General features: G+C 43.1%; 2 protein-coding genes across 4 annotated transcripts; both read right to left on the reverse strand.

The window, feature by feature from the left end:
- Positions 1–732: 732 nt before the first annotated feature.
- Positions 733–7,260, reverse strand: KCNV2 (potassium voltage-gated channel modifier subfamily V member 2). Of its 2 annotated transcripts, none has more exons than XM_049796266.1 (2): positions 5,768–7,260; positions 733–1,177 (listed from the first exon to the last, which is right to left on the reverse strand). In XM_049796266.1, the coding sequence occupies exons 1-2, from the start codon at positions 7,079–7,081 to the stop codon at positions 902–904; spliced, it is 1,590 nt and encodes a 529-aa protein (XP_049652223.1). In that variant the 5' UTR covers positions 7,082–7,260; the 3' UTR covers positions 733–901. The 2 variants fall into 2 exon arrangements, with proteins under 2 accessions (XP_049652223.1, XP_049652222.1); XM_049796265.1 differs by having other exon boundaries at positions 5,642–7,260.
- Positions 7,261–47,634: 40,374 nt separating this feature from the next.
- Positions 47,635–62,927, reverse strand: VLDLR (very low density lipoprotein receptor). 2 transcript variants are annotated; one of them, XM_049796258.1, is made up of 19 exons: positions 62,468–62,927; positions 58,083–58,202; positions 56,960–57,082; positions 55,950–56,072; positions 54,213–54,584; positions 53,984–54,106; positions 53,781–53,903; positions 53,200–53,319; positions 52,997–53,122; positions 52,428–52,599; positions 51,868–52,092; positions 51,592–51,710; positions 51,076–51,215; positions 50,817–50,958; positions 50,355–50,501; positions 49,356–49,445; positions 48,878–48,955; positions 48,601–48,767; positions 47,635–48,261 (listed from the first exon to the last, which is right to left on the reverse strand). In XM_049796258.1, exons 1-19 carry the CDS (start codon positions 62,616–62,618, stop codon positions 48,226–48,228), a joined length of 2,697 nt encoding a protein of 898 aa, XP_049652215.1. In that variant the 5' UTR covers positions 62,619–62,927; the 3' UTR covers positions 47,635–48,225. The 2 variants fall into 2 exon arrangements, with proteins under 2 accessions (XP_049652215.1, XP_049652216.1); XM_049796259.1 differs by lacking the exon at positions 49,356–49,445.
- Positions 62,928–71,553: the final 8,626 nt, after the last annotated feature.

The following is a 71,553-nucleotide window of genomic DNA, read 5'->3' on the forward strand; positions in this document are numbered from 1 at the left end:
AGTTTATCATTTAATCCTGTACCTAAAGAAAGTTTTGGGTTGGAAATGTTTTCAAAATTGATCAATGACATTTATCAACTCAGACTCCAGACTTCTTCACTAGTTCTTGGCATAATGAAAAATAAATACGGAGGTGGTAGTGGTGAAATATGAAAAGCAGTATGTTACTTGCCTAGGTATGAAAGCGGGAATCATTTGCAGGGCTGCATTTGAAAAATAAAATTGGAACAGTGAAGCATATCTATCTGACAGTGGAAACAGAAGCTGAAAACTTAAGGAGTATAGATGCTGCTAATATCCAGGTAAAGGCTCTAGGCTGTTTTCCTGGTTTTGAAAGCTGGTGCAAAACCAATTTCAGCAATGCAGTCAGTATATTGGGTATTCTAGTTGTTTAATTTTTGAGACTGCCTTGACAGCAGTGAGGTGGCCGACCTTTAATGGCAGCAATTTGTTTTCCTTTGGTTTGATTATGGTGGGTCTTTATTGTGGGTCTAAATGAGTAGCAGGGTGTTACATCTTCCTGTGGGTCTAATTCAGAGTTTCTGGGTGGTTAATATGAAGAAACTCATTCCAGATAGCTGATGAGCACTTAAGTGCTGTTCACAGCCTAGCAAAACCAAAAAAAAAAAAAAAAAAAAAAAAAAAACCCAAACCAAAAAAACCCAAACAAAACAAAACAACACCCCCCCACCCCCCACCCCACCCCCACCCCACCCCCACCTCGCGTTGTAATCTGAGCCTTTTTTCTTTTGAAAACAACCCCCTTCAAAACAGATTTCAAGACCTCCTTTTGTTACTTTTGGCCTTTTCTGTTTATCTTCAGTTAGCTTGGCTGATCTGTTTTTCTTTTTTTCTCCTCCATCTTCTCTGTTCCCTCCTAATATCCAAAGCACAAACTGTATCAGTGCTGTGCCAAAGGGTGGGTTGCACCTTCTCCACAGCATTCAGATATTTTCTTCATGGCTCTCCGTGTGAAGTCCACCTTCCCCCTTTCTTTCTTGAGAGCTGTGTACTCGTAGGCCTTCAGCTTGCTGTAATAGTCTGAGAATTTGTTGTAGAGAATGGAGATAGGCATGCCATTCAGGATTATTCCAAACGCAATGCAGAGGAAAGCAAAGAGGCGGCCAAGGTGTGTTTCTGGACACATGTCTCCGTATCCCACTGTAGAGATGCTGACCTACAGGCAAACCAACATTGAGCTTATTAGCTGAGGAGAAACATACAAACAGATGTGTTCAGGGATAATTTTAAAGTTAGCGGGTTTGCATTTTGCATCATAAACCTGAAATACTCTCTGCTGCCTTTTTTTCTGTACCTTGCATCTTATGCAAAAATCCCTAATTAAAAAAAAATCACTCTCATGCAGTAAAGACAGACAACAGTGCAGTTTGACACCGTTCAGGAGGGTCTTTAAAAGCTTTGTCCTGCAGAGGGAATTTCCAAACAAGTTCCACACCAGCCTGTCCAGAAGTTGGGTTTGCTCTGCTGCAGTGAGTGAATAGAGATGGCTCCCTGACCACACAAACACAGTGGTAAGTGCAGCCCTGCTCCTTCATTGTGTCACTTGGAACAGATGCCCTGTCTCTAAATCCAGTGTGCTTATAAAACCGGTATTTGGGGACTTATTCCGTGGGTTGTGTTTTGAGTATTATCTTTGTCATATATATTTTTGGAACTAATGAAAAACACGGGAAAAGATTCAGCTAATTGTGAAATACATTTTTATAATGTTTGCGCTATAGGAAGAAGTGACCCAGGACTTTGAAGTTTCTAGATAAAATCCCCTTTAATGGTTACATACCTACAAGGAGCTGTGGAAAAAACAAAGATCTTTCTCTGTTACCTGGAAGTTTTTGCTCACAGTATAGGCTTACAACATATATATTTTTAGTGCTAAATTCTTTGATCTTCCTTCTCAGCTGTATGTCAGAGATTCCAGAAGTAAGGTGTATGTGTGCCTTCAGTGGGGAATATTCCTGTTTGGTTTAGTGGCAGGTACACAGGTTGGAAATTTTTGCTGAATTACCCTTTAAAGAAGGGTTTGGGAGTTGTTTAAAATGTTGGTTTGGGTGTGGTTTTTTTATTTTGGTTTGGTTTGGTTTGGTTTGGCTTTTTGTGGGAGCAATGGTATTTAGTATGTCTGCTTTATATGAATCTATACATTTTGCCATCACATTGTCTGCATAGTTGCACAAATTTTTTCTTCTCACCCATCAGCATTTTCTCTTTTTAGCCTGTGGATATATGAAGGAACTGTGTTTTATATGGACCTGGTACTCTACCAAGTACTGCAATACTTTCTTTGGAAAATCTAGTTTCAAAAATTCATGGATGTTTGCTTATGGGGATGCTACCAATTAATTATGCACTCCCAAACAGTCGGCGTAAAATAACTCCTCATTTATGTACTTCCACGGCACACATCTGGATTGTTTATAATTCTTACATTTAGTAAATATAACTTATTTTTTCTCTGGCAGGTAAAACTTGCAGACTTCTGCCATCAGGCACTTCCTAGTCTGTGCAAGAGATCTTTTTCAGCCAGTGGATTTTATTGAATTTGTTTTCACAGTATCTCAACACACTGTGTGTATTTGTGAAACAATAACCTAGAACTTTGGCAGAAATAAACCACAGGCAGTAGGACTTTCACTGTAATACCCTTGTGGCTTTAGCACTGAAATAAGTCTTTGGAAGGTCATGGTGTGCAGCCTGCCATCCTCTAACATGCTAAATAAAATGTTATTTCAAATGAAGAAAGCATTAGGGTACATGAGACAGCACTGGGTAAGCACATTTGTAGGATGCACCTGGTGCTTCCTGTGGAATAAAATGGATTAGTCACTTGGTTTAGTGGAAATTAAGTCACTGGATTTGAATGATAATACAGGATAAATATCTCCAAAAATAAATACTGAGATGAAGGCAAGATGTTTATCTCTACCAGCCAGGACAAAACCATTATCCTGTGATAAGGTTCTGTTCCACTGGCATAGTCTTCTACATCTCCTGTGACAGTTTGGGAGGGATAGTTCTCCTGTGTGTAAGACCATGAATGCTGTTGGGTTTTAATGAAATTTGAATGATCTTCATTTTCACTCTTAAAGAATGACTAGGCTTTAAAAAGAGTTTTATGCCTTGGAACTGCAGCATACATGCTACAGCTCCTTTTTTGGAGACACTTGCTTAGCTAAATAGACCCTTTTCATGTACTCACATAGGTTTCTTGAAAGTATCTAAATGATTATGGTGTCACCAGCTTGCAGAAATGAACCCTAAAGATTTTGCATATATCCTGCATGTTCAGAAAGAAAAATATAAGGCTCATGTCCTTATTCTAGTAATGTATGAAGCACGAATTTTGTCATAACCTGTGTATATCACTTAAAGATGACCTGTGAAGGTTACAGGAGCCTTTCCTTTATTCACTGATTTTTCCCTCCTTTCCATGCCCCAGCTTAAAGAATATTCAGCACATGTACATATGCATGTACATGTATAAATGTCTATGTGTGTCTTTAGGGCCAGTTCTTCTGCCACACATTGAATCACTACAAACATATGTATGGGAAACCACCACATCTCATCAGCCGCTGCTGAAACAGAAGTGAAGGCCATGGGCTCCCAGGGCTGCTGGCCAGAAGTGACCTTGGATGGGTTGGGGTTGCTGTCCTGTGGGCCCCATATGCAGCTCTGTGCATCCAGTGCCTATGCTGGTCAACCAGCCTGAGACTGAGCCTCTGACTCCTTTCCAGTCCATTTGCATGGGCTTCCTTCCCCAGGAAAGTGACTGGGACATAGCCAGCCCCACAGCTAGGTCCAGGGGTCAGAAGTGCTCCTTTATGGCCCTGCCATAGACATGGGTTATGGAGGCCAGTGTTGGCTGCTGCAAAATGAAGCGTATATGATGGCAGACTAGAACAAGCCTTAGAGTTTGGACAGCCAAGGTACAGGCTCCTTGCCTTCTCTCAACACCTGCAATGTCAGGCTACCCTCTGATTTGATCCAGGCTGCTGTAGATAAACACACCTTCTGCAGCGTAACAGAGCTGTTGTTTTCCAGTTCTGAAATGCTACAGGCAGGGATCAACTTCCCCCTCTCCGCAATGCCCTCAATAAAACCACACTCCTCCCTGCCAAAACACTGCTGTAAAAATGGTAATTGTGAAACTGCCATACTTGTGCATGAGGATTATCTGTTAAGCATTTACTTAGAGCCTGCAGCTCCCTTTCCATTGTCTGCTAGTCTTGATAAATGCCTAAGTGTTTCTTTTGTCTTCACAGCTCACCTTATAGATGAAGGATATATCTATCAATTTGATCTCACAATAGTTTGAGAAGTATTGGTTAGCCTTCTATAAGTGAATGTATGTCCGTCCTTGGGTGTTATTGCAATCTGAGTCTGCAGTTGAACTGCTTCCCTAACCCTTTAGAGGTGAATTCTGTGTTTGGGATGCCGGAACAGTTCTGCCAGGACATTGCCAGAGCCAGGAGGCATTTAAGCAAGGTGGAGGACTTTAAACTTTCACAGCTCTGTGTTCCTGGCTAAATCTTCATGCCCCTGAAAGATGTGAACCCAGCAGCCTGGAAAATGCTGCCTCAAAAAACACCCCTCCACATAACACAGTATAGTACAGGTCAGTGATCGTTCAGACCTCTTGAGGAGACGTGCCCAAATGCCTTAGAGCACTAACCCAGTGGCAGTCTCTAGAAATGAGGTCATTCTGTCTTCATTTCTGAGGCTTGTCAGCTGAAACTCAGCCAGTTACCCTCACTCCAAGTGCTTGGGGTGGGACTAAAATCACACTCTTTCTGGCAGAGATTCCAAAAAGAGATTCAAGGTGACATTAACCAGCTCACAATACTGACTGATGTGGGATTCAAACCAGTGACCTAGATGTAGAAGGCAGTTTATCCCATTATCAACCCCTTGAGCCATTCTGCTTCGTTTTGTATTTATTCCTCTGCAAGTCTGGCATGGTATAAATAACCATCAATGTTTTGTGTGTGTGCAGACATGTGCCTTAGACATGTCATCCAAGGAACAGAACACAATCTCTTGTGTAAAACGACTGTTGGTCTTAATGCAATTTTAATGGCCAGAGCTCTGGGAAAGCTTTGGCTTTCCAAGTCAGAGTGACCAGACTGTAGTTAATAAACTATATCTTATCTTCTTGCAGTTGTATGATGGCTCACAGTAGACCTCCAAAAAGAACAACAATGAAAATCCTGTGCCCACCTACAACCAGCTAGCCTGATGGAAGCTTTTTATTTTTGCCCCTTTTTTTTTTTTTTTTTGGCAACACTGACAATGGGATTAAATGGAGATGTGCTTTTCTTTCCTGTCTCTTTGCTCACTTCTTCTTTAAAAGTGCAAGTACTGTCTGCATTTGGTTGGACAGGAATTTCAACACTCTCTGCCTGATTAAGCCTTGATTTAAGCTTACAACAGAGGTGAATGAGTGCATGTGTGTGTGTGTGCGTGCGTGAGTGCATATGTCCTGTAAGCTCAGAATTCCGAGCAGATGTTCACTGATCTGAGCCTGCTGTTTCCAAGACTGTCAGCGACTCTAGCAAGGAAGGGGAGGGGAAGGGGGGGGGGGGTGTCTGGCTACCCAGCAAGGTGAGATGTGTTTACTTACGGCAGCCCACCACCAAGCATGGGGGATGCTGGTGAAGTTGGTACTGGAGACATCATGCTCCACTGTGTAGACCATGGCAGAGAAGGCGAAGATGCCCATGGCAATGAAGAGCAAAAGGCAGCCCACCTGTTGGTAGCACTGGCGCAAGGTAAAGCCAAAGGCACGCAGTCCTGTGGAGTGGCGGGCCAGCTTGAGGATGCGGAAGATGCGCATGAGGCGCATGATGCGAAGCACTTGTCCTACCTTGCCCACCCGTCCCACCTTCTCGATATCGTGCTCGTGCTGAGAGCCCCGACCTCGGGGCTGGTCATCATCAGCAAAGCATTCGAGCAGCAGCTGCAGGTAGAGGGGCAGGATGGCAATGAGGTCTACTGCATTGAGTGCGCTGCTGGCAAAGCGGCGCAGGTCTGGGGTAGAGACCAAGCGTAGCAGGTACTCCAGTGTGAAGAATGCGATGCACAGGGTCTCGATGTGCTCCAAGACGGGCCGGCTCTCCCCGCTCTTCCGGTCTACCTGCTGCATCTCCTCCACTGTGTTGAGGGCCAGGGCCACCACAGAGATGAGCACGAAAAAGCTGGAGGCCACTGCCATCACCTTGGCGGTGACAGAGGAGAAGGGCTTCTCCATGAGGTTCCACAGGCGCCAGCGCTGGGGACCATAGTAGCGCATGTGGTGGAAGAGCTGCTCGTTCTCCTGAGCCTCTGCCTGGGAGCGCAGCTCACGCTGGACCTTCAGCTGCTCACTCAGCTCGTCACGGCGCTCTTCGAAGCAGATGCGGCAACAGCGAGGTGTGTATTTGAGCCGCACGCCCCAGTAGCTCAGCTCCTCCAGGAAGCTACGGGGGCACAGCTCGTCCCGCACACGCAGCACCCCTGAGGCGTAGAAGTTGTACACCAGCTGGAAGACGGCCGGGTCCCGGTCAAAGAAATACTCATCTACCTGGGCAGCGTAGTCATCGCACAGGCCCAGCTGGCAGCGACGGTCAGTGGAGGTAGCCAGGCGGCCCAGGCGGGTCTTGGGATAGATGGCTACTGCCTGGTAGGTGAGGTGGTAGCTTTGGCCGCCGACGTTGATGTTCAACACGGATGAAGTAGAAGTTGTGGCCCGGGGTCCGGAGGAAAGGGCAGGGGAGCAAGGAATGGATGACGAGGCCTTGTTTGCTCCCTCAAATGCATCTCCGCTTGGCCATTTTCCTTGTTCTTTCTCTTCCTCTTCCTCATCTTCATCATCCACATAATAGTTGTAATTCCCCTCAGGTCCCAGGAGCAGTAGGGGCTGGGAGTTCAATGGAGCCGTAGCAGAAAAGCCACTCTGCTTGTCTACACGCGTGCCTTCATTATCCTTCCCCTTGTCGGGCTGCAGGAGGACATTTGGTGCTTCCCTCCCTCTACTTTTATGTTTTAGGAAAGGAAACTGTCGCTGCATGTTAAACTGCAACATACTATTTTTCCTTACTCTTCTCCCTTCTTTACATTCACCCAATCAAGGAATTAACACCAGTCCTTTCCAACACTAAAAAGGCTGACAATCCTGTTTTCTTCTCTCTTTATCTCAGTAGTATCACACACAGCAGCGCTTCTGCATTTTTCTCCCTGCCAGCCACCACTCCAGTTGTGAAAGCTCCGTGTGGCATACAGACACACGAAGACTGCTGCTGACCGTTTTAATCTTGCTGACAGGGAAGATCTGAGTGCTTAGAGAAGGGGATTTAAGGGCTATTATCCTGTTCCAGCCTCATCTCCCTCAGGCTGTGACGTGAATGATTATGGATCCATAAATCTATGAATAATCAGTAGGGGGGGGGAAAACCCCTAAAGTTTTATTGCTAATAAAACCCATACATTTTCCTAATTCAAGTATACATGGATTAAGAATAATCTCAAAATGAAAATGTATGAGGGGCAGAGGGGAGAGAGAGAGAGAACATTACAGATTTCTTTCATCCCCATGAGTATAGCATGTCTTTGTTTTCCTTAATGAAAATAATGAATAATTGATAAGCAGATAATAGGAAGGAATTCACTACAGTAGTTCTTAAAATGTTTTCAAAGGTGAGCAAATAGAAGTCGTCCCTTTTTATTCCCAGTTAGAATACCTCCATCTAGTTAAGCGCTGAGGAAAGTTGCAGTCTGTGCCTGAAGCTTTGGCTGTGCTCTGGGAACACAAGCCTAGTGCTCCTCTGGACACAGTGGAAGTGAAGGGCAGGGGTGTGAAGGGGTTTTTCAGCATGCTACTTCACTTCAAACTCTTAAAGAGCTGCTGAGAAACAGAATAAAGCCAGTCTTGTTTCTCTTGCAGGGCATGTTTAATAGTATAAAGCCACACTAAGTACCTAGCAGGACAGGAGAGATGCTTTCTCTTTCAATTGATGGAGGTTTCATCCTCAGCTCTGGTTGATTTGGCGCAAGCATCTCCAGTAACAATGAGCCAGGTTACTTCCCCTTGTCACTGGGAGCACTTCAACTGAACTAGAGCTCCTGTAAAGCAGAGGATACACACAATAAAGGGATGGTTCCTTCTGCATGCTCTTAGCCCCCGAGTTACAGCTTCTTAACACCAGCTTGTTATTCTGGCTCTATCCAGGCTGGTGCAGGAAAGGACAAGGCTCTAGAAAAATGCAGCTTTGGTAACACCCTTGCTGGTCTGGAAGACCTTCCATCTGCAATCCTGTAATCTGCCTTCCACTCGCAGCTCCTTACCCTTCCACACAAGCTGCTGGGACAGTGTATCCCAGAGCCCCTGCAGCAGCATTTTTCCTCTGTTGTCCTCAATGTCCTGCTCTTGTGCCATTGATCTCATGGCCTTGCACCTGCAAACTCCAATACTGTTGTTTTGGTAGTGTCCCACATGAAGCAATTGCTGTTGCAGTGAGAATCACCCCTTCTTTTTCCTCTTTTTCCTACCCTGGTTGTAGCGTTTGTATTTACTAGCTCTTGACAAACAGGAAGACATCACAGCTGAGCATTTTGCAATACTTTTGTTCTCAGGCTGCATCTCAATGGGTGCATCACACTGAATAGTTCAAGGTTTCTTCAGGTCACACTATTTAAGGTCTGGATTATTGGCAATTCATATTTAGCTGTGCTTGAAAGTGTTTTGCTTCATGAATTTGTCTCCACTGCCCATTCTCTTTCTTGATGCAAAAAAGGCAAGGCCCTTATTAATAGGGATTGTCAGTGCCTTATTATGGATACCAATCTGCTTTGCAGTTTGCTTTGAACATTAAACCATGCCATGGCGAGTCCTTTGTTAGCAACCTTAATGCAAATTAATGTCCAATTTCAAGGCTCTTTCTTATAAGCAAACTAATTCAGACATAAGACAAAAAAATAGTCTGCATAGTGCTATATTAAATTAGTGCATATTAAAATAGTGCTATCATTTTACCACTGAAAATTCTTGAATGTTTCTTAATCAAGATTCAGGCTAGACTATAACCATATTCCTCTTGCCAGCCTCCACTGCAGCATTTCATTTTGCTTTTTGTCAGTCTCCCTAGTCTCACTTCTGAGAAGTATCCAGTAGGGCTCATTGCTCCCTACTCAAGATGTTGTTTCTCATACCATACTGCAGTAGCAGGAGCTTCTACAGGGTGAAGTTCACGACTGTCAGATGCCAACGCCTCATGCACCTGGACTAAGATCTTAGACATCACTACTAAGCAGAGCAAGAAAGATCGCTAGCTTCACTTCTGCTCAGACAAATTGCTTTGACCTAGATATTCTTGGGAATGTAGCTCTCAGGCACCTGGTAAGCTCTGCTCAAACTTGCCTCTAACTGACAAAATAGGTAAAATAAAATTGTGTTATTTATGTTTTTTACTTTGGAGTAAGACTTTGTTCTGAGCTGCTAGACTCTCAGCCTAGATAGATAAGAAAATGAAGTGACCGGAAAATATTTTTACCCCTGCTTATTTTTTTTTCATTATCTACCTTATTCAGTACGCTGCTTATCTTTGTGTCATTAATAAGAATTGCATAACATCTCCTTGTATGGGGAAGAGCAGACTTGGGCTGCTAAAGGAGCTAGTTAGTAAGGTCCCCTGAGAATCTTCTTTTGAAGATATTGAGGTCCATGAATACTGGTCACTTTTTAAGAGCCATCTCTTAAGAGCTTAGGAGCAGGCAATTCCAAAGTGTTGCAAGTCAAGCAAGCGGGGCAGAAGGCTGGCTTGGATGAACAGGGATCTTCTTCTAGAATTTAGGCAGAAAAGGAAAGTGTATGGACATCAGAAACAAGGACAGGCAACACGGGAGGATGACAGAGATGCAGTTCATCACTGTAGGGAGAAAATTTGTGTGGCCAAAGCTTGATTAGAGTTCAAGCTGGCCAGCACTATGAAGGACACCAAAAAGGGCTCTTTTAGATATGTTAACAGCAATAGGAGAATCGGAGATAACATTGGTCCATTACTTGATGAGGTCGGTCACCTCACAAATAGGGATGTAGACAAAGCAGAGAAGTTTAATGCCTTCTTTGGCTCTGTCTTCAACACTGATGATGGGCCCTGGGACTCCTGGAGCCCTTTGTTGGAAGACTATGACTGGGGGAATGGTAAACTCCCAGGCAATCCTGAAGATGTTCAAGAGTTGCTGCTCCAGATAGATGCATGTAAGTCTACAGGGCCTGATGGGATTCATCCCAGGGTCCTGATAGAGCCAACTGATGTTATAGTGGGACATCTCTGCATTATTTTTCAATGGTCTTGGGAGTCTGGAGAGGTCCCAGTCAACTGGAAGCTGGCAAATGTTGATCCCAATTTTCAGGAAGGGTAAGAGGGAAGACCCTGGTAATTACAGGCCTGTCAGTCTCACTTCAGTGCCTGGTAAAATTACAGAGAAGGTTATTCTGGGAGTTATTGAAAAACACTTGAGAGATAGTGCAGTCATTGGTCATAGCCAGCATGGGTTCATGAGAGGAATGTCCTGTCTAACTAACTTAATTTCCTTTTATGGCAAGGTCACATATCTCATTGATCAAGGGAAGCTGGTAGAGGTGGTGTTTTTTTTATTTTAGCAGAGCTTTTGATACTAACTCTCACAGTATCCTTCTAGACAAAACATCCAACATACAACTAGACAAGTCCATAATAAGATGGGTGAGCAACTGGCTAATGGATCTGGCTCAAAGATATGTATTAAATATGGTCACATCAGGCTGGCAGCCAGTCACCAGTGGGGTTCCCTAGGGCTTGATTTTAGGGCCAGTGCTCTTTAATGTTTTTATAAATGATCCGGATGCAGGAATCAAATGTACATTAAGTACATTTGCTGGTGATACTAAACTAGGATGAGCTGTGGACTCCCTTGAGGGTAGAGAGGCCTTGCAGAGAGAACTGGATAGACTAGACAGCTGGGCAATCACCAGCCATATGAAATTTAACAAGACCAAGTGCAAGATTCTGCACCTGGCGTGGGGTAATCCTGGTTGTATGTACAAGCTGGAGGATGAGTCTGAGAGCAGCCCTGTGGAAAGAGATCTGGGGATTTGGGTTGATGGCAAGTTGAACATGAGTAAACAGTGTGCCCTGGCAGCCAAAAGGGCCAACCGTGTCCTGGGGTGCATCAAGCACAGCATCGCTAGCCAGTCAAGGGAGGGGATTGTCCCACTCGACACTGTGCTGGTGCAGTACCACCTCAAGTACTGTGGGCAGTTTCGGGTGCCTCAGTATAAGAAGGACATCAAACTGTTAGAGTGTGACTAGAGGAGGGCACCCAAGATGGTGAAAGGTCTCAAGGGCAAGACTTAGGAGGAGCGGCTGAGGTCACTTGGTTTGCTCAGCCTGGAGAAGAGAAGGCTGAGGGGTGACCCCATTGCAGCCTACAGCTTCCTCACGGTGGGCAATGGAGGGGCAAAAAAGAGGTGCTGATCTCCTCTTTCTGGTGACCAGAGATAGGATGCAAGGAGACAGAATGAAGCTGCATCAGGGGAAGTTCAGACTGGGCATTAGGAAAAGGTTCTTCACTGAGATGGTGGTCCTCCACTGGAACAGGCTCCCCAGGGAAATGGTCACAGCACCAAGCCTGTCAGGGTTCAGGACTACCTGAAAAACACTCTTAGTCATATGGTTTAGTTTTAGATAGTCCTGCGAGGAGCAGGGAGTTGGACTCGATTATCCTTATGGGTCCCTTCCACCTTGAGATATTCTATGATTCTATGATTCTATGGGTAGAGGAAGAAACGTGAAAACGTGGCAGTCAGTAACAGTGGAGAATGCTGTCCAATCAACCAGACAGTGCTCTGGATACTGGCTTCCTGAGAACAGCATTTTCACAAGAGAAAACTATAATTAAAATGGAAAGGGTTATTGGAAGATGTGTCTTTGCAAGTCTTCATCTTAAAGAGTGTTGACTTTTCCCAGAATAGGGGACTATATAACTGCAATGCTTTTTCACTGAGCAAATCAGCTTCAGAGTTGAGTATGCTTGCTTTGTCTTGGTTTAAAAAAATTAGAACTTTTTAATTAAAATTACCTTAAAGAATTTATATGGCTCCGTAAAGCCTCAGTGGATTACTTCCTGCTTCACTAGAGGAACTGTTCATAGATTAGTAGTTTTTTAAGGTCAGGAAAGGCCTGTAAGATCATCTATTCTGACCTACTTGAACAATGACCCTAGAACTTCACTCAGTAATTCTGCCGTTGTGCTAAAAAGTGTGGCTCAAACTTTACTACTTTAACATCTTAGAGACTTGAAATAACATGCTTAGCTATCCATAGGGAATTGCACTGAAAAATTACATGGGGGTTTGTTTCAAAGGGTCCAGACAGGCTCTTTCATTAACATTCAGTGACCTCTCAAGCTATGTTGACAATGCAATATACTGCTAATTGTGATTATTAATAATTAATAATTATGAATGTCCTGTTTATCATATTGGGGTGCTCAAAAAGCATAATAGGGCTGAAGGTAGACTGACTGGCTGCAGTGTCTGCTAAAACTGTGAGGGGTGACTCAGGGAGCAGGAGAATTAAAGTTCTGTTCTGTCTGCCTCTCCACACACTTTTTCTTTATAAAGAGTGACTGTCGAAAAAAAAGAAGAAAAAAAACCCAAAAACAACTGAGCTAGAGTTGTGCCAAAACACCAGATCTACTCGGAGCTGAAGCAACCTTCACTCTACCCAGCCCACTTAGTTAAGCTCAAATGCAAGCAGCAGTGAGCAAGAGGATCCTTCCTGCTCTGTGATTTCAGGCACCTTTGCACCCTACCACCTTGGCAAACTTTCTCAGCCCTCAGAGTGCCATGCTGCTGCCAAACAAATGCTTCCCTGCTTGTTGCTTTCTCTATTTCTGGTTTGGGTTTTTTTCCCACTTGCCAACCCTGCTGCTGCAGCCACCCAGAGGGTGCTTAGAAAGGGCAGACTGAGTGGGTAGAGAGGATGATTGAGGGGTGGACTAATCAGCGTCACCCAGCCGCTCATGTCTCTTCCTGCTCACATGTTACGGTGGAGCTTGTGTGCCTTTGCAATCCCCTGCCTCCACACATCAGTGTTGCCTGCACCTACAAGGAAAGAGAACGCAAAGAGAGCCAGCTACAGATGTAGGCAAAAGGCAGAGGGACAGACTGCAAAACCTGACTGGGGTTAAGTTGGCAGCTTGGTACCTGAGCAGTTAGGCTGTGTCAACCAGGGCACTAGCGGTGATGCATGTCCAAGGGGTGTACCTGATGGCTGCAGCAACGTACCTGGGCCCAGGGACCTAGAACAAGCTACGTGAGCTATCATCGCTGCCTGTGTATCAATGTGTCCTTGTTCGTATCTTTTTCCACCTCTGCCACTCCATGCTATCTCTTCTATCTTCCAGTGAACTTCTGCTGATTGTTGTAAACTGCAGCTTTTTAAACAGATAAACCCACAACGTTTACTGTAGCTGGTCCCTAGATGCTTTTGCAGGGAAATATCCCTGTCATGATGTCACCTAAAAGCATACTTAGGCAGAATTACCTGTAAGGAACACAGTGGGAGCTAGTCAGGCAAAGTCCAGAGCAACTTACCCAGCTCATAAACCTGCATCATGTGATGTGCATTGGCATCTGTGTATGTACCAGCTCTTACTAGGCACTAAGCACATTCAAGTTATGATTCTGGCTATAAAGCTGAAAACTCTCTGAATTCTGCCGTAAACTGCATGTTTGAAATATCAGAAGACTACAAGGAGTATTGTTATATGGAAGGTGTTGAAGAATAGCAGAATAAAACCATTTTTTTGATAAATATGAAAGGATTACAACTAGCAGGGGGTAGGAAGAGCCCAAATCTCTGGGCAGCAACAATAAGTGATATTGTAATGGATGGATGCTTGTTCTACTAAATCTTGAGCCCAACTGTGTGTTGTTTGAGGGGTATGGTTTGGCTAAGATCTTGCAATGAACTGTGAGACGGAAAGCCAGCAAATATTGATTCACTATTTTGAAGAAGCCATGGTGTAATGAGATGAAAGGAGGCATAGGAGACAAGTAGACAATCAGACAGAGAAAGCAAGCCCCAGTTTTCCCTGTGTTTTGACTCTATGCACAATTCAAGAAGTTTAGACCATGCAGTCCCTGAGAAGTAAAAAGAGACCAAGACCCAAGATCCTGGATTGTGATACAGCAGCCACTACTTGAAAGAGAACAGCCTTCAGAAGAAGACATGCACACGCAAGCTAGCTTTTCTCTGGAATCCCAGCAAGCGGCAAGCCAGCCTTTGTGTAGGCATGAACAGCAGTAAGAGAGTAGGGCTAGTAGTCTGTGCAGGCAATGGGTCACCTCACACACATACACAGACACCAACATAATGAGGAGAGAGATACCATAGTGAATCAAAGGCTGCCCGTGACAAGATACATGGGCATAAAGCACCCTTACACTTAGTAAAGGAAAACAGGAATTGCCCCTCTGCATACCAGCTATCTCCCAACCCATGCAAGAGCTAGCTAGTCCCACAGTGGGCTGTAGAGAGATAACACAGAAAACACGGTAGCATAAATAGTAGATAGGATGAAACCATATTGCAGAGAGGCTCCCCAAATACTCTTGGGTGTACTTTTTATGATCTGAACACACATGAGCCTGAGGGTGCAGACATGGTCAGAGTTACCAACGTACATGAACTTCACTCAGCGCTCTTGTATTGCAAGCTTAAATAAATTCAATGCCTTGTGTTTGGTACATGCTATGGATATGGACAAAGAGACCACAGTTCTGCTTACGTGGAATGACTTCCTAAACTGGGGGGATCTGCCCATGAACCTGAGTCTTAACACGCTCAACAGCGATACCTGTGATGTTCAGCAGGCTACACATCCAGAAATAGCTATGTGTCAGGTGGCTCATGTGAGCAGAAAAACTGTGGGGAAATATATCTAGCATGTGCTTCAGCAAGTCAATGCATTACAGCAGCCAACACACATATGAAAAAGAGACGCGCAAAAAAAGAACAGTACCATATTCCTCCAGCTTAATGAGTTCATAACACTTTTTTTACAGGTGGGATGATGAAGAACAAGAAGTGATTTAACCTGACAAGCAGAGGAAGAATTAACCAGTATTTTCAGTATTGCATATTGCTGGGCTTTCCACTGGGCCTTTCTTACTGTATGCAGTGGCTCATTCATAAATTAACAGCTCTTCAGACACAGGCAGCTGGTCCCAACCCTGCAGTGACCACAAACAAACATTAAAAAGTATACAACAGCAGCAGCAAGAACACATTTTACTTAATGAGTGGGAATTAGTATCAGCTATATGTAGAGTAGCTGGAAATATGCTGAGACCAAACCATGACAGTAACACACCTCTAAGGGTGTGGGAGAGGTGGCCTGTGCAGTTGACAGGCTTTATGTTTTCTGAGCACCACACCTTTATGGGAATAAGTACTTTTCTTGCTGACAGAGTTCAGCTGCCAGTTCACATCCATTGTAGTAATTTTTTTCCATGGTTCCTTCTTCTTGTTTCCTTGTGCGTGACTGCCCCTCCCAAGCCTTTCCTACCCCAGCACTCCAAGCAATAGTAAATCAGCACAGCTCACCTGTCTTCTGAACCTTTGCTTGCTGCTTTGCAGCTGAATTACCCTCACACGCAGATCTCATGCTATGCTACATCCCAAATTTGATAAAACAGCCTGGCATCTGCCACATCTATAGGGGATGAAGATATACCTTCTCCACCTCAGTGTACTCACAGGCATATCCATCTTCACACCAGAGCCCAAGCATTACCTTTGAGGAGGGGAGAAGGGGTGCCATACTCCTTGAAGTGAATTTTCTGGCCCCATACTTGTAAATCCATAATCCATAGTGGATTTTCTAAGGCTGTGCTGTTGTGAAATTTTGTCTGCTTCATGCATATGCATGTCACACCCCTCCTTGTCAGTTTGGGACTGCAGCTGCATGGCCTCTGCTTTTCTGACGTTTTTTTCTAGAGCTGGTTCTTGCTTCCTTCTCTGCTTACATTGTATCTGCATTGTACTTGCTTGGTCCTGCCTGTCTGCCTGCTCCACAGCAGCAGTTCTTTCTATAAAATCAGTGACACCAGCACTCTTCAGTTTTGAGACAGCTGTATATATACCTCATGAAGACTTTCCTATCCACTGCAAGCTGCAGGCCTCATGTCTTAGTTTCATTATGAGACTTTAATATGTTAGTGTGAAGTTCGCAGTGTGCTGCTTTTAGCATACAAATTGAAATATTTAGCTGCAAAATTAGTAGAATTTCCTTACACAGAAGAAAGATTGGTTAAAAATAAACAAGCTACTCCTGGGACTTTTCAGAGGAAATTAGATAACTGTGCAGTAGAAGAAAATACTTCATTCCTTACTGAGATGCTTCATTCAGACCTAATTGTGATTATAAATTCCAAGAGATATTATCCAACCACAAACATAGATTTATAACAGAGCTTTCTATCTAGAAAGCTGCATACAAAAGAACCACCAGCTCAGGGTGAGAGAACGCTTTTGCAGCCTGGATTTTAGCCAGATTGTGTGTGTGTGTGTGTGTGTGTGTGTGTTTGTACACACACATATTTATGCATATGTGTGGAAATCTGTCAGCAAGATTGCTAACCTTATCTCAACCATGTGCCATTTGTAAATCACTTTAATACAGTGCGATTGTCAGGCATTTCATGAATATAGAGCTGAGTGGTTTTAACAGGTTATCTTTTATTATTATCCCTCTTTCACCACACACTGCACAGTACTGGCTTGATTTACCGGCTAAACTTTTCTAGAGGAGAAGAATTTAGTTTTTAACTCTGTACTCCTCTGCTCAATGCAATGCAATACTCCAAACTTCTTTTTGTTTGGTGTTCTCAGAAATTGTCATTTGGAGAGCAAACAAGACAGAGAAAATATCTTTTGCTGATATTGCCTCTGTAGAAATAATGAATATATGTTTGAAAATCTTCCTTTGATTTTGAATTCTGGCAAAAAAAAGAGGTTCTTCCCTTCTGTTCCCCTACCCTCAAAAGCTGGCAAGAGAAATAAACAGGTAGAGCTCCGTGACTGCGGAAGGTTTTTGAATGTGACAGAGTACCAACAGTCTGTTTAACCTAACCACTACCTTTGTTGAATACTATTTAGAAAATAATCCTGAAAAATGGTTCTTTTAGAAAATACACTGTGTTCTGCTGTTTTAAAAACAGGTCATGAGTTCCTGTTTAGTAACTATGAATGCTAATTTTGCTATAATGACAGGTTAACTGCATGATGCTTTATGTCAAACTGGAGTTGCCATGTGATCTAAGACCTCTGTACACAGGACAATTATTTTCAGATTTGCTTGGAAGACAGTATTTAGCAAATATTCTGCAGAAACACCATGTCATCACTATTGTGGATAACTGTGGATTAGATCACTGAATCCACAGTTGAGGGAAAAACAAAATTCAGTGTAGCTACTTAGGGAGAGTTTCTCAATCTTTTTTTCATCAAAGACTGATGCTTGTCCTAGTTGTTCTATGTGCCTGTTTAGAGACAGAAACCTCAATAAGAACCATGCTGTAGTGGTTCCCTTACACCTCTCCATGGGCAGCATCTCCAAAGAACAGCTTTTACAGCCACAGGCAAAAGTCAATACGGTGCCTCACTGTACCAAAACTGACTTCTGCTCAGTGATAGTGTCTCAGTCTGCTCCTCTCTTGTCTGGGCTTGGTTTCCTACTGTCATGGTTTAACTCCAGCCGGCAACTAAGCACCACACAGCCCCTTGCTCACTCCCCCCGCTGGTGGAATGGGGGAGAGAATTGTAAGAGTAAAAGTGAGAAAACTCATGGGTTGAGATAAAGACAGTTTAGTAGGAAAAGCAAAAGCCTTGTGCACAAGCAAAGCAAAACAAGGAATTCATTCACTAGTTACCATCAGCAGGCAGGTGTCAAAACCAGCACACCTGCATACCCCCATGCACTGTTTGTGTGAGATATTGGTATTGCAATGGCATTGCAGCAGTTTACTTCAGCCTGTGATCATGCTTAATGCTTTTGAAGCCCTAAAGTCTCTTTCTCATTCCCACAAGGAAGTAGTAGCTCAAACATTATGTTAACCTCAAAGTTCAGGAAAATGTTCAGAGGAGAGAGAGAGATGCTTGGGGCTTTTTATTCTTCACTGTGATTTTGCTTCTGTTTTGTTACTACTGAAAATCAGTCCATACTGACATCAAGATGGCATGACGTCTAAAAAATACAGCTGCTACCTGTGAAACTGGAGTTCTGTGAGAGTTCTTCAGAGTTACCACATTAGCCTGATGTATACTGCTTCACTGTGACAGGGGATTGCAGAAATAAAGGACCTACACAGTTTAAAAGCGCTTATCAGCAGACTTGGAGTTTACCTCTGTAAGTAGCCTTAGGAGAATAAAAGATAGTAAAGAAAGGTGATTCACTGTAACACTATTATGATCACTAGTGACTTCAGGAAGTCAGAAGAAAGCGTCAGGCATGGGAGAGCTTTTCCTTGCTGCAAGTGCAAGCAAGAGGCACCGGTGGCGAGACATGGTTGCCTGGATTAGGTGAGCTTCGCTGCAGCTCAAACTGGGGTTGCTGAAGCTAGGGTTCAAAATGGAAGAGCTGGTGAGGATGGTTTAACACTTAGCTGGAATGAGGAAAGGAAGGAGGGAAGGAAGGGAGGGAGGGAGGGAGGGGGGAAGGAAGGGAGGGAGGGAGGAAGGAAGGAAGGAAGGAAAGAAGGAAGGAAGGAAGGAAAGAAAGAAAAAGCTTCCCAGAACAAGCTGGTGTGAGGTAGCCTGAGGCAGCAAAAAGGAGAATGAGAAATGCAGCTGGGGAAGTATACAGTTCATTCACAAATGAGGGAGATTTGGGAGAAACAGGCCAGACATAACTAACTGATAATAGCTAAAGTAGGAGCTTGGCCGTGTAGCAAACAGCAATTTGCCTAAGTTGTCAGCACCCCTGTTTGAGCTGCAAAGCAAAGAAAAAATAAAATTATGCTGCATGTTAAATTTTTGATGTGCGCTTTGGTGATGCTTACAGGACCAAGGGCCTGGAGTTAATGGCCAGGAGGTCCCTTCTAGCACAATACTTGGCTTATGATTATTTGGTCATTTGTGATGGGACAGGCACTTTGCAGAACATGTGTGCATGGTATTTTCCTGCCTTGGAGACCATATGGTCCAATGTCCTGTTGCTCAGTGATTTCCATAATATGTACAAACCAGCTTTCTTTCTCAGTAACTTGCTAAAATCTTCTGGTAGGACAAGTGGGTCCTGAAGACAGTTGTCTCATGATTCTGCTTCATTAACTGTATTGTTATGTCTTACTTCATTAACTGTCCTCCATCCAATGTTTTACTTTGTTACCAGCTTAATTCTCCACTGGCTCATCAGTGTAGTTCCTATGTTTTGCATATGGCTCATCACTGCAAAACTTGGGTCTGTGGGGTCAAGGTGTTCAGTAATCTGCCAAGCATAATTTAGCTATCAAAAATGTGGGATGCCAAGCTTCAGGTAATTGTAGAGGGAGCTAAGTCTGAAGGAGCAATGGTAGGGAGCAGAGGCTGCAGATCAGAAGGACCAGAGAAAGCAGGGAAAGAAGGAAACCTGAGGTAAGTCAACACAAACAGTCACAAAGGTGTATTCATCTTTAATGATTTAGTGGGGAGCCAGGCAGGGAGGGCAACAGGGGAAGATCATAATGAATCACATTAAGACACAGGAGAGTGATAAAGAGGGTGTTTAAGCACAGCACTCTTTTCTTTACACTTTCTCTTGTTTGCTGAAAGAGGAAATTATCCATTTTGCGATTCTTTGCTACTCAACAGTATAAAGACAACAAGTTGCATGCCGGATTTTAGCTACTCCTTGGGACAGTGTAAGCAAGCATATCACCACTAACACAAACACCACCACAAATGGCAGCTTTCATATCTTTGAAGTAGAGAACAAAAACAGAGGAGAAACCTTCCTGGATTGCTCTCTTTCCTGGTTGAAAGCAGTAAGGAAGCCTAGACCTGGTGACAAGAAACTGCTCAGTCTCTCTGCACCAGGGGCACAGCAGTGGAAGGCAGCAGGCAGCACAGAAGTGATAGTTTTCAGCCAAGGCATACTGACAGACCGAACACTGAAGAACAAGGAAGATGATGAGGAAGCACCAAAACCCCCAAAACCCATCCACACCAAAGAACTCCAGGAAATACAAAAAGCAACGTAGTTCATTCATAATTAATTAAGATTGGAGTTTACAGCAAGAGGTGAGGTAAGTAATGCACACATCAGAGAAGGCTTACAGTGGGAGTGAAACAGTTGTGATCCCTATGGTAAGCAGTAGCCACAGCTCATCGGTTACCTCACATTTCCTGGGACTGTGGTGGGGTTTGTAGGCCTTGGGAAGAAAGCTTAATTTTAAAAGGATGGGAGAGGTTTAAAGAGAAAGTAGCTCTTTGAACTCTTTTCCTAGTCTTTTTTTTTCTGAACCTTAGCAGAGGTGGCTTTCAGAGCTATTATTCTCTGTTCTGGCTCTTCCTCCATGCCTCCCCATTGAGATGAACCAGTGTGTTCACACAGAGTCTGCTGGAGACAGGATAATGCATGGTAGTCATAAAGCATCACAGGGCAGCTCTAAGCTTGCCACCTGTGTGCCAGAGTGACATGCTTGACTTCAAATAAAGTATTTTTCTTAGCATTAGATCACCATTTGACACTGTTGGTTGAGGCTCTGGCAGTTCAGATGTTCCCACTACTTTGCCACATGCTCATGTTCTTGCTCCTGTCTGTCACTGGTGGTCACAGCCTCTCCTGAAGCCTGTGATGCTCCATTACAAACAGTGACTTGCATAGCTTTGGGGACACATAAATTACCCCTTGGCTACCCTGGAGATTAGGAGGGGACCTGGGCATAAATTACAGCATCCTGGCTTGCCATTTTGCTTGTGGTCAGAGTTATGAACTGCAGTTTGTTTTGTTTTGCCATGAACTATGCTTTAAGCTAAATCTTGATCTTAAATTAACCCAGCAATACAGCTTTAGCTCAGGGATTCCTTGCACTTTCTTTTTTTTTATATTCTTTTTTTCCTGCTTTTTTTTTTCCTCTACAGATATGAGCAATTAAATACCCATCCTAGGCTGGCATAAATCCAGAGGGACTAAACTATAAAAATTGCAGAAAAGACATTACAGCCAATTTGGTAAGTGAAGCAGCATGCAAGGAATACCATTTACTTGACTGCAGCCTAATTTATAAATTAAAGAAACACACACACACATAATACATTTAACAACAGATGGCATAAATCAGTCAGCTTAATTTAAGTGTCCAAGTTACTAGGCCCTAGAGAGGGAGTTAAGCCTGTCATGGCCTGTGGGCTGAGCATGGGGGGACTGGGCTCCTCAGCTGCACCACCACCTCCATCTCCTTCCAGCAGCAATGGTGTGGGACCTGCAGCCTTCTGCTCCCCAGGGAGCAGCACCATCATGGCCCCAACCCACACCTTGCCTAGACTGCCACTCTCGGGTGTCTCTGGGAGGCTGGCACCAAGTTTGGGTGGCTATCTCTGTATCCCTGAGTACCCCTCAGGGTGGGCAGGGGTAACTCGGTCCCTAACCCAGGGTGCAAGGGGAGGACCAGCAGCATGAGCCAGCTTAGCATGAGGGGAACATGCTAACTAATTTAGGTGCTGTGCTAGGTAGTAATGGAAAGCAGGTGGGTTAGACTGCTCCCTGAGCTCCAGCTGAATTTTAAGCACATAGAGTCCATCCTTGATTTGATTTAGGCAAGCTAAAGCTGTGCCCCCCTACACAGCTGTGGTATCAGAAGCAAGTCTTCTGCAAGCTTGATCCTCTGTCCAAATAAACCAATGTAAATTAATATGATATTGTGTGTACTAGAAGGGAATGCAGCTTTAGCTGCAGCTCAAACAAGCTATACTGATGGAGAATCTGGAATGGTGGATTTTTAGTTCATTTAAGATGAATTGATGCCTTGATACTCAGAGAGTGTAAGATGTAGTAGTAATAGAGGTTAATAGGTCACTGACAGACAAATCCCTTTTTAGCCTTTTGTCTATGCAAGCTCCCAGTGGAGTTCCACCTTAAAACCCAACAATAACAAAAAAATCCAGTGGAGGAAGGATTTAAGGATTCAGCATTGCATGTTGTCTCTAGTTTGAAGTGAGTACTATGAATTCAGACTGCAGATGCAGCACCCTGGGGGCTGTAGAAGTTACGTGCATGAGCGATGCAAACAGGATCCGATGGCTCATACATGCTGATAATGATGACTGACAAACCAAGAGGTGATTTTGTGGTGTTATTCCTGTTGTTGTGACTGGACGCCATGGCGATTGAAGGATAAATAAGCAAATGGTTTAGATGGATAGAAACATTGGCTCTTCATGGCATAAAATGTCAGTTCAGGTGAAAAATTCTCTGCACTTCAGCATAATGCTTGCACAGCACGTTTATCTACCTGTGAGATCAAAATCTTGTTTTTAATGAACCAGGCTTGGTCTCCTGAGGAGGAGCGATATCTCGTGGTTTTTAAAGCACTTCCAGGGACAACACCATAATGTCAGAACCCCAATATATTTTAGGAGGGAAGGAGCTCCTAATAAGAGCCTTGAAAGAGAAAATCTCCCTCAGAGTAGTTTAGAACTGCAAGGTTTGGGGATTTGCTGACAGAATCTCAGCAAAGTGCTAGATAGAAATATTACACTTGTCATTTTTCATCAGTAATGCCCTATAGGGAAATTCCATTTATCAAGACTTTTCACAGGAGAGTTTATGTCCTGTCTAATGAACTGAAAAAAAGATTTTTTTTCTGTATTTTAATTTGTTATGTTAGCTGTAAAGTTAAATTGTATTAATTGTTTACTGTGTTTCTGAGAGCTGGAGTACCTTAGGTAATTAATCACCCTGGAATTATTGCTGCTCTCTGTGTGATAAGTGTAATATTTACTATGTTGATGAGACCAGACACAGCCTCGCTCCCTGCCTTAGCGAATTCAGCAAGATGGTTAAAAAACAAGACCTTGCAGTTTCCCCAGCTGCAAGTGGCATGTGAAAACACAAGTGTAAATGTGGATAGGTAGGAAACAGCCAGCTTTGGGCATGACTTGGCACGGCCGAGTTGTGGGGCAGGTCTTGGCAATGCAGCTGAGCAAGGGCTGAGTCATGTCCTTGGGTGGGAGGCTGAGGGTGTCCTGGCACACTGAGCTAAGAAATTCGAATTGCTCTGTTGCTAATCCCCTTCTCTCAGCTTCTGTGGAGAGATTCACTTCAGCGACAGACTCCACTAAAAGCCCTGCTCACATCTGACCACAAGCCCCTGCTGTCCATTGAGTGCTGACACAGCTCTGGGTTGTGCTGCCAGTCATGATGGGTGGGCTTGATGGGGACGGTCTTGCCCCTGCCAACAGCTGCCTTCACCTGCCCTGTGGGTTATATACCTGGGGGATAATCTGCCCTGAGTGTAAGGTCCAGCCTACTGCTCCCTTCGTGGAGTATGCTTGTGTGTGTGTTTAATGGATGGGGACAGAGAGACTTGAGGGTTCACACGTGCCCTGACTGATGGTCTGTGCAGGCCTGAGGTAAATCAGCCTCACATTCCCCAGGCAGTCTAAATTTGGGGCGAGGCTGCTGATATGCTCTCATGTGGACCATATTGTACGCATGAAGGAATTCTGCATTTCTTGTTCCTTAAAAGTGGCTAAATCAGCAATGGCACGCAGCCTGGGGAGATGGCTGAGGTGATGGGGTGATGACAAGATTGTGCATGGTTCAATGACAGTAAGTGTGGCATGTTCAGAGATTTTTCTAGAGTTAAGTGCAACAAATGAAACTGTAGAGGTTCTCCTTTGCACAACAGCTTGTAAGGGTGTTGTCATGGGTTAACCCCAGCTGGCAACTAAGCACCACACAGCCACTTGCTCACTCCCCACCCCAGCAGGATCAGAGGAAGAGAGTTGGAAGGGTAAAAGTGAGAAAACTCGTGGGTTGAGGTAAGATCAGTTTAATAACCGAAATAGAATAAAATAATAATAGTAATAATAATAAATTGTAATGAAAAGGAAAATAACAGAAAGAAAGAAAACCCAAGAAAGGCAAGTGATCCAAAGAAAAACAGTTGTTCACCACCAACTGACCAATGCCTAGCCAGACCCCAAGCAGCAGCCCCCTGGCCAAGGTCCCCCCTAATTTTTATTGCTGAGCATGATGTCATACTATCTGGAATATCCTTTTGGTCAGTTAGGCTTAGCTGTCCCAGCTGTGTCCCATCCCAGCTTTTTGTGCACCCCCAGCCTACTCACTGGTGGGGTGGCATGAGGAGCAGAAAACACCTTGACTCCATGTAGGCACTGCTCAGCAATAACTGAAACATCCCTGTGTTATCAACACTGTTTGCAGCACAAGTCCAAAACATAGCCCATACCAGCTACTATGAAGAAAATTAATTCTACCCCAGCCAAAATCAGTACAGCTGTGAAGCCCCTCACCCAAAGATGCTGTGGATGCTAAAATTTTCATGGCTCACAAATGGGACTAGATGAATTCTTAGAATAAAACATGAAGGACTGTCATAAAGGAAGACACTGCATTTAAGTGAGAAAATCCTTGACCTAGCAATCAGTAAAGATGGGTTGAGAATTCTGGCAAAGCATTGCTATATGATGTCCTTAAATTCTCCCCAGGCACCCCCAGATGGCCACTGCCAGGGACCAGACAGTGGGTTAGATGGATCTCTGATGTGCCCTGGCACAACTGATATTTTCTCCTCATGTGATGACCTTGTCCATCTGCTGTATCTGTCGTCTGTAATCTGCCCATAGACAGGAGGTTATGAGGGCAGAAACAGTCTTGCTGTTCTGTATTGATAAAATCAAGTGGATCTGGGTAAATGTTTGGGATTCCTAGGTATGAGACAATACACAGTAACAATGTTGAAAGAAATGTTAAGTAGCTAAGTGTTGCAGCACATGTGTTCTTCTGTAGTTGGTACTCAAGCAATGGTGCCAGCTCCATTTCTATCCTAATGACTTTCAAGTCTATAGTATGCTGTGATCCTGTACTCAGTAACAGTGTAGTGTGAAGGGTTATAAAGAGTTTAAACAGAAAGTGGGGTATATTTGTCTGCTAAGGAAACATTTTATAGCCTGTACAACTTTAAATTGTCCTAAGGCTGGTAGCCTGCAGCTGCTACTGGTTGAGAAATGGGAAGGTAAGGGAATGCCTACGCCTTTGCCTTTGCCTTTGCCTTTGCCTTTGCCTTTGCCTTTGCCTTTGCCTTTGCCTTTGCCTTTGCCTTTGCCTTAGCCTTTGCCTTTGCCTTTGCCTGGTAAAGCTGATTTACACCTGAGGATTGCTCCCTGGGTCAGAGGGGATATTTTACAGGCATGTCTGGAATAAGAACTACAGAATGTAATTGTGAGAATGTAACTTGTATTTGTTATGGCATTTTTCACTTGTTGCAGTGAGAACAGAGTTCTCCCAAATGGTTTTAAAACACTAACATGATTAGGTAGAACATCTGCAGGTGTGTAAAACCTAAGCCATGCAGCAGTCCAGAAAAATGAAGCACAATGTCTTGCATTATCCTAGTGTGCCATCTTGTCAATTACAATGTGTACTGCTGATTGAACAGCCAAGATGAAGTACTCTCGTAGGAGCTGGCTATCATGAGACTCCAGATGGCCCTTCCTTCTTCTTGCAGCACATAACCTAAATATGTAACAACTCATTCACCATCACACTGAGAATCTGTTACTAGAATGACACAACAAAATGAACTGCTGGAGAAACAAAAGATGGTTTGGGGACTTTTGCATAATGTTCCCCTCTGAATATCAGGCTTTAAAAAAAAAATAAAGTATTTTATTTCAGCATGCCTCATGATATGAAATAACTAATTCACAGGCAGACGTTCCCTCATTGCTCTACACCTGAAAAATAACAGAGGCCATTGTCCACGAACAAAATTTGGTCTTGAGCAAAAAGCCAGTTTAACAGCTCACACTCCTGCCATAAAGTCATCTTTATCCACCTAACTCTATTCAAATTATGGCTTAAAGAGCAAAATAAGCTTCAGATTTTTTGACTGATGAGATATGGGAGAAAAGGCAGAAGATATTTCAAGAAGCAAAACTGAAACATGTAGAGTGTTCAGTGCCTCCCGATGCAGGTGCACGCTTGTCACTTGTGTGCCTCAGGGTAAAAGGGAATCAGAAGTGTTTTCAATTTACTGTATTTGATTTTGCTTCTGAGAGTAACAATCTGTTCAGGGACTCAAACTATGACAGTGGAAGTATGTCTGATTTTGGTTTTGCGTTCATGAAGGATTCAGAGAAGAGAGCAATACAATACTCTACTCACAATGTCCTGCTGCAATTATCTGCTTGGCCCAGGATTTCAAATGCAGTAACTCTTGAGGTAAAATGTTTCCCAATCATAACTCATGTCTGCTAGGGCCAAAATTTGAAATTCCTCAATGTAATTTGGAATCAGGAGTAAATACTGACAGAGCATGTGGGGCATAAGATAACCTGAAGAACTTCTATGGCTGGTACAGCGCTCAGCAATCTTTAGACAAATCATTAAAAATTAATAATAAACTGATTGAAGACAATAAGAATTCCAGTAGATGTTGATGTATCAGCCACAGGAGCTCAGATGACATCTTCTCCTCAACTCTCCTGTCCCCTGAGAAAGAAATTTTTTGGCTGTGAATACTGTGCTGGAAAGTCTTTGAATATGTGTACATTTTTTTTAGCTCCCTTGAGAACTGGATGGATGTGCAGAATTTGATATTACCAGGCTTTCTTCACTTGCAGCATCCAAGTTTGAATCAACAGTTCCATAGACAAGAGGTTAGTACAGGAATTACAGCACACTTTATAGCCCTTTTTCTCTCAGGGCAGCTAAATACCTGTGAGTTGTTCAAATCTGGTTTCTGTGAGGTATAAAAATATGATGCCATTAGACCTCATTAATGAACTGCTGAGAGCCACACTCTGCAGTAACCAACATCTCCATTTTTCCAGAGAGTAAATCAGCACTACTCCATTAAGTTTAATGGGCTCAAGCTAATTTACACCAACTGAGGATATCATCCAGTGAACTCAGGCTCCCATAGTGTATGGATTGCTTCATTCATCACAGAATCACAGCTGTCTCCAGCTGGCTGAGAGCACCTATTCAGCTCCTTAACACTGCACAATAAAGCTGAGTAAAGCAGGAAATGAATAAGAATATGAGGCCCTTGTGGGACTGTACGGTGCATGTACATTTTCTGAACATCATATGGAGTTTGGCCAGGGTGTTTGTGATTCAGCTGCTGCACTTGGGGATGGAGGAAAACAGTTTAAAATCTCTGTAGGATCTTACGTTATATATAATGCAATGGTATATCTAACATAATTATAGGGCAATGTAGATACTGGGTTAGTCCATTTGTGCAGTCTGTGAAATCTAACAGAAATTTAGCATAGAATATAAGAGATTTTTAAATGCATTATTGCAACTTTTCTGCCAGCTATAAACCTGAAATGAAGGATAATGTTAAAACTCCAGCTGAATGAGGCAGGCATTTCTCACAGGGCTTTTTTTCTCTTGTAGCTTTTCCACAGTTTTTTTATTGGTGACTGTCATCTAGTAATACTCAGAAGAGAAACAAGGAGTAATATAAAATTGATATAAATAGCAATTATTTCTACTGAATTAGGGTATTTCTACCTTAGATGATAGTAAATATTTCTACTTCTAGCCCTATAGTGGGACTCCTGCTTTAGAAATCAGCAGCACTATCCTGAAGAAGAAAGCCTTAATGGAATTCAGAGGCCTTTGTAAAAAACATCCAAACATCTTTGAAAAAATACAAATATAAACATTGTCCAACCAAAAATTTGCCTTTTTCTCCCACTTTGCCTAAGTTCCAGAAACCAGATCCTAATAGAGCTGTCGACACTTCTGTACCCAATCTCACCTTTCCTGCTGGTACCCACTGCTTTGCACATCTATGGTAACGGGAAGATACCACCTGGATTGTAGGCACCCTTAGTAGGCAAAAATGAGCAAACTCAGCCTCCTCAGCCATGTCCTTGGTATTGGTATTGGTTCATAGAATACATATAAGCTAACCATTGGGAAGTTTAGTGGGCATGGTTGATGGTTGGACTCGATGATCCTGAAGGTCTTTTCCAACCTAAATGATTCTATGATTCTGTGATTCTAAGTTAGTTAAGAGAATGAGGAGATGTTCAGGCTGTGGAGAGGAAAGAACTGGTTTTCTTTCCCTCAGTTTTCAAAAAAAGAATGTGTCTAATGTTGGAAGAGTTTTGAAGGCTGAGATTTTCGAGCAGAAAAAAAAGGTACACCTTGAGAAAGGGGTGGGATGAGCATAAGATATGTTCATATATATGTTCATAAGATATGTTCTGTGGAGTTTCCTACTAGGCAGTTCTTAGGTTGAAGAATGAAGAGGCGGGGTGGTTAGTACCTACAAAATCAAGCCAATCAAAGGAGGGTCTAAAAGAACTTCACTGATGACAGTAGCATGGGAGACAGAAAACATGTAAGGAATAATGCAATAAAAATAATCCATTAAGAAAATACTATGTGGCATACAGTGTCTGTGACCTTAGCGTATCCCCAGAAAGCTTAGCAACAGATCTTATGTTCTTAAGCCTAAGTAACACCAGTAGGTGGCCAGTCCTCAAGGGACAAATCTATTCTAAGCACCAGAGACTCCATCCCAAAAGGGATGAGAGGATCCTGCTGCACCTGCAGGTAGAAGTCTTGGCTTGAACAGCAGATGATTGTGAGACACATTCACAAACAAGTACCCAGCCATTAGTTTATTAGCAGTTCTGCTTATTGAAATACAGCTGCATCAATCTAAATGTGGCAAATCCATTCTATGATTGTGCTCTGGACTTACTTGGCCTGCAGCTGGAAAATGCTTTTCCAATTTTTGTTTCTGATGCTTCCTTCTATACCATGGCTGCCTTGGTTCCTATTTTTCCCTGTTATATTTTGACCAAACATACGCTAACTTATGCCTATAAACTCTTTAAAAATTACCAGAAGTCTGCAAAACTTCAGGGGCACTATAGTCATCATCACATTTTTGTTGGGGGAAGGCAGGTTGGGGAAATCCTAACACAGATACCCAGCTCTCCCCCTATCCCTGGGTTTTGGGAGGAAGTCTTTTAGTACTGCTCAGGGCTCTGGTTTTTGGAATGATGTCTGAAGGTTTAGCTTTGTGGGTCTAAGGATTGTGACATGCAGTCCAGTTAATAGATCTAGTCCTGAGTATGGAAAGCATGGCTGTTATAATAAAACAAGCATTTTCTTCAAGAGTGTTATGATTGTATATTTTGTCTGAATGTTATTTATTACATTACCCTTTGTTCCCAATGGATTGGAAATTATTTAGTGTAGAAACATTTTTCCTGTTCCTATCCATTATTTAGTACAATGCAGACCTTACTTTTATGGCAGCTTTGGGCGATGCAAAACTATCAATAACATCAAAATAAAGATGACATTCTTGTATTCACTTTTCCTGCTAATGTGCAATAGGTTTGGTGTTGTCAACCTGTCCTAACTACCTAATTGTTGTTTTCTGCCTTGGAGAGAGCCCCTTTACATTTACAGACTTCAGATGTGCCCCAAATAAAATCATACAGTGGCCACACAGGCCACACAGCAACGTTAAAGTGACAAGGTGTGGCTATAGCCAATTAAATACCAATCATTTCCATTGAGGAGAATTGTAATGATTAATGCTGAATTATATAGGAAAAGCATCTGTGCCCTGCTACAAAGTACCCAGGGATATAACTTCATTTTCTATTAACAGGAATTCCAGTGTGATTTCTCAGTTCAGATTGAAATTTCATCTACATGCTATGGGTGTAAAAGTTAAATTCTGATCCTGATTGCTGGGACGGGAGTTCCCTGCTGGCTTGCCTTCTGCGTGCCTTTCTCAAACATGAATTTCTTATGTGACATCTCCCATTCAGGGGCTGTTTGGATACACTGTTGAACCTAATTAAAGCATAAAAGGACTGGCAAGACAGGGAAATGAAAGAGGAGAGAAAGTACATCCTGTGTTTTCAGTTCTCTGTTAGCTGCTAGTGGGAATGGAAAAGGCCACCAGCTGCTGAGTGATTAACCAGTACCCCAAACAGACAGATTTTACAGCCCTAAAATTCTGCTTTAGGTTGTATCACTAAAGCAGATCTAGCCTGGACTCATGACATTAGCACCTAAGATGTCATGCAGCCACTGACGCTCAGATTTTCACTGCCATTTCCACCAGTTTGAACCATGGCAGTCCAGCCGTCACTCCTGGTCCTCAGGTCTACTGCCCTTGCTTGGACAGCCACCAGTGTGTGAAGATACTGGGCCTTGCCTCTCCAAGGCTACATGCTGGAGATGTGGCACAGGTTTCCAATCATTATTTATTATTATTTTAACACAGCAGCAAAAGGCTGAACTTGCAATGCTACACAAAAAGTCCAATAGATATATAGAAAAGTTGGATTGATTGATTTTGGCAAGAAAGATAGGTATCGACTTTAGTAGCTATATAAATATGGGGTAAGAAAAACTACTCAATAACTTTAAAAATAGATCTATAAAAATGCTGTTTAGTATTTCTTTGCTTTCTTTTGCAGCCACAGGCTGTGACCTTATACTAAGAGTCAACCATAAGATCCATTGGGACCGTAGATGGTCTTGCGGGTGATGCAGCCATAAAACTATGTTTCAAATCAGCTTTTACACCATGTTAGCACCTAGAAGAAACTCAGCTAAGGTATAGGGGCTCACTGTGCTTTCTTAATATTGATAAACATTTAACTAGGGATATATCAACACATTTCAATTCTGTATGTAAATAGCTGTAAAACTGTGATCTGCAGAGGAGGATGAGCAGTTCAGAGGACTGATGATAAGCTTTGGAAATCTCTGTTCCTTTTTGCTGCTCCAGTTTTCACTATGGCCAACAGTGGAGCAAAAAATATTATTATTGCTACTGTTGTGGTTTGACCATCACTGTGAAAAATAAGTTAGCAGTCTCATTTCTTTTATTTGTGAATGTGCTTCAACACTCCAGCATTCATCATAAGGTGCACTAATGAGTACTCACAGCAGAGACCCCAAAGATCTGGCTGCCAAATCACATCATTGGAGCAAAGAGATGAAGTTTGCGACTGAGGAAATGACTAGTTTTTACAGCTACCACTTGATTTCTTTTACCAGCCTTAAATTCTCTTCCAAGGAAAATGTCTTTTTAGACAAGAAATTATAGCCTGCAGAAAACATCTGCTAGTAAGTTGATTAATTAAAGACTACATTCCCTGAAAGCAACTGTTGTGTCGGTCAGACTGCAAATGAGAGAATGTGGAAAGTATGGCTGAAAGGCTGCGGGAGAGTAGAAGTAATTAATGGTAGTAAAGGTTTCTGAATGGCGTGGACTTACATGGACAAGCCATGGTTTAGCAATAGGCTGAAAAAGTCAGAGGGTCATCATTCTTGGTAACCTGAGGAAGTTTAACTCATTAAGACACAAACACCTTAAAAGCTGTTCTGGGTGTACAAGCATGTCAGTCTCGGTGTAATTTTCCCCAGTCAACTACCTGCCAGAGAGGAAGACAGAAGACCAAACAGCCACTGAGGGCAGGTTTATTACTTCCCTGCCCACTAAGTGGAACGTTCCTTGGGTCTAATTGAAAAAAAGCATGGCAGAGGTTTTAAATCTCACCACTTCCACTGTGCTTTCTCAGGTAAGCCCTGGGGACCGCTGGTTTTCCCTGAGCAGTGGTGGGAAACAGAAGTACCTCTCCCAGGTGCCCTGCCTGCAGGTGGAAAGAGCATGGAGAGCCCTAAGCCCGCAGGTGTGCCTGCAGAGGAGTCACCCAGGTGGTGGCATGTCCTGCCTCTGCCTAGTGGTGTGCCAAGTTCCAAGCCCTTCACTGCGTCTCTGTGACTTTCTAGGGTCGTTTTAAAGGAACCTAATGAATTCACCTGAAATCACACTTGGTGTGTGGAGTCAGTGATGGGAGTCTGTACTTCATACCCTGTTGGGTGCCATATCACGGAGTGTGGTGTTAACACAGCCAGTGCTGCCATCATGTTTGTGTCTTTAATGGCATGCTTGGCTGGTTGCTCAGGAATTGGGTCTTTTTCACCAGATACCTTAGTAATTAAAAAATAATAATTCTGAAAGATTTATGGCTCATGAGGGCAACAGTAGTTGCAGTCACTGGTTCAGACATTTCCCAGGCTGCTGCTGAAGGGCTGAGGGCCACTGAAGCCCCAAAGCTGAGGTTGTGTGTAGCCATACTGTGATGAACCAAAGATCTACATGTTCTCTCTAACCTTTCCCTCGTGATGGGTTTATTTGGTTCTTTCTGTCTGCAGTGTAGTTAGGTGGATAAATCAGTCTGGACACATGTATTTTAGGTTTAAATGAGGCTTATTTTTGTTGAACATATTTATTAGTTCAGCCAGTTCAGGGCAGGTTTAAACACAACCAAAATAAATAGCAACACCAGGGACCACAAATAGTTTTGCACCACTTTAGCTGAACTGGCATGTTTCTGTATGTGGAAACCCATCACACACACTTCCCCACCTGTCAGGGGTACCCACCTGCTCTGTGAGGAGGAGAGCAGAACCACAGCCTGGCTGAGGGATTCAGCTTTGCAGTAGTAAAACAGCTCATAGGCTTTCTGCTTCAGTGTTCTATTTGCCATCTTTGAATTATTTGAGCCGGAAACTGCCTGGAGAGGCTGTTTTTTGTTTAACTTTGCATCACGGTGCTTGGCCTCAGCCATTACCTGCTACAGGACTCAAAACCTTTCTGTTAAACAAGAAAAATCTCAGTTTAGTGACATGACCCCCTTTCAGCTTGTCTAAGACAGACATATAATCACAAGAGAATTGTGCTGGTACAGAACAAGCATTGGATAAAAATCTACAAGTATAGGAACAATGGTCCTATTCTAATTAGATAAAACAATCATTCAATGCCTTTAAAACATACTCTATAATTAAAACAGTAGAAAGTGAAATAAGATTGGCTCCTTATGGCAATTAGCTGTTGGGGATTCCTATGCCATAGAAACAAAGAAACAAATGTTTATTTCAATCATGGCAAAAAAACCCTCTATATAGTAATTTCAATATAGAGAACATATTTTTGAATACATGGTCTATGGTGGAAAAGGAGTTGAAAATAGCCTAGTAAGGATCTATCCTCTGATGCAGAATTAAGCCTACAGCTTAATACTCAAACGTAAGAGCTAGTTGTTCAGAGGAATTATTATAGGCTACCCTGTAGCATAAGGTGCAGCCGTGAGCCTGGGAAAAGTCATTAACATGAAAGACAATGGAAATGTTAAACTGGGAACTTACTATCTCCTGATTTTCTTTCCCTTCTTTCTTAAGGAGGAAAAAAGGACATTAATGCAATATAAAAGAACAAATTAGAAAGGGCCAGATTGAGAAAAAACTCATTGCAGCTGGTCTAACAACAGTAATACACTGATCTGTGTATTTGGCTCCCCTTAAATGGAAAACTTGGCATTACTTCTGAGCATGACATAACCACTGTGTGTGTGTGTGTGTGTGTGTGTGTGTCTGTCTGTCTGTCTGTCTGTGTGTGTGTGTGTCTGTCTGTGTGTGTGTCTGTGTTTGTGTGTGTGTGTCTGTTTGCGTGTGCATGCCTGTGTGCAAATGGAGAGGGCACATAGTTAACATTTTGGAAGCAACATCAAACTGCAATTTCTTGATTTTTTTGGCAGCTAGAACAGAACATTGCCTTTTAAGTAGATGTTCTTGCATTTAATTTGTTGGATTAACGTAACTGAAATGGTGGTCATAGGTGAGAAAAACATTGTCTCTCTGTCTTTCTTTCTTTATTGGCTTGCCCTCTGACAATATTATGTTTCACTGTCTGCCAGCTGGGTGACAGGCTGCCTGATTGAACTTTATTATATTGCCCTCTGTGGTGACACAATGACGTGTCATAGGCAAAGCATCCATGATGTCATACTTTTAGCCTCTGGTGGATGTGTGGCATAGAAAATAAAAGCTGTAAACCAGATATTTATCTGTGCAAATTTCCTTGTTCTTGTTGGTGGCTTACATTCTTATATTTATTATTTTTCTTCCATTAAATGTTTATACTCTGTTACGTAACAAAAATTAAATCATATCTTTTCCTTAAACCAATCACATGCTCTTCTGTTTCACAGATCTTGATATTCAGGTATAGGGTTTTTTTGGAAGCCCTGAACTAATATGGTTCTTTCTGCTAATTTAGCCAACACATCCTCAAAATCAGCTTGTTTCATAATAATACTGGATGGACAACAGTGCATCTGAATACATCAGAATATAAAATGTTGCTTCCAGTGACTTTTTTGATCTTTTTTTTCTTTCTTTCAAGTAACATGGGTAATTTTACCCAAATATTTAAATCTGTGAGGATGCCCTCTTTTACTCAAGGCAGGCTAAATTTTAGAATGTCACTATTTAAATATGTCATTTGTGTTTTCTTTGCATAATTTCAAGTAAGAGAATCCCTTCTGGTGTTCAACACCATGTGCTAACAATAGAATGCTCAGCCTGAAAAGCAGAGGAAAACTTCATTTCTTAAAGAAGGCAGATGGAAATTCCCCTCAAAGCTGAGGGATATTCTAAACTCAGGGTGTGACCTTAAAGCTTCACTGGTTTCTTAAGCTGATATAATTGTGGCAAAGCCCATCAAATCAAGAAGATTAAATTGTTATGCAATAAATACACACTTCAGACTTTTACAGCACCGTAGACTTTCCCACTTGTGCAGAGACTGTGTTGCGTCCTGCACAGAGTAGTCAACAAGCTAGTTGGCAATTAAGTAAGATGGAAAAGTTTGCTGTAAAATTTAACCAATTCATCTCAATAATCTCTTCAATGCCATTATCATTTAGGCTATTGTGATCCTGAAGACTTCTGTAAAATGTGTCCTGCTGAACTCAGTTGACTGTTACTTTCAGGTTATTAATGTGGCTGTAAAGCTGCTACTTTAAGGAAACTGGGTTCCAGCACCAGGGTTCCAGGTTTTCTGTGGATGTTTGAGGAATGGCTATGCTCCAGACTCCGGGCAAACATACCACATGTGTAGGGTCTCAGACATGGAATATTATATTCTTATGCTGTTACATCAATATAATGGAAATGATATCTTACTCTGAAGTACGATCTATTGAAAAAAAAAATTCCTAATACATGATATTTCTTTTAGTAATCTGTGCCGTTCCGTTTTCCCCTTTACCCAGAGAAAATAACTTTGCTTTGATTTTGTTGAAACCAGGGCAAACTTCCATGAACATTCAGAAAAAAATTTTTTGTTCCACCTAAAGTGTGCACGGTGCTACAGATAATGTAGATTGTTATGCCTGCACATAATCATGCTTATATCTTAGTATGTGCTTCTCCTTTTTTAGTTGCATGAAGTGAATTTTAAATAATTGTAGCTAGGATGGTTATGACAACACCACGGTAAAATCTGCAGCTTGTTTTACATCAAGCAAGCTATTCTGCTTTGCCTCTTGTACAATCACTTGTCTGTACACAAAAGATAGAAAAAGTTGGTCAGGGTTTAGTGCTGTTTGACTACCACTTGGCATGCCCATTAAATTACTGCACAAAGCAGACAACAATGCAGATTTAAGCCCCAAGTCCTGTGTTAACTTGACTGCATAAATGGGTCTCCAAGTTTAAAAACAGTTGAACAAAAGAGCCACCATGGAGTGATTAAGATTTATTTGGGTGCTGGAGTGCACAGCTGCTGCAGGGAGGAGGGAGGGAGACGGCACACATCCTCAGGGCTCGCCTGTGCTTGGCACAGGCCCCAGCTGTGAGGGAAGGAACTGAGCAACTGTACAACCTCTGTGCTCCTCCGCTTCCTCAGGGCTGGCCTAATCCCCCAGCATGAACTGGATCAGTCCCACAGAAGTACCACTCAGCACAGGGTTTGCCAAGCTGCAGCAGGCCTCTTGTTAAGCGCCATCTCCAGCCGCACCACCCTCCAAATTTTTTCAGTCCTCCTGTAGGCAGATCTGTGGTTCTTTTGCTTTACTGCAGCAGGGCAAAGGGGTGGAGGTTAGGTGAGGAGTGGACTCCCAGCTTTCCAGTGAGTTTTATTTCTTCATCACCGCAGCTTGAACGCTCAGCACTGTTTTCCAAAGTGAAAAAAACTCTTTGACTGCTTTGCTATTGTCAACAAAACAGAGGTGACCTAGCCTCTAGCAGAAGGCTGTCCCTTGCTTCCCATATTACTGATTGTCCCAGACTGCTCATGTTTGCTAATGATCTAAGAAGCCTATTGAGAAGGCAGAGTAGCACTGGAGAAATTAACAGTGAAAGCATCATGGGGGCAATATTAACACAGAAGAAAAACACTTCATTGTGACTGTTTTAAAAATGACCAATTGCAGTCTAAATCTGCCTACTCTTAGGGAGCAGGCAGTGCAGGATTTGAATTAAGACAGGTAGAATGAAAATAATTGACTTCCAAGTCAGGGAGCCATTCACATGTTCAATAGTATAGCTTTAGCAAAGAGCTAACAAATTGCTGATTTTTTTTTTATTTATTTATTTAATGCCATGAGACAGTTTTCCAATAGCAGATTTTATTCAATTGTCCACTTTTGATGCAGCAACAGATGGGCAGGCTGGTACAGTACATCCATATTCTATGCTGGTGTCCTTTGTCCTTAAGACAAAACAGTATAGTGATACAAGTTGCATTAATTTGACTTTTGCTTTTTGTCTTTGGGATGTGTAAGCTAAGCAGCCCAAAACACTTTCTTTCTCCTTCAACTTATGCTTTTGATAAAATCTCCACTCTTTTGGGGCAAAGATAGTTTAGTACCATAATAATGTAAAGGTCACAATCACGGCAATGTATCACGATTTCTGTTAAATTTAAGAGGAATCTTGATTTTTAAAAATGTTCTTAGTGGCATAGTCTTATAAAACTGAATAGAAACATCTGAAGGTCAGCAAAGCTACATCCTTAAGGCCTTTGCTCATACTATTAGCTTGCTGTTTTTGAAAATGTGCTTATGCTGAGTATGTTAATCCATGCCAAATGCTGTAGGCATGTATGTGAGACTTCCAAACAACATAAAGCAAGTCCAGATTATTCTTGAACCTCCTATGTAACCCGAACAGATGAACAGATCAGTCTCGGAGCTACTGACTGAGACTGTGAGTTAACAGAAAACTTAAGTCTTAAGCGTATAAACATATACTCATAAGCCTCACTGAGTCAGATCCTGAAGTACATTTACTTTCATTAAAAGCATTATGTTAGTTGTGCCAAAGAATAACACTTTCTTACTCACTTTGGTGGCTGTCATCTGCATTTGGGTCTGTTACTGTTTTCAAAGAGCAATGCCTTGTTTTGTGGCCCTGTACCAGAAAGCCTTATTGACTCTTTGCTAAAAGAAATCAACAACTTGACGACATGTTGATCAAGACCTGAGTAATAAAGTCTGATCTAAGTTGCAAATTGTGAGATTCATTTAAAAAAAAAAAACAACTTCAAAATTCTTGAGGGTATGAGTGATGCAGCCCTGCAGCAGACTGCCCAAAGGTCATGACAAGTCCATCCCCTGGATCTTCAAAACTTGGCCAGACAAGGCCCTGAGCAACCTGATTTAGCTTTGAAACGAGACCTCCTCTGAGCAGGAGGCTGTACTAGATGACCTCCAAGGATTTTTCTGTGGTTCTCTATTTGAAATCCAGTTAATGGCGCAATATTTTCTGTTTACTTTTCTTGCTACTGTCAAACTTGCTGCTTGCATCTCAGACTAGTGCAGTACATCTTGCGGACTGAACATACACACACTTAATTTATGTGGTTGGATTAAACTTCATATATATGTAATCTCTGTTTTCTCTCTCCTTAAGCACAACATGCTTAATGCAAAAATCTTACAACAGTGACGTATATGTCCTTATGGTGCACATCACCTACACTGCCTACTGGAAAAAACAGCAGCAGAATACTAGAAGAACTCACCTCAGGTGTTTGCCAAAATTTGGTTAAATGGTGGCATTGGTCATCTTTAAGTGAAATCTGCTTATACATGTGTGCTTGTGTGTACGGGTGCATATATGTGCACGCACCCATACTCCCTTAGAGCTTTACAAGCTCTAGTTAATATTCACAATAGCCCTGCGACTTGTTACAAGTGGAAAAACTGAGACATAGGAAAGAGATTTGCCCTAAATGAAACAGGAAATAAATAGCAGGATGAGTGGAATACACTTTCCACTAACTTACCACAAGAGCTATTTAACAGCCCTTCATACATACTAATCCGAAGGCAGCTGTGACTCCTTACAAAGGACAGGCCTGTATTGTCTAGCCATACCTCTAAGGTCCATGAAGCTTAAACAATTGAACGTGATGGACTGGAGCACAGAAACTCTGGAGTGCCAGGGGATCCTGTGACAATACTTCTTTGTAGCTAACTGTGTCAGCTTGTGTGCTTAAGAAGATAAATTGCTGAATGAGGCATTTTCTTCTGTGCCAGGCTGAGGATTTCTGTAACTTTTGCACATTTGTTTCCTCTCTCAAGAACGCCATACAGAGTAAATTGGACTGTTTGTTGGTACGCTTGCCTGTGTACTTCTTTTAAAAGCAGACTGTAAGTTCCAAGCAAGTCAAGCTATAAATGTCAAGCTGAAAATAGACATTGATTTGGTTTCCTTCCTATTTGTACCAAATAAAAAGCACCAAGATGAATAAAAGCATTGGTAATGTATATTCCCTGCTACTGACTGGTTATGGCCTTCTTAATCCTCATCTTTTTAGCAGCTGAGCTGTGCCTAGCTGGTCCCCTGGACTTCCATTCATAGTCAAACGAGACAACGGCAATCCTTTTTTCCTCTGCTCCATGTACTTAATGCAGGTCATAGAGTCCTATAGTGAGAAGGATCCCCTGCAAGACAAGTTAATGTGGCAGCTTCACCTTTGACTTTTAAACTGATTTTATGCTCTAGTCTGTAATGTACTGCTCCATTTTTAATATTAATTTCTGAAAATCTTAAATAATGCAGGATGTCCTTCTGCCTGCTTATAACTCCTTGTTCCTTTGTTTCAACAGATGGATGAGGCATTGTATGCTGCCCTCAGAAGAGGGCTGGAGGCTTTCCGTAAGCCCCAGACCCTCTGGCAGGGACTCATTCTTCAAAGAGCACCTAATGATGTTGCTGCAGGAAGCCTCCCAGACTTACTGTGCTTTTTTTTGGTTGCCTTACATGAGCAGTGGGGCTTTTGCGTGTCTTGCTTGTGTTCTTGGATTTACCCATGCAATTGCTTCTGATCGCTATGGATTAGGGTTGGGTTTCTTCCTGTGATCTATGGTCAACACAAAAGAGATTGAAAGTTTATCTAAGGGTATGGGATGATAAAGACAAAACTGGGAGATAGCCCAGACCACCACCTCACCAGTGCATCCACCACTCTGCAATTACTGCCCACAACAGGCTCTTTGACACCAGGGAACTCAGGGTTGCTCATCCCTTTTTGGTTACCCACCTTGTGCTCCTCTATTCTACTGACATTATGCCAGAGCATCAACAGTCTTCCAAAAAAACTAAAAAGGGAAGGGCAGCCAAAGGGAAAGGTGCCATATGTCTAGGTGCACCAGAGGCACCGGAATATTCTCTACTGATGATTAGCTTTCCCATCCCAGACCCATGGCTCAGCCCCATCTCCTGAGGCAGAGTCTGAAGCATCGCTTCCTCCCCATGGGGAGAACAGAATGGGCTCACTGAAAAGAATGAATTGACTTACACAAGTTGTGGTTATTTCAATTCTTCACTGATTCGTTAATGTGATTGTTAAGCTCTAAATGACCAGGCTGGCTGCTTGAATTCCTCCCATTCTGAAATAATTTAAAGGTAGATTCTTTTATCAGTTGTCCCTACAGTACCATGTAAAAAAGTGCCACAATGTGTTTGTTAAATTAACTAACTGCTACTGAAGTGTCAGACAATGAGGAGAAGAACAAAATAAATGTCAGGTCTAATTATTAATGCTGATTTATTTCACAGCCACTTGCACAGGCCATACTTTGAAGTGGATCCTTTTAAGTGCTGAACACTAGATGAAAGTGTTGGGGTAGCTTCTAGTGAAAGTCATGTCAGAGTAAACTACATTTATACATGGAGCACTAAACAGTCTCCTGCTAGAGATTCTCACTGGTCAACAAGGGACCTCCAGGTAGTGTCATATAACTGGGAATGCCTGTTGCTCGCATGTGACCTTCGGGTTACGAAGGCAGCTAACAAAATTTTAGTCTTCAGCAGTTGATGGCTATTTGTATCTGGCACCTAAGATGGTGAGAAATCGCTTTTTTGAATGGTTTTTCTCTCAAGTGGATGCACTATATCAAATATTGAAATGCAGTTCTCATGACACCATTTGAATTATGCTCTCTGTAAATAAGCAGCTTTAAGGCTTTTCTTTCTCTGTGTTCACTTACATAAATTACACCAGCAGTGGAAGCTGCCAAAGAAGAAAAAAGGGTAGGAAGAGCTAGCTGTTTCTCTATGCATAGGTCATTTTACAATCTGCCAGCTACCCACTTCCGTCCAAGCAATTGTTCAAACTCTGTTTCTGAGGTAAGATAATACATATATTACAATTAAAAAATTGCCAGATTTTACCTGGTAGCAGGAAATTTATAATCTGTAGGGATCACAACCAACATCTTAAAGATAAATTCTATGGACACCACCCCTCAATTACTTTGTTCTATTCTTCAACCAAAAAAAATCGGGGGGGGAGGGGGCTGGATGTTGTTTAATTAAAGAATAACCAATGTTTCTTCTTGGATAATCAGAATGACCAAATTGCTCCTCCATCGATAGTTGCACATGTAAGTTGAATTGTACTGAGGCTTTAGTAAGTGTCATTATTTGGAAAAGGTCCATAGGATGAACTTCTTTTACCACTAGAGGCACAAGCTGAAAGTTAGAAACTCACAGTATTTGTCACTTACACAGTGGGAATGTTTTCACCAGGGAGTAAAGAAGTTTCAAGCATCGTTTAACTTGCAGACTGCAAGAGCCTGAAGCAGAAATACATACTGAAGTATAACGTTCTTGAGCTATTCATTTCAGCTGGAATTGGAGAAAAATGTTTTGTTATTCATCTGATTCTTCTAATCCTCTGCAGAGATTATACTTTCCAGTGACACTACACCAGGCAACACCGTTGTCACATTAGGAGGACAAATCAAGTTCCTCAAGCACTAGGTCTTTTGACCAGCCATTGAAAAGCCATGCTTCTACCTTGGTGAAGTTTTCTTTACCTGGCCAGTTAGAGCTGCAAAAATAAGATTGAAGGATCACAAGGGAAACCCCACTGACACAAGTGGACTAGTGTCAACCAACACAGATAACCAAGAGGTGGAAAACTGCATCATGTGACAGGCATGAACTTAAACTTGCTGCCAGTGATTGGAGTGCTCAAATGGCTGTGCCAAAACCATTCTCTGCAAAGGCGGTATGAATGTTTGCTGCTGCCTGTCCTCCAATTTATTTGCCACAGCAGCTCTCATCTACAGGGGCAATATTTACCTCCAGTTTGAGAAAAATTTATATTAGTTGTCAAACCAGCAACATTTTGCAAGGTTGATCAATGCCTTTGTTTCCTCAATATTCAAACAAATCACAGAATCATAGGATCGTGTTCAGACTGGTGGGGACCTGGGGAGGTCTCCAGTCACAGCCCATGCCCACAGCAGGTGCAGTTGTGGGCTCAGACTGGGCTGCTCAGGGCTTCACCCAGTCATAGTGACTGGTGGCCCAGCCTTCCTGGGCCATGTCCCCACCGCTGGGCTGTCCTTGTGGGGAAAAGGCTTCTCACTATCTCCAGACTGAGACCCTAATATTTCAGCTTGTGCTGCTGACTCTTGCCCTCCCACCACGCACTGCTGAGAAAAGTCCAGCTGAGCCTTCTCTATCCCCTCCTGTTGGTGCAGCAGATGCTGCTGGGTGCCCCCAAAGCTGTCTCTTCTCCCAGCTGAACCAGCCCTGGTCCCACAGCCTCTCCACCCAGGCCAAGGGATCCAGCCCAGGACCACCTTGCTGGTTGTTTGCTGAACTTGGCCATGTGTTGTGTTAAAGATATTTTGCAGAAAATAAACCGCTTTTATCAACATCTTTTCTCTGTTGGAGGGCCAAAACCAGATGCAGTGCCCAGATCTAGTCTGATGAGCATTGCACAGAGCGGACAGTCCCTGCCCTCCCCTGGCTTTCAGGGCCACGTCCTGCCCACACTGCCACCATGGGTACTGCTGTCCCATGTTGCTGCCCGGCCCCAGCCTGCATCCCTGCAGGCCTCTGCCTTCCCAGGGCAGGCCTTGGCCTTTGCCCTTGCTGAATTTCACTGGGTCCCTGTCAGCCCCTTCTTCCTACCTGTGCAAGGCCCCCCAAGACAGCAGCTCTGCCTTTGAGTGTATTCAGTGGTTCTGCCCCCACCACCTACTTGGTGTCCTCTACAAATTTAATGACTGTGTCCTCCACATGCTTCTCAGGGTTCCTGATAAAGATGTTGAATAGAACTCATCCCAGGATAGACCCTGTGGTACCCCACTTGTTACCCACCTCCAGGTAGAGGACAACCCTTTGAGCACAACCCTCAGACCCCAAGTATCCAACCAGTTTTTACCCATCTAGTTGTCCTCCCATGCAGGCTGTAATGTCCCAATTTGGACACAAAAATATTGTGAAAAACAGTGTTGAAAGCCTACAGGCAAGCAGGTTGGTAGGGCATGATCAGCCCTTGGTAACTCTATGCAGACTGTTTCTGAAGTGTGCATCACTGCGTGTGGAGTTGCTTCATATGATTGAGTACATCCATCAAATTTTACCACAGTGATACCACTTGGGGGGATAAGTAGCTAAAGCCCAAATTAGGAACACTAGAACTTTTCCTTAAGTAACTTATTTGGTGAGGGGCGGTTATCTAAGTCCCCATGAGACACAGCCTTCTAAGCACCTTTTCAATCTAGGCCTGAGATGAATGAACAACTTTTTAAAGCACGTAGGCTATTACTGAGTTCATGAGCTAAAAACTGCAACCACAATACCATATGCAACTAGCAAATCACAGGCTAACTTTCTTGAATTAGAAAGTCAAAGTATTAAGGGACAGCTGAGTTTTTATATATTTAAGGGTCAAAAAAAAAAGGAATAAGCAATGAGTTGTCCAAACAAAATCACCAATTCTCACTTGCAGACATCCACAAAAGGGACCTTATAGCAGGCAGCACTGCATCTGGATTATGGCGTTTGCTGTATTCAATGATCAGTCTTTCCAAGAGACCTTTCAACAATAAATACTTTCCACTGGAGGGAAAAAACTGCTCTGAATTTTAGGTTAATCCTTTCAAGTTGCTATCCAACTATTTGAGCTTTAAATCTATGCACTGACAGTACCGTAAAACATTTCTACTTCCACATATTTTGAAGTTTGACTCCAAGAACACGTCTAGAGAATGTGGGGGAAAAGGACCTGAAAACAGCTTAGTTTTTCTACAGAGGATATCTCCACAGCAAAAAAATATTTCTACTAAATATTTGTTTTTACCAGTCATTTGCCTTGATTTAGTGCTTACTGTTTCCTATGTTCAAGCAATTCATTATAGACCTAAATGTGTCTTAGTTAAATCAGCCTTCAGTAGTCTGTTCAGGTTGTGGTGCTTGTTTTTTTTCCAAGTACGATATGAAGCATTTTCCATTGCTTGACAGAGGCATGTAAGTGTCCTGACAAGGGCTGTGCAAGGGAGAATTAAGACCATCATCCTTTCACAGGCAGTCTTTATTGTGGATGTTCAACAGCCTAGATATTCAGCAGCCTAACTATAATTTCACAGCCTCTCTGCCCCTCCCCTGCTCTTAAGACTTTTTCACTTGACATGGGCAAATTGTGAAGCTTTTTCAGTAGGAAAAAAGCAAAAACCAGCAAGCCAGGACTGTATTAAGTTGGCTTCTGTACTTCAACAGAGTAGACCTCTTCAAGCAGACCTTCTTCCAATAAGTGACAGTACCAACCATTGTTGTGAGCCAGCTCTGAGGAGGAATAGGAGCATGTTTCTTCACAGACATGTTGTGGCATATCTACAGAAAGTAGTGGCAGGTCTTCACTTGTATCCAAAGTTATGGAGGAAGAGTGCTTCTGTAGCTGTAAGCTTTTTTCCTTTACCTGAGGTCTCCCATCCTATTTCTTCCAGCCTGAGTCCTTGTCTCCATCCCTCTTCCCTAATCTAGCAAGATTTAGCACTTACATAAAAATAAATAACTGGATCTTCACTGGTCCAGCAAAGATCTGATGGGGGGCGGGGGAGGGGGGTGGCAGGCAGGGGGAGGTATGTCCATTAAAAATGTAAGCAAATACAAACCGGGGTGTTAAAAGGCACACTACAGCTATCTATAAAGGAATGATGTGAGGAAGGGGAAGAAGTGAATCACATCAGCAACTTCAATTCCTTTTATGTTAATTTTTCTCTATTTTTGCTGGCAGAGTAGATATTTTACATTATTGATCAAAGGCAGATCAAATAGGAGACAGAAAGGAATGTGGCAACAAAGGGACAGTATTAAGAGAAATCTGAGTATTTGTAAGGGAGAGAAAGAGCCAGTTTCAAAACCAGCTTTGCACTCACACTGGCTAGCAGACGCTGAAGAGAAATAGCGGGTATTTAGAACCACAGGGCTTTGCATTCAGCTAGGAAACAAAAAATTATGCCATTACCTTGAATCCTACTTCAATAACCAACTAAAGCCATATTTATCTATTAGCAGCAAGTTCTTCGAGAGGAATAAAAAGCGAACTTAACAGTGAAACCTACCCAAACAGGTCATTAATGTCCCATTGCTCTGGGGGCCTGTGAGACTGCAGCAGGAGCTGAAACAAGGATGATCTCTGAGAATTCATTTAGTGGCCATCAGCACAGCCACAGGTCGCTGCTGTAGGACCGCTTAGTACGGCTATACCAACTTCATTAGTTGCCAAAAGTCACATGACAGAGCAATAAAACAGAATCAAACACTTGCAGATAGGAAGGGAAAAAAATTATTCAAAGATAGTAGGGCATTTGTCTATGCAAGTTGGATCTGCTTTTACAGAACAAATCCCTGACTACTCTCCAAGACTGCTGTGGAAGTAAACAACAATTTCATAATACAAAAATGAAGAGGGGCAGGGCAGAATAAACCTAGTGAGATTAAGAGCCAAAACATCTGCAACTAAGTACAGGCCATTTTATATCATCTCCTGCTACTGCCTAATATTCCCCACTTGTCTTCCCTCTGGCTATTTGATCCTCCCTCTGGCTATTTGAAGGCAGAAAAGTTCTACCTAGTAAAGTTTTAAGTCTCCTACAGGCTTCAGAAACTACTTTTGTGTGCCTAGGTACTGTTCTGACAACTTTGTTCAGCACATTGGACTACAGTCAGAACACAAGTTCCCAAAGCCTACAGTTTCTGTAAGAACTAACTCAGGTTCACAAAACAGATTTAAGTTGCTACTTCAACTGAATGTTAATCCCAGGAAGAAGTGTCTGTACTGGCTTGGTATGATACGGGTGACAGCAATGAACTTTAGCAAAAAAGCAGAGCTGTTCATCTTTTGTATGAAGGCTAAAGAGGCAGAGCATTTTGCCTTTATTTAGCTGCCATGCAAATTTATAACTGAGAATTATGTTTTAGGTTTTGTCACTTTTCAACACAAATACTTTGTAGTATCCCGAGTTAGACACCTAACACAATTCAACCTTTTCAATCCAATAACTAATAATCCTTACATATTAGGCAGGTATGAAAGGCACTTTATCCCAGAAAGTATTCAGCAAAACAGATACAGTATTCTTGGCCAGAAACTTTGGAGGTCTCCTTACATCCTAATCTTTGCAAGACATTTTAGTCCACATGCATCCCAGATACTGAAAATGTCTACAGGCAGACAAGAGTTGCCAGGGATAGCTGGCTAGAAGCTTCAACTCCCCAAAGAGTAGCAAGCTTGCTAGAAACAACTTATTTAAATCTGCAGAAGTTGGCAGCTGTCCTCATCTCTCAAGAAAGGAGCCCACAATACACAGAAGACCATTAAGAGAACAGACCCCAGCTGTAACTGCAATGAGAACAGGCACTAGAACCAAGCCCAGGAACTGATCCAAGTTCTGACTCAATTTTTATTGTTACTATTTTAGAGACATGACTGATTGAGAATGATTTAACAAGTCATCGCTAAAGCATAGCCAGGACATTTTTGCTTCTTCCAAACTCTGTCTTCGCCTTGAACCTGCATCCAATCAGAAGTAATTTCTTCTTCACCTTGAAGGGGGAAGTATTAGCAAAATTGAAGTAGGACCTCATGCTACAGTAGTTATGGGGTGGCAATTCAAGGCCAAGGTCCTGCAGTGTCAGGGGAGAAACCATGACTTTATTCCAGAAACATAATTTGTCATTAAGGAAAATACTAGTGGTTAGAGAAGGTACCTTTTACTCAGTTGGAGACTACCAAGTAGTTATGCCATAAAGATCAAAAGCTTCCTCTTTCTTTACTTCAAATTTGATGACAGAGCAAAATACCTGAAGACCACAGAACCTGCAAGTTAATTCAGTCTTTATCCTTCTCTACTGCATGAATGAACTGTACATGTACAGTGGATAAGGAACACACTTGGTGCTACTAAAATTAGCACTCAAGTAGTATGGTACTAAACAGTTATCATCAAGATGAGTATCTCCTTCTCAGATGCAGAACAGTTGTACAATTTATTTTTCATTCCTATGGTTACCAAAGAGAAAGGCTCCAGCACTTCAAGTGGTCAGTGTCTTAGAGCCATTACAATAAATTTAGTTCCCATAGGGAAAGGGACACTAGCTCATTGGTGCTTATTGCAGGGGACTTCTGTCATTACAGATGTAGTAACAGGGGCTTTTCAGCACTGAGACTCCAGGAGCAGACTGCTGTGATTAGCTGCCAAGTCACAGTTCTGCTGTTCCTTTGTACCAGTGTAGCAACTATCAAGATCCAACTTGCACTAGCATTGCCATGAAGAATAACTGCTAACAGCATGACGCTGTGAGCTCATGCATAACATCGTTTGCAAGGATGTTACATTTACCTAGCAGGCCATGCTTTGACCTGTATCCATGTAGCATCTCTGTCAATGGTACCTCTTCAAGAGCTTGCAAGAGTAGTTGAGTATTTTTAACCACTGTCAGTCCTAACTTAGGAGTCCAGCTGGACTCCTATGAAAGGAGACCCATTCAGTCCAGTACTGTGCAGAGTATCAGTCTCAAGTACAAACCTCAGTCACCTGGCAGAGGAGTACTGTCTTAGCAGTCTGGAACTTCAGAAATACTTCATGTTCTAGCTAGCAGTAGTGTAGCCCACTAAAGCTTCTAACTTAGGAGATACTCAGGAGATACTTCAGTGCTAACGTAAAAATGGAGACCAACAGTTTAAGTGCTTTTTTTTTTTTATTTTTCCCCTTCTCTGCATTTTAGATTTACAGTGGTTTCTTAAAAGAGCAATCATACCTGTATACCTCTAAAAGATAACAGACAAGATTGTTTCAATCATACATATAAAATCACTTATGTTTACAAATTTTTGGCAATCATAGTAACCCGTTTTTTCCTATTGCCATTGCCCCAATCATTGAAAAAGACAGTGTACAACAATTTATATTTGAAGTATTTCAAAGTGCTTGATAGTGATTTTCCAAGAATAATATTTACAAGTGGCCTATACATATATGTACAGGTGTTACAAGTTGTGGCTGGAATATGGCTTTCTATGGAAAGTGCTTTATATTTGGTCAGTGGTGTTACTGACTGACAATCCAAGGGTTACAGATAAAACGGTAACCACTAAAAGCTGAATTGTTGTGGACAGCTATTTACAGAGTGTGTTGTTAAGCTGTAGAAAACAGCTATTTACGTAAGTGTTCCATACATACAGAAAGTGTCTTCTTTCTTCCAAGAATGGAGGAAGTCTTTCAGCCACAAACCTGGTTACTATCCCCAAAGAGTGTAAAACACAAGTAAACCGGAAAAAGATTCCTGATCCAGTGCTCACGCCATATCATCATCTGTGCTTACAACAGATATCTGTACAAAATAAGTACAAGTTAGCTACAATTATACTAATAAAAGATGCAAAACAATGCATATCATCACTACATGGCAGTTTGAAACAGGGGCTAGTTCTGCAGGCTGGTGACCACATTCAGCACTGATTACTCCATCCCAGGTATAGGACAGTAGTTGCCTACTACTACTTTAACCTTGATTAAAAGGACAAGTTCTCAGCTGATTCAGCCCAGTGGTTTGGCTGCAGCCAGCAGCTTTCAGGTTTAGGGAAGGTTTCTGCTCTTAAGTCAGATATCATTTGACAAGTCTTTGTCTACTCTAAGAATTAACCTCAGACATGTCAATAGGTTTACTTACTGCAGGGTAGGTGTGTCCTACTGAACTGTGTCTTCCAATATCAATTGTGATGTCCTCTTCTGTAGTTTTCAGGTAGACAGGATTATCAAAATTCATGCTTTTCATGTTCTTGTGCTGCCAGTTATGCCACATGAAGTAGCCAGCCATTGCAGCCATCATCAGCAATACTTTATAGAAAGAAACAGATTGCAAATATGGAGTAAGGTCAAGTCAAGCTCTTAAAGAGTGGCTTGTCCCACCACAAGGGGTCCCAAAGGCTAGTGAATGCTGTACTCACAGACAGGAAGAACAGACCAAGCTGCTGACGTTCCTCCAGCTATAACAATTCCAGATGTTGTACCACTCCTGTTGAATCCTGCATGAGAATTTGAAGTAGTGAGCTTGCTTACTGACAGGCTGGCAGATTGTCAGATGCAAGCACTTCCCAAGCCCAGTAGCTGCTATCGTATATTGGCTTCTCAGTAACACACTGCAAGAACAGCCTAACAGGCTTCATTCTTTATTAGGAGAAAGCTTTTCTTATTGCTTGCCTTCTCTGAGCACTTTTGGGATTTCATGGAACCTGTAGGTTCCACACTGTCATAAGTGAACTAATTCCGTTCATCACATGCAGCAGCTGTTGTACTTGTACTACACACATGACCTGCCCTGTGTTCTCTGCCTGCATGCAAAGGAGAAAACTTCACGTAGGCTAGTGGGTCAGTTTGCATTTAACTTCTCTAATGTTCAGCAGTCTGAGTTATTGGGACCAGTACCTCCAGGAACTAGTCCAACAGTTGGAGATTTTTCTGTTGTGCTGGTATCTTTAGCCTCAGTGTAAGCCACAGTTGTTCCAGTACCTGAAACTAATTATAGATCAAGAACCCAGTTAATCCTGAAGTTCTGCAATGGCTTAGCTATGAGAGCCATGGTAGTGAATGTTTAGCAGATGGCAGAATGATCATGCAGCTTGTTAGCTTTATTGGAAACACTGACATTAGTGATTTCACTAGCATACACTCAGCTGAGGGGTTTTGATAAAAAAATTCCAAGAATAAGGCTAGACAGTTAATCAGGCATGAATTACAGGTATTTAGAGTCATGACAACAGTAAGCCACCCCAGGTTTTCTGTGAGATTTCAGTTCTAGAAGTTTACTGGTTAGCTACTTTGATACCTATGGCAACCCTTTAGAGCAGCCAACTGAGGGCAGCGTCCTTGCTTTCAGTGCTTTAACTGTGGCAGTCAGAATCAACATGCAATATAGTAAGTGGCACCTTGAGTTTCTAGTTCCACTCCATTAGACAAACAAGCCTGCAATATAGTCAGTGCTCAGGGTAGTAGCAGCAGCCTTAGTGTGGACCACGAAAGGAGGTCCAAACAGACTTCTCTGGCCAGCAAGACTAGCCTATCAGCTTTTCAATGCTGTGTATTCACATAGTGTAGAGCCATGCTGGTTTATATCTCTTGTTTTATAAGAAAGGGGCTTGGTATTTTATGTGCATGTGCTTGCTGTCTGAAGAAAGCTATGGAGGTACAAGGTCTTGTTGCAAATGATGACGATGCAGAAGCCAAGCATGGACTTTGAACAGCACCTGCTCACTTTTGAGGGCCAGCTTTAATGCATGCTAGAAGACTACCCCCTCCAAGATTAATTACATCAGATTAACTCATGCAATGCTGTCAGCCTATACTGCCATATTTGCCTCTAAAAGATTCAGCATTTCTACTCCTTCCCTATTCATCCTGGAAAAGATTTCAGTCATGTTACCATACCTGCACATCTCAGACCATCCTCCTGCAAGAAGTATCCAACAGGACATGCACAGGTGTACTTTGGAGAGTGTTCATTTATCTGAGGAGCAGGCAGGCACAGGTAGCTACAGCCTCCATTTGCCACATTCTCTTCACACCAGTTCCTGCCTGTTGGTACAGAAATTGACATGAATAAGCCTTCATACTCCACAGGTATAGCATAATTATTTGGTCAGTAATTGCTCTACTAGAGTTACTTGTCTCTGCAGTTACAGATTTGTATCTGCTCTGCCTAAGAAAGAGCAATTGTAACTAGACCTTCTCTCAGTCCCAGTGGGGGTGCCTATATTGGAAGCTCCAAGCACTCCAAGTAGAAGTGAAGTAGGCAACTACACAGGGGAGGGATACCATTTGCCACCAACAAAGCAGAGCAGGTTTCTTACAAGTATACACTGACATAACTATAAACTCTATTAGAGTTACCTGAAGGCTGAACAAGTTCATGATACACAATGATGTCCTGAGCATCATTGAGGTTGTTCACTAGGGTAACCAATTCAGATCCAGTAAATTTGTTGGCACCATAGACTGCCTCATTCTCTCCATCAATCCAGTACACACGGTCCTAGAAGACATAGTCATTGCATCCCATTACCTCTGTGTTGCTACCAGCACTGTAATTCCTAGCCACTTACTAGCAAGAAGAGGATCTCTGACAATTACTACAGGAAGTCATTCTTACCTCAAATATTGTTAGAGCAAGAGGATGAGGAAGGAACATATGAGACTTCAGCACAATTCTACGGTCCTGACCATTAAAGTCCACACTTGACAGCATATGTAGTTTAGAATCCAGCCAGTACAGACGGCTTTTTACAAGATCTAGGAGGAAAAAACCAAATGTATTTACTATCTACAGAGAGAAAACCTCCAAAGCCTCCTGCAGAAGTTGAACCTTGGGTGTTTCAAGAATAGTTGCAGTGTTGCTCTAGTTTCTTACCACACTGGGATGCAGAAGGCTGTTGCAGTGCTTCCTAAGTGGCCTGTGCCTCAACTATAATATAGAGCAGTGCAAGAAAGGTTACCATTTCAGTATCTGAGAACTGTTATCTGTGCCTGCTGCAGTGTCTCCAGGCACGCAGGAACTTCCCATTCTCAGAAGCTGAAAGTAGTTCTCTGAAGGATGACCTTGGCTTTTGTAGCAAACAAATTGCTAAAGCTCCAGAATACCTCTGGCACAGAGACAAGTTCAACATACCTAGAGCAATTCCATTAGGCCACTGGATTTCTGTTGTCACAAGCTGCTGTCTGTCAAATCCATTCATTCCTGCTTTTTCAATTTTTGCTGGCTCACCCCAGTCTGACCAGTACATAAAGCTGTGAAGCAGAATTTATGTTGTATGATGCACTATAGTACTGTGTAGTATCACTCTTAATTATGACCAATAACTAACAAAGGCTAGCTAAGCCAGTTGTCAGGACATGAAGTAGCTGGTAGATCCACTCTTTTAAGGGAACCAGGACAAATACTCACCCAGAGAGAGGATCTACAGCAATAGAAGCTGGCTCTCTCAGTTCAGAGAAAAACAAAACCTTTCTTTTCGTGCCATCTAGGCTAGCCACTGAAATGCTTTTTGCAGTTGAGTCAGACCAGTAGATGTTCTTATAAACCCAGTCAACAGCAATTCCTGCAGGGCTGTGTATGTTGTCCAGGATTCTGACATGTGTTCCAACTTTATCACGGGTATCAAGAGACGCACTGGAAGACAAGAATTACTTGCTTTCAAACCATTCCTCCACAGACACTACCACTTGGCATGCCTCAGCAAATACTGCACACAGATCTCAGGCAGACAATGCAGAAGATGCACTTGTGACCTTCCACAGAGTGCCTTTTGTACAATTGTAGTAGCAGTTACTAGGAAGTGCAATAGGCTTACACATTGCTAGTTGTGGGAACTTGCACCTACTGTACTTTGTCTTCAGGACATCAGGAATCTAGTTTTCATCGTCAGAGCCTAGAGAACCAGCTTGGGTAAAATGTGGGTTGGTTTCGGGGAGCACACTAGGGTTCAGAAGCTGAAGTCCATTTACCTGAAGATTGCTCTCTGGCCAAAGTCAGCCCAGTAAAGCTTTTGCTTAGCAATATCAGCATCTAGAGCTACAGTGTTTCTTAGCTGCTCTACTAGCTGAATGTATTCTTTCCTCTCAAGGCCAATCTTCCTGATATCCCGGCGGTTGGTGAAAATTAGACATGGTTCTTTCCCTGTGAAAAAAGCATAAGTGTTTTCTGTAATTCTAGACATGCCATCACATACTGTTCTTTTATGACAAGTTTTAAAAGTCATCATATTTAGTATTTGCCATTCCACACTTGCTAATGGATGCTGACAGAGGCCTTGGCTGTACCATACCTCATCCTTTTCTCCCTCCACAACTTGATGGGGAGGGTCCTCCTGCCCAGGGAGCAGACAAAAGCAGTTTATGTCAGGCAGCTTTAAGTACTGTATCAGAGCATGATTCAAAGTGTTAGAAGTGTTCGGGTATGTACAAGTTATATTGATAACAGCACAACTAGTGTCAAAACCACAATAGCATAAAGAGTACATCACTTGCTACCTCATTTTAAAGTGGGGATACAGAAGTCCTATGCCAATACTCACCCACTGCTTTGCACACCCCGGTAGCAAGATCCATCTGATAGCCACGGCTACATTCACATTTGTAGCCCCCTTTCAGGTTGATACAGATTTGACTACAGATACCAGGGTTCTGGCATTCATTGATATCTGTAAAGACAAGAATTTAATTTATTCTCATCTCCAATACCATCAGTAGGGTCCATGTTAACCTACTTCATACTTGCCTCCACAGGTTCTCCTGTCTAAAAGCTCAAACCCAGCTGGACAGTCACATTCATAGCCAATTACGAGATCTCTGCAGATATGAGAGCATCCACCATTGTTCACCAGACATTCATTTATGTCTAGAAAAGAAGAATTGGCCACCTCTGAGACAGGAAACATATTTAGTCTTGAAGTCTTAGTCATGGAGTGCTTTACCAGATACCCATCCATTTTCTAATGATGTCTGCCACATCTGATAAACCACTCTGGCACTTGAAGTCACATGCAAGACACCCTCCTCAAATTCATACTTGCTCAGCTATCAGCGTATTACTTGTGTTACAAGTTGGCAGTAGCAGACAAAGATTGAGGTTCCTGGAAGTTTCAGAGTTTCTAATGCCTTCAAGTGCCTTCTGGCCATGGAGAAGTCATCCCAATAGCCAGTTTGGCTAGGATGAAACTAGCCTATTGACTAGGTTGCTCTTGGTCATTTCTTTGCCACGAAGGAAGTGCAGATGGGCATTCCAGACTGACATCTGACAGCTCAGAGTATCCAAGTATGTCTAGTGGTCAGCATTGTGTAATGAGTTTTTTCGCTTACTACACTCCTTGAGAGGTTCATCACTCCAGTCCTTGCAGTCTCTCTGCTGGTTACACACTTTATTGACATCTATGCATTCTCCACTTCTGCACTTGAATTTGCCAGGTCCAGAGCACTGAATAACTGAGATAAAGATTGTGAGGGCAACCACCAGGTACAACAGGTATTCTGCAAATACTTTACTTTTGCTTAGTTCCACTTACTATTGTTACAACTTGCTTCATCAGTGCCATCCAGACAGTCTCTCACACCGTTGCACTGCCTGCTCCCATGGATGCAATTCCCATCTTCACATCTGAACTGGTCTGGTCTGCAGGTCCGAGAAGCTGAGGACACAGCCGTTACATACTTAAACTCCTGAGGTCTGCTGAAGGAAAGAAAATAAAACAGAAGCCAACCAGCACATCCTAGAGAAGGACCAAGTTAACTTACGGCAGTTGACTTCATCACTTCCATCCTTGCAGTCAGGATCTCCATCACATCGCCACTTTTTGTGGATACATTCACCTGAGCCGCATTGCACCTCACTGGCAGAGCACTTCACAGGAGGTGCAGGCTGGCGGCCACATTGCTCTAGAGATTCATCCGAGTAGTCAGAGCAGTCAGCATCATCATCACACACCCAGCTGATGGGGATGCAAGTGGAACTCTTGCACTGGAACTCATGAACTCCACAGGTAGGAGGTGCACACTCCAGCTCATCACTACCATCACTGCAGTCATCTTGACCATTGCAGACAAAGCTCTTGGAAATACACTGCCCACTGCTGCATGTGAACTCTGCTGGACTACAAGTTACATTGCCTGGAGTAACAGGAGTAAGAGAGATTAGCAGATTATCCCAAGGCAGCAGACTTTCATATGAAGGTGTTTTGCTTTGTAGGTTCTTCACCAGCTGTTAGCTGACAGAAGATCAGCAGCCTGTACAAGACTCTAGGAGAACCTAACAGACCACCTACAGGATGCTTGAGCCCCACACAGACTGTCCTCCTTGCCTTTGGATGGTATGAGCAAGAGGCATCAGTTTTTAAGCTACTAAGTGAAAATAACCTCCTTGTGAAGCAGCTAGGCTGTTCTGCTTCAGCGTGTGAGCCTTTCAGAAAACAGGCTCAAACACTGTGAACCAGAGACAGAAGGTAAGAGAATTGCTAACTCTAGAGTACAGACTAAGATTAAAGTAGCCAGATGGTCAGCATGTACTGTAGTTTGAAATTGAAGTGTTTTGTGCTGGTGCCCAGGATGGCAGTGGCCCATTTGCCTGGAACGCTGGGGATAACAGATCAAGATCTTGCACCAATTGATCCTGTGGTATTAAGCACACCCACACAACTTACGCCAGTACAAGTTATGCTGGTTTAATAGCAGTGTAGCTAGCAGCTCAGTATGCCCAGGCTGATAGTTTTATCAGCTTCATTAGAAATGCTGTCTGTAGATTTACTTCTCAGATTAAGGCACTTGCTTGCTCAGTAGGGCAGCAACTCCAGAGACATAACAGAATTCTGGAGATCTGTGTCTCTTTAGCCCATCCAGGTAAGATAGCTCTGATGGAAGCCAGCCCTGTGGTTTTGGTTACAGCAAATTTGTCTCAGGACACTTCAAACAACGCATACATATGCAAGTTCATTAGAATAAGCCAGGAATGCTGCACTCTAATGCTGGCAGTGGCAGCTTCACTGTGTACCAGCCTGAAGTTGGCCCCCAACACTTGAAACCTAGCTTCCCTAGTCTATGCTTTCAGACAAGCACACAGAATCCTCCAGGACAGGACTATAAAGCAGATCAGTGTCTTTGGCTACAAGTCACTACTACATTTTTAGGAGACTACTTGTTAATGTAAGCAGCAACTAGAGTTACCTGTGGAGAAACGCTGCAGAGAACAAGTTCTGATGGTTTGCCTATGCAAACTAAGCCTATGGCTATTGCCAAAGTTAGCCAGAGACCAAAGACAGATGTTGAATAGCTTATATTGCTGTAGCTCTTAACTTAGCAGGACAGAGGAGTGTTAGAACAAGTCTGCTTTGTTAAGTGGGCTGCAATACAAGATGATGTATGTTTAAGGAGATATTGATACTATGAGAAATTTATCTTCCCAGGTATACTGCCCAGCTAGCTCCTTTCCAGACAAGTCAATTTCAAATAGAGTTATGCAGCCACCGTTTCTTCCCTTACCACAATTCTCTTCATCTTCTTCACTGTCACAGTCTTTTTCACCATCACATTTCCAGGACACTGGGATACACTGGGTTGACTGAGGACCACAGCTGATTTCATTTACCCGGCATGTTCTCATATCTATTGAAAAAAGTTTAAGTTCAATTTAGGAGTTCTGAAATTTAAGAGCTACTGATCTTGGGTTTTAGCAGTTGTCCTGAAAGTTCAGAATGAGAGGCTTCAGCTCTGGACAAAGTTGCAGTTAATTAAAGACCAGCATCCGTCTAAGTTGATGGCCCCATCATGGAAGAGTTTATGCTAGTTCGTAGTGTTCAGCAAAAAAACCTACTTCTGGCTCCAAACAGATTAGTATTTTAAGAACATCTCTGTAGTGGTAGTTTTGTGATTGCACACCAGTTACTGTAGAAGTTTGAGCTATAACACATAGTAGTAGGCAGGAGTAATGCCAAATTGCAGTAGAACTTGGGACTGATGTATTCCTCAGTGTGGATCCTATCAATACAGAGAAATGAAGCTTCACGGATCTATATTCCTTGATTAGTTACCACACTTATGACTGGGGTTGCTAACTGCGAGACCTCCAAGACAAGCATTTGCACTTCTGCTTCCCACCCCCCAACATTCAGTCAGTCACTCAGCTCCTACACTAGCTCCGGCTATCTTGCAAAGTAGTTGTCTTGGAGGACAGTGATCACTTGGTAAACAGGCCACAGCAACGGTCAGGTCTGTCATGTTGTGCTTGCTGCTTCTGACTGTCAGTAAAACTTTGTACTTGCTATCTCTTACCAGGGACAAGTGCAGAGTCTCCACTCAGTTCTGCATCTTTTTAAGTAGTAAAAAGTCTTGTCAAGACCCCAGTGTGGCCAAAACTAAGCTAGCACTTAGGAAGGTGCTCTCCAACACAAGTTCATTCTTCCTTTAGGAGGAGAGCCGGGCTGCACACATGCAAGAAGTCAAAACACTACTCCCCACAGGCTTGCCTGCATCAACAAGCCAGGCTCACTTACGACACAGTTCAGCACTCTCGTCAGACCCATCTTCACAGTCCGGATCCCCATCACACTGCCATCTGTTAGGCACACACTGACCGCTGATACACACAAAATCAGATTCAGCACATGTCTTCTTCACTGCAAGGGAGAAGGACAGCCACTTGTTTAGAGACCAGAGCTTAGCCTGTTTGTCACAGCTAGAGATAAGCCGCCTTGCCCTAGGAAAGCAATGCAATATCCTTAGTTCTTGGATGTTTGGTGTCATCCTCCAGTCTAATGACAGTGCTGTTTAACACTTCCTAGAGAGTTACACTGTGCACAGAGAAACATTTATCTTCCTGTAAGCAGGCACTGAAGGACTGCTATTGTTAAGGGAGACTATGCTGCTAGATTAGCTGGTTCTTTGAACATACTTGAGTTAAAGTAAGCTCTATTGATATTAATATTCAGATTTTGAACTCTGAGTTTATTATCAAGGCATTTGATTTGCCATTAGAGAAGCACAGTACTATGTAACCCTAAGGTAACAGTTTAGGTCTGCTTGAGCAGACTGGCAGTTCAACTACACCAGTGTTGGATACTGAGTCCGTTTTGCCTTGTCTCCAAGTATATCCTGTCATCCATCTTGGCCTCTATGTCTGCTTAAAGCAAGAGCTGGCAGCCAAAGCTAGACTTCATGTTTATAGGAGACACGTCAGAATTTCTTTCAGACATAAATCAGGGCATTTAACCATGGAGTAGCCAACAGCTAAGTGCTAATAGCAAACAGTTTCTACTATGTCTTCAAGCAGCAACTGAGAACAGGCTTGCATTCTGTTCTTGACTGTCACCACCCTTGCAGATAAAGAGTTTTCGTCACGAGCTTTTTTCTTGGTTACCAATTCCAGGAGACTTTCATAGCAACTCAGGAAAATTCAACTGCCTCAGGTAGATGTAAGGCATCAAGATAGTCCCCGTCCCCCCATGCCCCACCCCCCCCCCCCCCCTCCCGTTGTTCTAGGGAATTTGTCCTCTACTCTGTATTCTGACTATCGGAAGTGCTGGACCTGATAACGATCTCTCCGGCTATCCACTGTTAAGACCCCCCTGCCAATTAGCAAGTACTCCTACAGAGGTATTATTTATTTTGACTACTTACCACAAGCACTCTCATCACTGCCATCTGAGCAGTCTTCATCACCATCACATTTCCAGAGTAAAGGAATACAGCGTCCATTACTACATGGGAATTGGGATTCCTCACATTTTGTTCTTGCACCTTCAACGAAAAAAGGAACCTAAGCCCTGATACTATTTAACAATACTTTCTTGCTTTCCCCCCTACTGCCGATCAAGAAGTTACCCAGCTTAATAAACAGCATAACAACAATATGAAACCAGATTTGAGCTCCAAATTTTCTATCATGAAAGTAGAGCCAGAAGTTTTCCTTCACAATACAAGTGCTGAGCTTAAGGACTACGAGAGCCCACCTGCCAGACAACAGAAAACCATCAGTGTTCCTACTGAGTTTTCCTTTTCAAGGCAGGGTCACATTTGCAAGGCAGAGGGATGCATGCACACAGACTTCCGCTATCCAGCGCCTAGCATTGCATTCGCCAAACTCTTCAAACTTTAAGCAAACTGGGTTTAGAATTGACTAATGTCAAGCTGGATTAACATTTCAGTACTCTGCTGCTAACACATTACAGCAGAATCCCCAAGTGTAAAGATAGCTTAGATATTTGCTCTGTAGTTGAACAAATTTTCTGGATTTAAGTTACTCCTCAAACAACGGCACCCAGAGACATTCCTTAGTATACACAAAAAGAAATGTGATTACTTATCTGGATCTTGCTTAAAGTTAGATCAAGTGTGATGCTAAGAGAGCAAGATAATTTATCACTTCCTTCTGGAATCAAGTCTGTTGTCTCCCAACTGATAGCAGTCTTGATTTATTAGTACACTTGAGTAAGGTTCTGCTTTCTGCATGGTGGTTAGAGTTAAGAGTGCATTTTCCAGAGTATCTTCAGCTCTAAAACTGTACGACCCCATCCCTCAAGGGAATCTACTTTGTCTTGAAGCCATGTTCTAACTGTCACTAAAAGCAGCAGCCTGCTTCTTCAGCAGCTGAGCCAGAACTGTTCCATGTAATGCATGCAGGCAAGTGTGTAAGCTCATGCATTAGTATTGGCTGCACATGCCTACAGCATGATGCAAGACTCCCGCTCCTCCTTGGCTTATTGCATCATTTAGTGGAGGTACTTTGTCTTGGCATTCCAGGGCTCACAAAGGGCATCACATTTTAGTAGAATATTACTTGTTATTTTATATCTTCTGTGTCTGACAAGCAAAACGCAAGACAGTTTCCAAGTGGAAGGAAGCTATTCAGCCATTTCACATTATATTGGCCAGCCATCAGGCACTAGGCAATGGCAAACTCTGGACAGAGTATAAGTGAGGACAATGGGCAATTTTACCTGCTGAGTGTCTCATGTAAACACATGCTAGAAGTAAAGGATTTGAAAGAGCAGCTTATTGAACTCTGCTAATGTTTAGCAGTCTTACTGGCCGAGTAAAATGCTTACTCACTTGTCAGACAGAGTAAAGTCGTAACAACTTGTTTCATGGGAACTGTGTTCAAAGAGTGCCAATAAGTTCTTGTGCTCTGTATTTCCATCCCTTCTTTCCTTTTCAGGATGGGAGTTACGCCAGCATGCACTTTCTAACAGCACGGTTTCATAAAGCTACTACTATTTGGTCAAGAGCTGTCAAACAAGTAGCTTGCCTTGTGCTAGAAAGCACACCCCAGCCAGCTTAGAGAGGGTGCAGAAACCACAGCTAATGCTCCCTCTAAGCCTGACATCACCTTGTTGTCCAGTAACCTCTAACAGAAGCAGCCTTCTGCTTGCAAGCCCTGGTCACGCATTATTCCAGTTATTACTGTACTACCACCTAAAATATGAAACAAGTGACTCCTGCTAGTTTGGAGACACTCTCATCCAGGCTTTCAGAGTGAGAACAGTCAACCTTTCCCAAAATAGCATACTAGAGATATTAGACTAAGCCTGCCACTCAGGAGATCCCAAAATAACTCCACACTCCTCAGTTACCCTATTTCAAGCTAGAATAACCAGAAAAGGCTTGCTAAGACCTCTTAATACATTGTGACTTACAAACATTACATCACTTTGACCAAATGCTACAGGGAAGCTACACGCAAGGCTAAATGAAACAGGAACTGAGCTTGGAGTAACAGCTATAACTTTACAACTACAACAAGCCCTTCCAAGAAGGTATCATCGCTTCTACAGCTGATACCAAGTGCAATGTCAGAGCAACTACTTTTGTTAGCCCACAAACAAGTAAAGAACTGACAGCACCTAACACCCCCACAGGTGCACAAAGGTAAAGTTCATCATCTGTTGCTATTCCTGAAGATGTCTGCCAAACTCTAAAGGCCACTTGGTGTGAGCTCCAGTTAAGATGACGGTTAGTTCCAGCCAGTAACTAACTGTCATCCCCTGGCTTATACCTAGCACAGTTCTCCAATGCCAGGTACCCATTTGGTCATGACACTACCAGCCTAATCCACTGCTATTTGAAGCAACAGAGTCATATCTCGGTTGCAGCTTCAGTCACCAGACACTTAATTTTTAGACCAACATCAGTTAGCCACGAAGTCAAAGCTTCTCTTCATGCACTACTCATACACCAGAAGTACCTTCACACCTTTTCTCCTCCTTGGGATAAGGCTTAGGCAAAAGATGTAGACGACCAGTAACTCCACAGCCTGTGACTGCTAACACATGTTATTTCACTGTTCCCCAGGCAACTACTTACTAGAAGTTGGCTCATAAGCAGCAATGTGTGCAGGGTGAAGGAGCACAGTTACAATGACTACCCAAGTTAAAACTACCTTTCTCCATATCTCTGCTGTCACTGTTTCTCAGCCCCTTAAGCAAGTTGTCAGATTACTTGTCTGGGCAGCCTCAAACATGTGACACTTGTGTGCTGTCATCTGACACCGAGTCCCAGAAAAGCTTGCAAAAGTGATTGGGAAACCTTGTGAGAGCTCATACAGGAACTAGCTTAGACTCCCCCCAGACCCTGGCAATTGCAGCTACTAGTAGGAGAGGGCTGGTGGGGCCACCAACTCAAACTGAGGGAAGAATCAGACTAACCTGGTGGACTAGAGTTGCCTTCCACTGCGTATCTCATGACGATTTCCGACTACAGTGCACTAGCAGTTTCAGTGCCAGCCAGCTTGGTCCTTCATACTAGAGCCGTTTAATCCATGTCTATTGTAGACCAGACACAGGAACAATCCCGTCATGTACGGGGAATTGCAGAGGGGCTAGTCAGACATTTCCCCTCTTCTTCCTTGTGGGCTTGATGCAACAATCCCCTGCCTGGGCTCCGCGTGGCAGACCCAGTGTCCGAACTACTGCACACCATTAGGACTACAAGGTCCAACTACCTTTAAGCATACTTTGCCAACACAGCCAAGATCTGACACTTCGGCCTACTTTAGGACACTGCTCAGGAGACAAAGAGCCATACAGCAATGCAGACATCAACTACCCATCTCCCACCTAGAAGAGGAGCCTGGACCCCACTTCCTGAAGGAAGAAAGGAGTCGGCCAACTGATTACTACCTCCACTCAACAGGAAAATATTTTTAACTGACCATCCAATTGGCTTAATGCACAGGTCTCTCTGCCGTAGGGGTAACAGCGTCTACGCCGAGAGGGAGCTCGCCACGAGCAGAGCTACTAGCGAGAGCCCAGCCCGCAAGCAGGGAAAGACCGGCGGTGGCAAGACTCAACCTTGCCACCAGGTGGGGACCCCTTTACGGTCGGTGGTTACCCCCGGCCCTGAACTAGAGCCACGCCAGTGCTGCTGCATGCCACAAAGCCAAAGTTGCACAGTAGTTTGACAGCATCTTTAACGCCGCAGCCCGCCCAAGGGCCCCTCTCCCTTCCTCCACCACGAAGCCCCGGTCCCCCCCGCCCCGGTAAGCCCCAGGCACGCAGACCCTGCCCTCGGCACCAGGCACGGCCCAGGAAATCAAGACCCTCCCGCGGCACCCGGGTCGCTGCCGGGAGAGGTGCTCCTCGGGGCGGGGAGGGCCCGCCGGGCAGGGGCTCAGGCCCACCCTCACCGGCCCTGCGCCCCCACAGGGGGCCCGGCGGGGAAGGCGGCGCCTCCGCCGACAAGAGAGGCGGCGGGGCAGACCCCGGCGGCAGCGCCCCCCTGTGCCCCCGGGAGCCCGGGCCCGCCCCGGCGGCCCCTCCGCGGAGCCCCGCTCCCCCCGGCGCAGAGGGCAGTCAGCGTGAGAGACAAAAGAAAAAGAAAAAAAAAAAAAAACCCACCCCAAACCACAAAGCCTAAACAAAAAACAAACCCCAAACCCCCAAACCAAGCAAAACAACAAAGCCCCAAACCGAAAGAAAGGGCGGCGGGAGAAGAGACTATTGCGGGGTGGGGAAGGCGGGAGCAGCCCCGGCGGTGCGCGCCCCGGGCCCCCCGGGCCCCACACTCACCGTCGGCGGAGGCGCGCAGACCGCTGAGAACGAGCAGCAGGCACAGCGCCCAGCAGCACGCGACCGCCCGCCGCCCCACACCGCAGCCGGGGCCGGCAGTGCCGGCAGCCGCCACGGCGGTCAGGTCTCCGCGCTGCTGGTCCGACGGCATCACCGTAGCAGAAAGAGAGAGGGCAGGAGAAGGCGAGGGAAGGCGCGGGAGAGAGCGAGCGCGACAGATAGCGTGAGGGAGAGGGCGGGCGAGCGCCGCGGCCGCAGAGGCGAGGGGAAGGAGTCGGACGCAGGCATGGAGGGGAAGGTGTCCCCGCGGCGCTCTTATACCAGCCGCCCGGCCGCTCTGCGCTGCCGCTGGTGACTCACGGCGCCGCGCCGGGCCTCGGTTGGCTCGCCAGCGCCGCCCACCCCCGCTTCCTCCTCGGCGGCACCTGCGGCCGCCGCGGCGCGCCCGCACACCGGCGCGGCTTGGCGCGGCTCGGCTCGGCACGGCACGGCACGGTGAGTGGCGCTGCGGCGGGGTGACGCGGTGCGGTGCTGCGGGAAGAACCCCCCCCCTCCCCCCCCCCCCCACACGCTCCCCCCTCCCGGCCTTCTTTCCGCGGGGCGGGGGTGGTGCGACCCCGCTGCCAGCTGCTGCACCCGAGGCGGCGGTGCGGGGCAGCCCCGGCCGGAGGGAGCTGCGGCGGCGGAGGGGGGGGCGGCGGCGGCGGCGGCGGCGGCGGCTTTGTTTCTCCTGCTTCCCCCAAACGCCGATGCCGCCGTCCGCGCCCCGCAGCGGGGAGGGGACGTTGCGGGGCCCCCCGTCCTGGGCGGCACAGCCAGGCGTGCCGAAATCCGCGTTGCGGGATGGTTTTCTCCAAAGAAGCGTTTCTTCCATTTGGTGCCCCCCGGGCGCATGCTTGCGTGCCCGTGGGGTTTTTTTTTCCTCCCTCCGTAGCCGAACTTGACTTAAATCGAATCAGGCGCGGCTCTTGAGGAAAAAAAATCGCTACTTCTGCATTCTCTGATCAGGGATCGTAGTTAATTAGTAATTGCACAAAATGATGTGTCAAAGTCGTATAATTACAAGCTTAACCTTTTATTTTAAGGAGGAGAATTGGTAGGTTTATTCCACATTTGTAGTGTTTCAAACATGCAATTATGTCGTGGTGAAATAAAGAAAAGAAGCATTGGTAAAATGCAAATTTGGTTTTGTTCATGGAACACTCAGAATTTGCAATTGAGGTTTAGTGATCCTCTCTCTCCTCTTTTTCATTTATGTTCGTAGACTTGCTATTTTATGGTAATATTGTGTGCTGTGCTGTTAATATTGTAGTGGAGACATAAACCTCAGCAAACTGCTCCATCCAAAAATGGTGAAAAGCCGGTTGCTTGTTCTTTCCTTGGAAATGAACTCTTCAACTATTAGCCTAATATTTTAAGTCTTTTTCAGTAATGCAGGTGATTCCTCCAATGAAGTGTCTTTGAGTCTCCCTGTTTCCTAAATGTCGTAACATATTTCTTTATACGTTATTTGCAGAGTGAAGCCCTTTTTGAATTGCATCCAGTTTCATGACTCCACTAAAGACAAATCATACCACTGCATGAATAACTTCGGAGTGGATTGTCTTTTGCAGTTCATGTAACGAATGAGCGTCCGGGTCATCCAAATGGGCAAATAGTTGATGTATCTGAGACTTGTTAAAGACGTCAAGATTTGATTTCGTGTAACTGAAATACATCTGGGAATGATATTTCTGATATGTGTGTAAATGTGAAGAGAGTGGTGCCTAGTGTTTGCCTCTCTATAGCCCCTCTACCTCATGGCCTCAGGGGCAGCAAGAGAAAGACTCTACTTTCCCAGCCTGCCTGGTATGTGGCATTAGATGCTACAGCATTGTTCTTGCAAACGTATGCTGCTTCAAGCCAGAAAAAATCTATTGTGTACAAGGGGGTTGACTGGGGTCCTCAGGAAGATGGCTTAGTGTATGTGGTATGCTGAAAACATCATTCTTGCAGATCTTCAGCATGACGTATTGCCTTCAGTCGGGTACTCACTGTTGCATGGTCTGCTGTGCTTTGGGCTGAACAGCATTTTCACAAATGCCCTGTTATCATTGCAGAAATATTTCATAAGCCATATGCTGAGTGCAGCAATACAGAAGACAACTCCAGTCATGCAGAAATACAAGGCTGGACATAAGATAATGTATGCTCGTAGTTGATGGTCTTCCTTGTTTGTCTATGGAAGATACAGTTTTACTGGGGGGAGGAAAAACAGTCTTTGTCCCCTGCGTTATTGCTGCTCCGTGAGCACCTGCACCTGGCTTTGTGATGGGGAAGCAACTTTCTATCTTGGATGTACCTAGCTCTTTGCACATCTGAGGGTTTGGACTCCAAAGCAGAACTTGTTGTAAAAAGTGTTAGCGTTTCAACTAAGTTAAAATGAATGATAAGTAAGTGCACGAGTCTGATCATCTGCAGGCTCTGGTGGAATCTCCAGTAACGGATCTCAGACAGAAAGCCTGCCAGCCCCTCTTGGAGATCTGTGAGATCCATGGGAGCCAGGAGCCACGAGCCACGTGCACTGAGGTTTGTGCCTTTGCGGTAGCCATAGTCTTGCAAAGGCTTGCTTCATGTGGGAATGGGAAGGTAAGGTGTATGGGGGGATCTGCAGTATGTGTAATGAATTGTAGTGTCACTTCGTTCATACACACAAGGATACAAGCCAGAATGGATCTCTACAGGAGAACTGGAATAAAATTGTGGGTTTCTGTGGAAAATGTGCACTTAGAAGAACAGCAGTCCTGCTATGCTAGTGATAACGTAGGATCAAAGCACCCAAGAGGGTCGAAGGTTTAGAGAAGGTGCTGGATTTTGTAGGGAATGTGAGCTGGCTTTTGTAACTGCAAGTCCTTTCATCATCAGTCTGGGAAATTCATTAACATTTGCTTTGTTTCCATGTGTGACCCTCAGTCTCCTTTGGTTTTTGCCAATTCTGTTTGAGTTGAACTTCTTCAGCTGTTGGGAAGTCAGGAAGCTGCAGACAGAAGGTGGATGAGAAAGTAGGCAACCTCAGGGAGTACAGAGAGTGAGTGTGAGGGGAAAGCTGGCATTGCCAGCTCAGTTAAGCAAGTTCCCATAGTCAAGAACAATCCCAGAGGGTGCTCTGCTCCTGTATTGCTCTCAGAATCAGTCTGTTATTATTTGCATTAATATGTATTTGTAGCAATGTTATTAAATATGCACTATAAACACACATGATGTGCAGGGCTAGTGTTTCCAAAACCACTTAGGCATTATGCAGGAGTAGTTTGTAACCAGCCAGGCTGGCTGAGAAAAGCATTCCTAAACTGTGTTTCTAGCAGTGGCTTCTGCTGTTTGTACTGAGCAAATGCTCGGATTCGGTGGGGTTTCACTGGATATGAAGGTTTGTTGCAGATTTCTCATTTGTGATAATAGGACATGCTATCTTCATCGGGATATTCTACAGAACAATCTGTGTGCGTGCAAAGAACTGTAAAATGTCAAGTCGTATATGGTATTAAATATTTTGCATAATGATTTTATTACTGCTAATTGTTTTTAGAGAAGTCTCCGAGTCTCCATCCTGTTTTCTGACTCAAAACTGGTGAATACTCTTGAACGTCTAGTGATGTTCCCTTGAAAAAAGCAGGAAAAGTTTGCCAAGAAGCTAAGTGAACCAGTTAGGCATTTCCTTTGCCTTAAAAAATGACCCAAGTAACAGCATCATATTACCTTTCTTTTTGGGAATGGTGGTGGATATTGGGGTCCCAGAGACTTTCCAACATCAGTTCACCTGATAATGCATTTGGACTTACAGTAGGTTTGGATCCTTTGGGATAATTAACTTACCCTGTTGGTTATAAAGTGTAAAGTCAACTTACAAGAGAAAATAAAGAACAGAAAGGACCTTCTGGAGTACGTGTAATATGAATTCAGTGTGTTTTGTGTTCCTTTCTCTTTTTGCCTTAAAGACCCTATAGCCTCCATTTCTAAATGTGTTCCTGAAGCACTGGGATTACTAATTCACCTTCAGGTCTTTTAATCATTGGGACTTTTGCCTCCAGCTTCTCTGGTGAAGGACGTGAAGTGAGGATCTTTCTGCAGTATGCGACCTAATCTAATAAAGAAAAGGAAAACCTCAAGGGTAGAAAAAGCAGCAGCTACCTATCATGGGATAGCATCCTGCCTTAGAATCACTTGCAGAAATATTTTCTTCATTGTGTGCTACCATCAAAGACATTAACTGCACATAAGATCATTGCATGCCTGAACTGACAGTAATCAAAGGAGGTGTATTCATGGCTGTATTTTGGAAGTGCAGAGCCAGGATCTGTATTACTGACTTCAGAGGAGGTGTACAGAGCATGAGAGAGACAGAGTGCATCCTTTGGGAATAATTTAAAATAGGTATGTGCATGAATCCTTCTGATCCATATGATTTTGTGGCTGTATCTAAGAGACAAATTGTCCTTTTTTTTCTTTTTTTTTTTTTTTTTTTTTTTTTTTTTTTTTTTTAGGCTTCTCTGCAAACTATATGAATGTTTATACTGTTAAAAGTGCTACTCCTGTCCATGCTCTGTGTTTTGTCTGCAGGTTTAGGGAAAAAAAGGAGAAAAAACAAACAACTTTTCACTAATAAAGCACCTTTCTTGTGTTGTTCTCAGGATACCTAGCAAACAGTAAATTAAGACTCACAAAAAAGTCCCCCTTACCCTTCCAATCATTATCATCTGAGTTGTAAAAATGAGGCAGAGAGAACTCTTTTCTCACCGGTGATTTTAATATGAATTTTTACGATTTTTTTTATCACTGATGGTACAAGAAAAATGGATAGTTTATCTCTGAAGGAGATTAGAAAATACTTGTCTCATTTGGATGTGTTCTTCACAATGGAAAAAATACTGGGTACAATTCTTGACCTGCCAACATCAATTGGCATATGCCACTGGTTTCTGTGAAGACAGGATTTCCTTCTCTGTGCTACAAATTAGTCAATTTTCTTTGTATAGTCACTTACTAATGGGTTTCCCCTGTTTGTGAGGACCTAGCATGCGTGTTACGAACATGAACGCATTTTATTTAGGGTTGGAAGTTTAGGGTTTATTTAGTATTGGAAGACTTCACAATAGTTAAAGTCATGTTAGGATCAGAACCTGGAAGTATTTAATTTGTTTTCAAAATGCAAATCCGTGTTTCACTGGTGGTACTGTGCTGTGCATGCACTGCATAAACTTGCAAATGAGAGAGTTGTAAGTCATGCATTGAAACCAGAACTTCCACTATGCTTTTTTTTTCAAGAAATGCATGATAAAATTTTAGTTGTGGTGGAAAAAGAGCTTGCATTTCTGTCAGATGTGGGACAGAATGTGGCTTCAAAAATACAGTCTTGCCCATTTTGCAACTGTGTGGCTACTTCCACTTTTTTATGTTTATCTTTGGAAAAGAGATATTCTTTAGAGTATCATATCCTCGTGTGACATCAATTCTATATGCTTAGTAATAAACCAAATATAAATCCGTCTTGCTGATACCTCAAGATTTACTTTCAGTATACATAGACTGGAGTATATTCTGATGAGTTTTTCCTGTGAGACGTGTATCTGTTAATATAAACGTCTATTAAAATTCTTCCAGAAGTACATGTTTGTGAAGTTTTCCAGTGCAAAAAGGGGAACTTGAAGTTTGCTTGCTTTTTTTTTTTTTTAACGTACACTCATGATTAACAGTGTATATATTCACCTTTGTGGAAGTACACATGCATTTTGGGAAATCTGACATTTGTGTTCCAAAATCTCTGTATATTAAGTGGAGGAGTATTTGTGTTCGTCTTTGCAAAGGATGAAAAATGGTGGTGTGTGTTAAAAATAAGGAATAAGATTAATTAAATGGGTTAAAACTTCAGATTGTGGTGTTGTGCCTGTAGAGCATAGGAAATAAGATGGGGAACAAAAAGAAATGTTACTGGAAACTTGGAGTGGGCCATAATGTTCTTGCATGCTAGCAGAGAAGTTTTTAATCAGATACTGAAATGATGAGGGTGTCACTGCAGATGTGTGCAAAGAAATACTACTTTCCCTTCACATGAAGATGTGAGCAGATGATCTGGAACATTTTGGGAATGTTCAGATCTGGAGGATAATATGGAAACAGAATACAGTGTATTAGCCTGAATATAGAATTTCTGAATATGTTCTTGATTTGCAAAAAAGGTAACAAACATAGCGGAAGAGCGTTCCTCTGTAGAAGGGTAAGCAGGAGAGAACCATGCTGGGGGAGTTCTCCCTGTTCTGGGCAGAGAGGGTGTGGCACTTGCTGGTCAAAAAGAGAATAAACTAAGGACATGGCGAGACACCTGCCCTGGGCTCTTTGTTTATGTGGTGTAACAGTGGGTTGTGTTTTCCATGTCCCATAGTTGCTGCAAAAATGATCTGTTGTCACACTCTGCATTACCTACTCATATTTTAAATGCAACTTTCATTTTTCATCCCTAAAAGTGTTGTAAACTCTTGCCATTTTCATTAACTAGCCCTTCCTCTTCCCCGTATGTTTGAGTTTCACAGTCTTTTTGTGGATACTGTTGTTTGGGAGGAAGTAGAACATTCAACAGGCAAATGGTCGAACTCTTCTCTGGTGCAGCTGGTGTTTTGCAAGAAATGGTACACAGCACCTCCTTTAAATCTTAAATTACATTGAAATTGATCAGTACTGATGTCTTTGCATTTATATGCAAGATAATATTGTTCTGCATGCTGAAATATTGTTAGATTTTGCTTACAAGGAAATTGCTTCTGTGAAATGAAATGACACCATGAAACACAGTTTCTGTGTCTATTTCAAGAATATAATATAAATGTGTCTGTCTATAGCAATACATAGACTCTAACTTCTGTTCTGCTGATTGAAAATCAGCTTTCTTAGGCCTGGGCTGTCTTAGAGCATACCTGGGTAGGATAGGTATAAATACATTTTATTCTTGCAAGGTCAATTATTTCCTTGTTACAACTGTTTTCAAAAGGAAAACTATCTTTTTATAATAATGAACAGAAGACTGGAAGGGAAGGCTGAGTCTAGTCTGGTCTCATGTTGTGGAAAGCTAAGTCCTAAGTAAACCGTAAATTGATTACCCATCGTGTTGCAACCCTTTAGAGAGTTGTTTATTTGTGGAGGATTTCCTGATTTTTTTTTTTTTCTTTTCGCAGTGACATTTACTGTAAAACTTATCAAGAGTAGCTGATGTCTTGTTCCTGGGATATGTAGTTATCTTCTAACTTCCACACAGAATTTATTGCTGTTCATTTTGTTTCTGTTCCTTCTGAGACTGATGTTGACTTTCAGTGACGGTGCCTGACATTCTTCCCTGTCCTCTCTCAGCCCCCTTTTTTCCAAGCTAAACTAGCCAAACTCTTTTGGGCACTTCAGTGGTGATAGACCATCCCTCTAACCATCGTGCTTGGGATCATCAGCCCTTCTCCCGGCTTGAATCCACCTTTCCTGGGCTTGACTGAACAGAAAGGTAGGTGATGGTCCAGGGTGCAAAGAGCTCCACAGGAGGCCTCATCCCAGCCTCCTATGCTGACATTAAGCTGACATTAATACGTGCCTTGCTAGAAATACCTTGTCTGACACCCTGTGTGCCCTTTTTCCAGCTGCATCAGATGGTGTTGTGGTTGCTGTTTAAGTATCCACCTACCCTAAGTATTTGACTTAAGGTGCAAGATTACCTGTGTGATCAAAGGGGAGAGATAGGCATTTAGGCAATTTCTATTATTTAGTTCAATATGTCAGTTGTCTATTAAGTGTGCTGTCCAACTTCATGGTTTTAATTCTGTTAAACCCTTCCTAATTTCTGTGGCTAGATTGTTGGTGATGATATTAAATAAGATTGGTCCCACGGCTGATCACAGGTGAACTCCCTTAGTAACCTACTTTATCCCAATGTTTTCTTTTCAGCACTACTCCTCATGGGTCCTTTAGGGTATCTGTTACCCATCTGGCAACTCTTGTACAAATTGCCAGCATTTGCTGCTTAACTAATAGTTTCCTGTGCTGGACTCAGTCAGATGCTTTACTGAATCCCATGTGGACTTGGTCTAGATAGTTTGTTGAAAAATTCAGATGACTTAAGGAAAGAAGGACTCAAATTACCTGGGCACAATCTAATTCTGGTAAATTCATGTTGTGTTTTCTCCCATTTTCCAAGCACATTGAAGTTTATGGTGTTTTCTCTTCCATATTTGTCCTAAAACTTTGTAGATTTTTGAAGTCAGATGAGAGGTCTGATCTGGCTGAGCTGTCTGAGAAACTCCTCCCTTTCCTTAAATACAAGCAATGCTCATTCTGTTGCTCATAGCATATGTCCTAGGATAGAGACTGTCTACTCCACTGCAAGATCTTTGGAGTTTCACCTCTATTTCATTTTGATAATTCTTTTTCTGTGTCCTTTTTTCCTTTAACCATCCTACCCTTGACTGTATAGTCATTGTTTCTGCTGAAAAGTGAATCAAGTATTAATTTAGTTATGGAGTTATACTTACAGGATCTTTAGTCTTAGTATCATATGCAATACACTTTCTTTTTTCTTTATTAATACATTTGATGAGCATTTAAAGGAATTTCAAACTCTTAAATTCTCTAGTTCTCTGAATTTTTAAAAATTTGATCTTTTAAAATAGAGAACTTAATTCTGTGTATTTAAGTGAGTCAGCCCATGGTCATTCAGATCAGATCTTACCAGATCTGGTGTGGAAAACAATGGAAAACAAAACTCAACTGCAGCAGTATGGGTTCATTGGCTACTTAGTGAAGATATACCCTGCTCATGTCTGAAAGTAGGCAGAACTGACAGCTATCAGTAGTATTTGTTCTCTGTGTATGGGAAGTTCAAGTCTTCTCTAGTAATACAATGTCCTGACACGTCTTTCTCCCTTGTAACACCATAGAGTTGTGCCTGTCTGTCGCCATATCTAGTGGCCCATAGCCGACTCCGTCTCTATAACAACAGAGCCCTCCTTTTCTAGACTGCTTTTGATCTCTTTTTTTTTTTTCCCCTGAAGTCTATCACATTATTAATATGCAAAACTACT

This window comes from Accipiter gentilis, chromosome Z (genome assembly GCF_929443795.1).
Source record: "Accipiter gentilis chromosome Z, bAccGen1.1, whole genome shotgun sequence".
Lineage (NCBI taxonomy): Eukaryota > Metazoa > Chordata > Aves > Accipitriformes > Accipitridae > Astur > Astur gentilis.

Bases quoted from the DNA above. Each gene is read 5' to 3' on its own strand.
- KCNV2 (XM_049796265.1), bottom strand. From the start codon at position 7,081: ATGTTGCAGTTTAACATGCAGCGACAGTTTCCTTTCCTAAAACATAAA. The intron at 1,178-5,641 runs GTAAGTAAACAC...GTTTGCCTGTAG, and splicing joins ATGCTTGGTGGTGGGCTGCC to GTCAGCATCTCTACAGTGGG.
- VLDLR (XM_049796258.1), bottom strand. From the start codon at position 62,618: ATGCCGTCGGACCAGCAGCGCGGAGACCTGACCGCCGTGGCGGCTGCC. The intron at 58,203-62,467 runs GTGAGTGTGGGG...TTTTCGTTGAAG, and splicing joins TCTGCGCGCCTCCGCCGACG to GTGCAAGAACAAAATGTGAG. The intron at 49,446-50,354 runs GTATGGTAACAT...ATCTATAATTAG, and splicing joins GGATGGTCTGAGATGTGCAG to TTTCAGGTACTGGAACAACT.